The 72,089-nt window shown below is 33.4% G+C and overlaps 2 protein-coding genes across 2 annotated transcripts; one reads left to right on the plus strand and one right to left on the minus strand.

The window, feature by feature from the left end:
- The first annotated feature begins 20,475 nt into the window (after nucleotides 1-20,475).
- LOC127851735 (putative nuclease HARBI1) lies at nucleotides 20,476-24,045 on the plus strand. The gene is made up of 5 exons (XM_052385597.1): nucleotides 20,476-21,177; nucleotides 21,904-22,005; nucleotides 22,274-22,351; nucleotides 23,313-23,419; nucleotides 23,848-24,045. Exons 1-5 carry the CDS (start codon nucleotides 20,640-20,642, stop codon nucleotides 24,037-24,039), a joined length of 1,017 nt encoding a protein of 338 aa, XP_052241557.1. The 5' UTR covers nucleotides 20,476-20,639; the 3' UTR covers nucleotides 24,040-24,045.
- Nucleotides 24,027-27,096, minus strand: LOC127851736 (uncharacterized). Its single transcript, XM_052385598.1, has 6 exons — nucleotides 26,631-27,096; nucleotides 26,203-26,374; nucleotides 25,904-26,065; nucleotides 25,233-25,292; nucleotides 24,766-24,856; nucleotides 24,027-24,378 (listed from the first exon to the last, which is right to left on the minus strand). Exons 1-6 carry the CDS (start codon nucleotides 26,865-26,867, stop codon nucleotides 24,228-24,230), a joined length of 873 nt encoding a protein of 290 aa, XP_052241558.1. The 5' UTR covers nucleotides 26,868-27,096; the 3' UTR covers nucleotides 24,027-24,227.
- Between the last annotated feature and the right edge of the window lie 44,993 nt (nucleotides 27,097-72,089).

A 72,089-nucleotide genomic window follows, 5' to 3' on the forward strand; every position in this document is an offset into this window, starting at 1 on the left:
TACCAATATTGACGCTACTATCGTTCATATGTGTTGTTGTCTAAATGACATTTTAATGTTGATTAAGGAACAACCATTTTCAATGCGTCTTAACTGCATAATTTTATCATGTATTGATAACGTGAAAATGTTAATGACATATAAATTATAATGATTTTTTATTTTCATCATAGAATGTATACAAAATGTTCGACCCATAATTTACAAACGTTGCAAATTAAGAACCTCTATCATGATATAAATTTGTATTTATCTTATAATTTTATAACATTTAACAAACATGATAACAACTTGGATAATCAACTTGGAACGTTAAATGCACATTCTTCGAGGATCATACCTGTATAGGGGTTGCCGAACCTCATTTTTAAATCATTATTAATCACAGACTTAACTTTCGTCGAAAGCGGACGTATTAAAATAACAGAAATAGCATGTTTAGAATGAGTGCCGACACGCTACGCGTGAATGGTTATAAACACTCGTATTTGTATTATACTTGTACGGGAAAGTTATTAAAACGATGAATGGATTTGTTTTAAAGTGCTTAAAATGCTTTACACGATCAAGTCACTGGCGTATGGAAATACACTTGTCAAAAAATGAGTTTAATAAGTGTGGATAATATGTTGCATCTACCTTCAAACCTGCTCCTTAAAGCATCGGACAACTGACGTATGGTAACATGTAAAATATGAACATGGATACATTTCAATGAATGCACACATCCCAACTCAAGTTGATGTAGTATTTCATAAAGCGAACAATGCATCTTATGCATCGAACAAGAACTGCAATCAGCAGACATATTGTTGTTAATATCCTGAAAAATAATACCATCGTTAGACATAAAACAATAAAAACTGGGATCACTGTTTTGTATCCATATTGGTATTCTGGACGATGTGTCGATATATATATATATATATATATATATATATATATATATATATTTATTTATATATATATATATATATATATATATATATATATATATATATATTTATTTATTTATATATATATATGTACAATATATACGCATTTTGAATCCAAGCTGCGGCATCAGGAGATAAACCTTATACTACAATGTGGTCCTTAGTATTGTAAGTAATACATAACTTTATTAACAAAATTAGCTGGTCAGCCACGTGTACATTTGACTTACTTTATAGCATAATTCGGCAATTACAATTCACGTTCAAATCCCTTGCTTATTTTTAAAGGTTCACCGTTACACGTATAAACACTTCGCAACAAGTGACCTCTTGGAAAGCAATATATTTGAATCACGTACATTAAAGATGAATCACCCAGAGGTTCCAAAACCAATATCTCGTCATCATATTAGTAATGCAATAAACAACTATATTGATATTTTGAAAAAAAATGAGTGAAATAACGCAAAAGTTACGATTATGATGCCAATTTTGATAACATATGAGACTTATGCAACGAAACCCACACTATTGATTTTTTACCTTTACAATTTAATCGTGCAGAATAAAAAACTAGTTTTTGTCCAACAGCAATTGGGTGTAATTTAATAATGTTTCTTCTGTTTAGCAATATGATCCTATTCAGATCAACTGTAGTCGGACACTTTTGTCCAGATTTTGGTTTGTAACAATTCGTTAGGTTTGTTACTTCATATATCCTGCACTATCCGGCGAGATGTAGACAATGCACCGATGTCTCTTCATAATTTACTTCAACATGTTTATTTGTTCAATCCCAGTTCACAACCCACGCTGAGCTACGTAGCCGACTATTTGCTTTCCTCACATAGTTTAACAACAATTATCTCCCCGAAAAACACGATGCCATAGACACCCTATTTAAATGAAACGTGTCGATCAAAGAATCAATGTTTATGTTATGGTTTAGTAGTGTTTTGTCTTCTTTCTTTTGTTTACATTGTAAGTATTAGCCACACGTGAACCTAAGCGTGTATGGTAAATAAAATAGGGGATTTATTAGTGTTAAAACTGCATGATAAGTAATACTTACTAGGTTTATGTTGTTTTTGATTATTAATGAAATATATGTTAACATGACATTTGTATTATTTTGTGAAGAGATAGTTGCATGCACAACAAAGTCGAAGTCTTCAGACTGTTTCATTGTAATATTGTATTATACTGTACATTTTTAAATATATTGTTCTTTATATTTTGTATTGATTTGTAATATATTATATTATACACAAATATTTACCAATATGGCGCATCTGTCACTAACGATATAGTATGTGCTTATCGAAAAAAACGAATGACGTGCAATACTGTGCAATTACAATTTGCACTTTAAGCTGAACTATTATTTTAGATTGTTTAGTTCTGTTTTTGGTAAAAAAACATATATTCGTTTGTTTGCTAAGTTGGCGAATATTTATAAACATATGTAATAATGGTAATATTTTTCATCTTTGCAGCTATCATGTTCAATTCTGCATCTAAACCTACTTTTTTAATGCAAGCAAACTAAAAACGTTTTGTAAAGCAAACTCATATGAAGTTAATCTATCATCAAGCGGGCATGCACAATAAACCCTCCGTTGTAGTAACTTTCCGATAGCGTTCTATTAAACAACAAGATGAAGTATTATGTTGGTGATAAACATCCTGTGTAGAATATCCATTTTAAGACAAAACAACTAGTATTCCATAGATAAAGCGTTCTGTGTTGAAGTGAAAGTTCATTGAAACCAAATATATAAATCTTTTCAGACGCTAGAAACCAAATACATATAAGCTTGCATACGCTTAAAGACGTTCACCTCTAAGTAATCTCGGAATGGTATTTGTCGTAAATTGTTTCCCAGTTTAAGACCACTAATTGTCAAGCAAGAGTGTGTCGGTCCCCCTAAAATACATTGACGTCGAGATGGTATGGGTATAAATCATGGGCAACACATATTACGGCGCATGTATATGGAATAACTTGTTGAGACAATATAGCCATCTGTCAAGTTTGTTTTGTCCATCTGTAATTGCTGGACGGAAACAAACCGACTTGTATACATACCTTTTGTAGTAGACGCTTTCTATTAATGAATGAGCGTTGTTTAAAGCATTGACAACTATATGAATTTTGCTTGATTCTATTGGGACAATAATAATCTCATCTGAGTGGGAAGGTAAATCAATTTTGGCCGGCAACAGGCGAATTTATTAGCCAGAACAGACATCTATAGAGAAAAATTACAGCTAATGTACATCCTTGCATGAATTCGTATTATGTCAATATGCTTAATACATATCGATTGTATATACACCGCAGGTAATTATATATGTGTCAATAATATACTTATGCCCACGGATAATGTACAAACAGTTTACGAAACACAATAGTCATTCAACGCTTTCTCTTGTTCATTCTTATGAGTTTGCGTATAAGTCAATATCAACATAATGTGTTGTCAACTAATACATATATTATCTTAGTACGTCTCTGAAAAGGAAATGATGAGCAGTTCCGTACGTGAGAGTACAAGGGTTTATTACATGTAATATAATAAGATATATTTATCAGTTAAACTTAAAGAACATATTATTGGTCAATACCTTAGGAGGGTTTCTTATGAAAATATTAATCTTGATATACCATTATTCTATTGTCCGTGCATCTTAAGGCTCTGAAAAATGAAAACAAAACACAAATAAAAGAATAATATTTAATTAAATTAAATGAGAATAAAAAGTTTGATATTAACTGTTTCACCTAGCGGCGTTTTAAATCACGACTCATGGTAAAAAGCACAGGTAAAGACCACGTGCTACGTAAACATAGGCAAACCGTTGTTCACATTTCGCGCATTACCATAATTATTTAACGTTATCATGTAAACTGATGAACATCGTGAGTTCCAACGGAAAACAACTATGTTTGTATATGCTGTTATTAAAATATATGTTTGTTGAATGCATAACTCATCTAAATTCATGTTTTAAATGGTCAATTATAGATGCATCACGAGACTAGCCTGACCCTCACAACTTGATGTAATACGCCGTCTTTGGTACGAGAACGTATATTGTCGGGTAAGAAAGGATTTCAGATAATCCATTTATTGTGTAGAGCTCCAAAAATCAGTCGTTTACAATTAAAGTACTAACATCAAAGTATCATTCGCTATCGTACATAGGTTTTCGAAGGCAATACGAAAATACTTTAGAATTGTAATGAACGAGTTTCTACTCAATTCGTCTACACTCGTAGCATGTTATTCGTGAATTGGTTTTATCGGTTTTTATTGCACGGACGCGATTTTGAATATATATTTTATGGAAAATGATGTCCGTATACATGGTTCTTATCTCCGATGAACATCATTTGCACTAACAAAGTTGTACGTGTAGTCTACTGTAATTATAAGTTTCTTCTCAGGCCATTTTTTTATAATCAGAACATTTACAGACGCAGGTAATTGAATTGTCTTCTTTTTTATTTGTGAGCGTTAGCAATTTTGCAAATCAGTATGGGCTAAACTACGCTTGGAACCGTAAACCGTGACTGCCTGTGTGGATAACTGCAGTGAAATAAAGTGTTGATGTATTCAAAAGTATTTAACAGCTTGTAAGACAACGTTGGCCAGTCTAGTGTTTATCATTGAAATATGTACATATTGGCTGCTTTCAGGGAAAACGGGGCTTAATGCATGTCAAATAATATTAGCCTGTGCACACTGATTAGCTGTATCAATGATTTGAAAAAAATAACACACCTCGACCTGTGCTTTAAGACACACTATTTATAAATTTGAATTGGTTGTGGTCATTTCAAACTTGCGATATACAAAGCTATAACATAATTTTGAAAACCGAGGCGCGACTAAGATTATACAACAGCGAGAAAATGCAGTGCCTTCAGCGCTTTGATATTATTTGCCACGCACTAATTTGGGGATATACAGATCTGGTGTTTATAACGTGCTAATTACATATTGTGAAGACAGACGGCCAGCCAGGATGCTTTTGTCACGTATAATTGTGCGTAAAAATGTGTGGAGCAAGTGAATGATTAAAAATAAACAATTACATAAAAAGCGATTTTGCAAGACATTCTCCACTGACCCATCGGTTCAATCACTTGTCTCTTTATGTGTGTCTTGCTTGGTCATTTTATTCACAGTTAACAACTACAGGTTATGTGCTTTGGTTAAATCTGGTAAACATGATATTAAGTATAACTCAAACATGTAGACACCCAATTACAAATATACATATATGAAAATAAAAGCCGTTACAATAGGTATATCCATAGCAAGTATTGCTATCTTATTTTCCATCATTGTTGAAGAGTGATGTTTTGTCTATCAAATATTTTAGTGTGTAATAGTATTAGCAATTAAAAAATTAAGAGAAAAATTGAGGGTGATATGTTAAAATATCTCGTTGAAGTAGAAGTCGAATATGGGTTTTCGTTAAACATGGCAGTCGAACTGAGTATTCTAACGTCGGTACGTGAGTGAAGGAACGTGTTAAATACTATCCAAAATTCCGATCCAACTTGATGTTATAGCTTTTGTAAGAGACTATTCGAAAACGTATATTCAGCTGATATCATATTACTGGGTACATACGCATAGCAATTACCACTAATTTATATATTGTAATAACAACCTTGATAATGTAGTTCATTCAAGAACTGCTTTAAAGAAGGCACTTGAAAGCTGTAAAAAACCTTTGGACTGAAAATTTGGACTGAAAATAACAACCTTTAAGACTAGCTCAACATATTAAAAATAAAATAATATGTGAATTTAACACTTAAAAAACTTTGAGCAAGTCTTAAATGTTGTCATTTTTAGCCAAATTTTGTGTACAGCTTTTCTCTAACTAACAATGTTATGGAGGGTTAGAGAGCAATATACCGATACTTTCATGTTTTTGGGAGCACATCATAATAAAATGTATCCCAAATCTCAAATTGGCCAAATATATATAACACAACATCCAAGTATTACCTTACAGAATCGAATTTAAATTGAAAAGCAATAACAATAATGCTAATGTGATATAGTTACTTAATAAATAAGGCAAATGGGGATAACACATTTGTGAGAAACGATGTCAATAAGTAAGTATCACGTTAATCCGCTTTTCTCGTAAACATTAAATGCTTATTTATAAATTATTTATACTTAAGGTTGTTGCAAAACAAAGTACCGAGAACATTGTGTTGTCACGTATTCGTGCACGATGAACACATAGACAAAATGAAACTCTTGACTACAACTAATTTTTGGTTTCGTAAAAGTTTTCACTTGCCCTATATTAAATTAATCGTGATAACGTTAGGTTTCCTTTGCGTTGGTGCAGCTGAGAATGCCATACAACAAAAGCTCTATGCATACTGTTTTGTCGGAACACCATATTGATTGCTGTATTATGAGTGTGTAACACATAAAATTGTTAATTCTAAGAGCCGGCACTCTGCCATTGCAATTGCTTTACAATAATATACCCTGTAAATAAAAAAATGTGATAATAGAACCACGTAATCATATTTACAAACATAAATGCTATGTAGATGTTATGTTTTATAACACTGCCAATGGGAACTGTAAATTACCATGACATGTGTTCCCATATGTCGCTTTTTACCATTGCGCAAAACATCTTGACGTAACACATTTATTCTTAATTTGGGTTAAAGGCAGGAATAAGTTATCAACGGAATATATAAAGGTTATTCATCTATTCTAGGCGGACCTATTAATAAATCAATGGTCAGGGTATATTAAAAATCAAATTAAAGTTTCTCGCTATTTCTTTTCATTCGATCCGTGTATGACGTTTTGTTTTAGTTTTTTCATAATTAACATGTGTTTTCCCCATACCTGGGGATTGCCTATTAGTAAATATGTAAGTATCATTCATGGTATGTGGTGTGTGTTCTATAGGGTCTATTTAATCCACCTCAGAAAATAAGACACACACACCAATGCACTTTTCACTATATAATGCTTTTTTTCACAATGTATAGTTATTTAAATATTTCAAACAATACTTTACTTTTCATATATAGCATTAAACAACTATTTTCTATTGTATCTATTTATAAATATTTCCATGTATATCATTTCTCTTTAAAACCAAAAACTAAACTAAACTGCTAGTCTATCAAAGCTTTTTCTAACAGCTTTTTAAATGGCAAACATATATTCAATTTGCTGCAGTATAAACAAGAGCAAGGTAAAAGTAATGCTCTTTCAACAGAGTGATATTAATATAAACAACAGGCAACACAATGTTATTATTAATTTCATGGTTAAATGCTATCCAATAATTTTCCTGCAGAACATTCTCTCCTTCTTTGATAAACTTAAGTTTATCAAAATGTCAAATATACCAGATGTATGCTGCTTATGCTTACTGTAAAGTATGCCATATAATATATTCTATCAAATGCCGTAAGTATAAGACTTAAACTGTATATCAAATGTTAACAGTATGACATATCTGATGAACTATTTGCTTATCTAGATTAAGTGAAAGCGTTACTATTACTATAATAACTATAATTTATTGTGATATCATACTACAATACAAACGAAACACTTTAATCTCCAAATTCCCAATCACACAATCCTTCCTTTAACGTTTATGGAATTGAATTACATGTTTGCTTAAACATCGAACATGTTACTAAACCTCTTAATTACATGCAATCACATTATTTTTATAAACAAAAACTATAACATTTCACATGCATATATACGATAAAGTTTGTAATAAAAGCAACAAATAATATACATTCTCTATCATTGTCAAACAATCTATGGTGAACTAAAATGTAATTACAAGACATAAAGCAAAATGTCAAGCCCTTCAGTTTCCCAAAATGTTCACTATGTTTTTCTTCCAATAAATATGGATGCACATTGATTATTATGCGCTCTGAGTCAAATTGCAAATCTGAATATACAACTTTTTACACCTATCAGTAATTACCTAGGTTGCTTTGTGGATTATTATGCCACTTAACACAACAACCAACATACCATTAGCTTATTTACACTCGCACTTGGTCTTGAAGCTGATTTTATGCTCTAGTCCTCTTCATCTGGCACAATTAAGCAAAGTATTGTAACTGATCTCTTCAAAACTGAAACGAACACTGACTGTGCGAACATGAAAATATCCACTATTCTACCAAGCGACCATCGACCTCTAGGCTGCTCAGGATCGACAACAAGAACAACGTCTCTTTTACGAAAGTCTCTGTGTTGTTGAAACCATTTCTTTCTGCCAGCAAGCATTGGCAGAAACTCTCGCAACGAACATTTCCAGAAGTGTTTCACGAGTTCTTTTATACATCTCCAACGTTTAATTAGGCTATAATCTGTGTCGACAACTGAGTCTGGAGCAAATTTAATTCCAACTTGTCCAAACAGGAAATGGTTTGAAGTAAGTGGAGTGCAATCATCCACATTTGCAGACTTGTACGTTAGTGGACGAGAATTAATCAAACGTACCAGTACGAGCTGTGATGAGCTCTTCATCAGATATATCAGCTGAGGTCAAGATTGCTGATATTGCTCGTTTTGCTGATTTAATTATTATTTCATGTACGCCACCCCATGTGGCGCCGCAGGAGGGTTGAAAACCTACTGTATTCCTCGGTTAGCAGCACTTGCTTTGAGTTTGTCTTTGTCTACATTCTGCACTAGTTCTCTTAGTTCTTTATCTGCCACGAGTTAGTGCCATTGTCAGAATACACTGAAACTAGTAAACCTTTGCTATTCACCATTCTGTAGAATGCATTCAAGAATGCGTTTGTGTCGAGGCCAAAGGCTATTTCTAGGTGCACTGCGCGTGTTGATAAGCAGCATGTAAATAGACCGAGATATCTCTTTGCTCGTCTTGTTCCCCTTCCCTGGATTGTAATGTAAGGACCGCCAAAATCTACTGCGACATTACTAAATGCACGCATGGTTAGTCTTCACTTTTAATAGAGGTGTCATGATTTGATCCTTTGGATGACCTTTCCTTCGTTTGCATTCAGAACACTTGTTTTCCCAGTCTCTTATTTGTCTAGCAGCTACAATCCAGTATTTCACTGACTGACTAGAGAGTGTTTGGTTTGTTCCAATATGATTGTTCTGTTCATGGGCATCTTTTACAATTAACTCTGTAACTGGACTCTTTCTGGGTAGTAACACAGGATATTTTGTGTTATGGAAGAAATTCGAAGTACTTTAGTCTACTGTCACTTCTTATCACCCCTTCGGTGTCTAATCTTGTATTCAGTTTGATCAGTTTGCTGGAAATTCCTACTTCTGATTCTTACTAAGTTTATAATGCTCTTCTTCAAAATATCTTCTGTGTCGCTTTGATCATTTCATTCGTGCTTTCTTCAATTTCAACTACATTCAATGGCCCATTGACTCGATCTTCTTTCTTCATTTGTAGTTTTCAACAAATCAAATGACCTATGCTCGAATTCTAACAAGTTTTGTCCAATTTGAATATATTCTCGGGCTAAGTCTCCACTCTTCTTGTGACATATACAATGTACGCAAACTTGTTTGTGCTGTTTTTCGCATTTCAAGTTTTCCATCATCACTCACATCAAGTTTGCTCGTTGGCCGTTCGTTTTCACTTTCTTTTAGGAAGCTGGGGCCTTTCCTCCTATTGTTCGCAAAAGCAAGACTGTTAAAAGGTAAACCTCTTGACACATAATCTGCTGGGTTTTCGTTTGTTGGAACATATTTCAATTGACTTGGATTTGTTACTCTGTAAATTTCATCAATTCTGTTTGCAACAAATGTTTTGAATTGTCTGCTGTTATTTCGTATCCAATATATGACATTCATGCTGTCCGACCATAATATTACTTGTTTGATTTCTATATCAAGAGTTTTGCAAATCATTGATGTCAGTTTTAAACCAAGTGTTGCTGCGAGTAGTTCAAGTCTTGGGATACTAGTAGATTCTGTGGGAGCAACACGACTTTTTACAGCTACAAAGCCTACAGTCACATCGTCATTTTCATACTCACATCTCAAATATGTAACTGCTCCATATGCAATTGATGACGCATCTATAAATGTATGAATTGACATTGACTTTAGCCTTGTTTCATTATTTTCATTTTTGAGACAACGTGGAATCTTGATCTTATCTAAATGTTTAAGCTCTTCGAACCACCTTTCAAAATTCAACTTCTCTGCTTCTCTCACGCTTTCATCCCAGTCAACCCCACTTAACCATGTCTTGCATGATTTGTTTCCCTCGCACTACATATGGCGCTTAAACCCCTAAAAGATCAAATATCCTACAAACAGTCTTCAAGTCATTTCTCTTTGTGATTTCCTCTGGCATGGTCATTTCATCACCGACTTTGAAGATAAATTCATCATGTTTTGCTTGCCAGGATATTCCAAGAGCTTTAGTTGTTGGCAGATTTCCTGATGCTAAATCTATTTCTGCAGCTCTATCTTCTTCTGGTATTGTTTCTAACACTTTTAGTGAATTTGAAATCCACTTTCTGGCATGCATATCAGCTTTCTGTCACAGCTCTCTCAATTGTCTACATAGTTTTTTTCCTTCTGTCACGTTTTCCGTAGAATCCGTGCTATCGTCTATGTAAGTAGACTTCAGAATTGTCTCAGCCGCCATCCGATATATGTCAGCATGCAACAAAGCATTATGTTGAGATACATACTGGGCTAGATATGATGATGAGTTAACTCTGAACAGTAAACGTATGAATTCAAATGTTTCGATGGGGCTTTCTGGTGATTCTCTCCATAGGAATCTTTGTTATTTTTGATCCTCACTTGCTAGGCCAACTTTCAAATATATCTCCGCTATATCACAAACAACTGCGCTCTGATTTCTTCTGAACCCTAGCAACAGATCAAACAGTTCTCTTTGCAATTTTGGACCTGTACTTAGGTACTCAAACGTGTGCTTTCATGTTTGGATGATGCATCAAACACAATGCGAACTTTTGGTTGTGGATTTGGTTCTTTATTATATTACATGTTATATAGGTACAAAGAAACTCAACCAAATTATCATGAGATGTCTTATTCTTGGCTAGTCCCTTATGTATGAACATATAACGCATTACACGTACACTGTACAACATTGTAAACTATAAGTCAATAAACATATAAAATGATAAAAATGTGTTTTCCGTATTGAACAGTTTATACAAAGAAATCGGTTTTGATCAAACGCTTGATGGCCAGCATTACTTAATATTGAGATCATGATACATTATACATCTTTAACCCGATACATTCTAATTCAAATTAAAAAGCGATACAATAGATTAGCCAATCGATTTTATTAAAATATAATTACATATAAATGTGAACATGTAGACCAACAGAGGCGCGTTTACTTTTCAATAACCATTTAGGAACCTAACTTATAGCATTACCTGTTTCGTACAAATGCTAGGATTGTTTTGTGGGGGTCAATATATACATGGTTTTGTCAATTTTCATAATTGTCATGTAGTTGTCTTCTTTCCTGTCAGAATATAGAAAATAGTAATTGGTTCGCATTTAAAAAATAATGCACATTGTAAATGTTGGTTCAAAGCTACGAACAATGAGACTCAATAGCTATTTGTGCAACTAGTATGATTAGATTAGATTATATTCTGATAATAATCGGCGGTGAAAATATTGTTATGTTATATACTTCATCCATGTTGTCGTAAATGTTTACGTGTGTAAGGTTATACTTTTACAGCGTACTTTATGTAGCAGTAACACTTGTATTTGAGTTGCATTTTATCATAAGATAACGACAAATAAGAGTCGTATGTGCATAAAAGAATAAGATGTATTTCTTTAGCCATGCTTTTGTGATTGATGCATTCACAATAATTTTCGAAAAATCACGCCGACATCAGTTCAGCGTATTCATATTATTTTTTGCTCTTAATTTCGAATTTCCCATGAGATCATTGAAAATCAAATCAATAGTCGCATTCAATTGTGTTTTAGTCCTGTTCATGATTAATATTGATGTTGTTGTGCTCCTATGCAATTACCATATTGGAATGCCAAAGAGATTATTTATATGATTTAAAAAAAAACAACTGTTAGCCACTGCACTGAAAGAAATGTATTCTAACAGGTCATACCAAAGCAAATTGAACCTTACGCACTCGCTGATTTATGTGTCTTATGTCCTATATATGCAAATGTTGTATTCTATGACGAAATTTCTTTCGTATCAAACATGGCAGAACGTATTTTGTTTATAGCATGTATGCCAGAACAAAACAGGCAACAGCTTGCTGAACAGCAAACTAGAATCATTGTTACGATAAAGATATTACAGTATTCTCCTGATATTGTTGTGAGAAATTATATTATTTCCTTTGGAACGGTGACCATTTAATAAACAAACAATATAATTATGTATACTATGTTGGCAAGCCCCAATATTTTGTGAAGATTTATTGACTTACACATATTTGGTTTTTACTCTGCAACTATTCGGAGTAAATGTGTTTGTACTGGTATCCACATCATTGAAATAAAAACGCATTTTCAAAAGCAAAATGAATCAATTATTTCTAAAAAAAAAAGACTTTCATCGCATGCTGTATCTCAAAAAAAGCAAATCTGCAAGAAAAGGGGTACTTGTGTTTGCGAAATTTTGGTTTTGCAACGTTTTTCTGGTGGCCGTTATTATTAATACACAGCATTTTCAATTATTCGTTATAGTTTTGTATTGCTTTGAGATTGAGCATATTAAGAGTTGAAATACTTATACTCGCTCACATATTTTTTATTTAAGTCATTAAATGTCGTGGTATTCAAACGCTTGTTAAAACATTGTTAAAACAATCGTAAAAATTAGTGGAAGTTTTTATCTTGGGGTTTACCAATGCAATCAAATCCACTTCAAATACCACTGATTATAAAATCCGCATTTTTATTCCAGATGTATTGGGCGTGATCATGTCATTTGACTAATAATACAACTATAATAATATGCAAGTCATAAACAATTTGTCATATCATATACATTTATATCGTAAGAAAATTCAGTGTCTAGCCAGATGCAATACTAATTGACATTCAAAACAGTGCTTACTTATTGGTCAAAAGGTGCATTCGTCGATGTGGTATAATTCGAATCAAACTAGATGCATAAAATAGGTCGGTGTTTCTTTATAAAATATGTGTTTGTTAATAAACAATGGCATTTGCAACTTCCTTTTTAACGTTTAAGGTACATGTCAATGAACTAATACATGTCATGATTTTATTGCGAAACGGGTTTATAGAAAACAGATTGTTTTAAAAAGTTCTCATATCAATGAGACACTCGAACCCGTTTCGAAATATTTTATTGCAAATAGATGGTGAGTTAATTGCAAAACAGGTTTAATGGAAAAGTTCTTTTTCCTGAAAACATGCTTACAAGTTATGCTTTTCAAAAATGTTTACAAGGGTAGTGAAACGAATATATGAATTGAGTACCAGAGGCCTTAACTAGGTTTGGGTAAATTGGCACTGCGTGCAGTACATTTAATTACTATCAAACATACCTGTGTGGCTAATGTCTTGTTTTGAAAATAAAGATTAATTTTGTCATGAATCATAATGGCAATATGACTAAAATATTTTTCCTTTGACGTAACAATGGTGACACAACTAGTATTTTTTTTAATTTTATTCTGAATGCAAACGCTGCATATCTATAACTTCATTAATAAAAATTCTAACCGACGTATCATTCTAGATATAAATATAATGATCCATTATAAAGCCATATGTTATATTACTCAATATCCTATAAGTTCGACGTAGTCTTTTGCGTTGTAATGTTATCTTTTATGGCTGATATTCAAACTAAATATAAAGATTCTAGTAATGCCATTAATTATATAAATGTACACTGACTATGTATATAATTTATATCAAAACATGTCTTTTTATCTGTGTCGTCCTTAAGACCAAACACGCGCATTGTTTCATTTAAAATGTTTGACTTCTGTAACATGACCAATTTTTGCTTAATTGGTTCCTGGCCTGGCTTTGTTCACCAATGTGAATAACCGCTTTGAAATAAGTTCACCCGTTTCGATTCGAAAGCTCGATCTGCAAGATCATTTACAGGAATCTTTATTTAAATCACTTTTAATACAAATGTGTTCAAATGAATCCGGACAGTTCGAACGCATGCCTTTGCTTTCACAACTAAAATCTTAGAATTTTTGTCCAAACTCCTGCTTCTTCCTAAGCATCAAGAAGAATAGGGCTTTTCAAGTGTTGACCGATGAACGAAAACACACACACACTATCCAACCATCAACGCTAATGTATTGTTCCATTGAACAAGTGTGCTCGAATACATGCTTGTCCCAAGCTCATCTGCATGTGCGATCAATATTGACAGCATGTGATGTTTTGTCAACTCTTTTTATACGAGCACAACTTAAATGTACCCCGCATTGTTTGTGTATGGATACACGTTTTTCTCTTGCAACAGTCAAAACAACATTTCAAACACAAATATGAAGTCTTATTATGTTGTAGTTTCTTTTTCGTTGGTCAAGTTCAGAATACATGTATTTTTGTTTAATGTTGGTGCCATAACGCTTTCGTGTAACTTTATTCCTCCTCTTGATGTTCGTACGTTGTTTCTTTAATTGCAACCATGCCCTGAGGTCTATCAATAAACATGTTCAACACTTTTTGTTTTCCTTTTTGTGAAAATGTGCGAGATAATATAAGTATATGGATTCCATAAGGCATACGCATGTGTATATTTATATGATATAATATGACCTACATAAGAAATTACATATTTGTGTTATTGCCGATTTGACAAATATTGTTAAACAGACACTACCTCACTTAACAATCATGAATACATATAGTTGTTTTTGTGATAATTTACATGATGACTCTTTAGACTGTCATATACGAAATTGGCACATATAACTGCAGGTTTATATTGTGTGTAAGCAAAAACTGATATGCTGATATACTTATTAATAAAAATGCTGCCACAATTCACAGTTATTTAACAGCATGAAAACACAACCACTTTTAACTCATTGTGTACGGAATGATGCGAACCCGTTTGATCGCATTTAATCAAATGATCTGCCTCTATCACATACAGCCTGCTGATGATATGCTGCACAGGTAAATACAAATATATTACACGTTATGCGGGTCCGTGCATATACATCTGCTAAGAATATATTATGATTTTCTAAGCATAGGTTATCATAAATTGTAGTGTTATTTCCCTTACTTCAATTGATTAATATGATGAAAAAATAAATAAATAGTACCTCATAATGTACGTTCCAATCGTGTTAGGTTATCCACACGAGTGAACAAATATAACAAGCAATTGCATCAAACGTAATACTATAACGAGTTCAAATATACTACGATATGGCTAGTTCGTCGATTAAGCATTAACCAACAATCGAAATAAAACATTAGAATACCTATTTTAAAATTAAGAACTAAAATATATCTTAATACACTTCTGTTAACATATTATAAAAATGCACATACAATGTGTTTACGTAGTTATATTCAAGCGTTGTGTTAACGGTTATTGACAGAGATTTGGAAGCTACCAAACACTCGTGATTTACAATCGGGAAATTAACACTGATGAATGAAAATAAAATTGTAGCACTTTTTTTTGTTTGCAAGTTATATTAACAGAACAAAAGCTTCTGGAATGAAAAGTGTTTTTTATGCGAGTATTGTAGAGTTATTGAGGTTACTTTATACTGATTAAACAGCAATCCCGATCTGTGTTTCTCTTCAAGTGGCACACGTATGATTAGTTATGTGAAATACCAAATGCTGCTGACATGAATGATGCTGATGTGTGGAAATATTTGTTTTTTTCGTGCAGCCATTTTCACGCGAAACCGGCTAAAACAATATGCAATAATTCACTGCATTGCATTCGCTCGAAGGCAATTAAGGGAAAACCACCTCACAAATTACAATCGCCCGACAGGAAATTTATTGTTACGCCAAAAATTGGCTTAATAAGATTTCGTAATATAACCCGTTACAAATAATACCGTATTGGAGGCGCATTAATAACGCTTTTAATATAATAGGTGAAAAACAAACTTGTTATTTGCGATGTTGTTGTCCTTAAAGCAATGTTATCAATGTGTAGGTATCCCGGGCATTGGGTATTAGGATAATATCGGTATATGCCTTTCCAGGTTCAATTTAAGGTGTTGCATAATTGCTAATTATTATAACTACATCAATATGATTCGTTTGGGCGAATGATAACGTTCGACGTTATTTAGGTGCAATTGCAAAGTATTTTAGCGTGTCAATAGCAGTATTCAGTATTTGACCCATGTATTTTGTGTGTACATGCTTGCCTAGCTCGAACGGTTAATCATCTTTGCATTAAAGTTCGCAAGGTCTATAATTTCCGATTTGTCAAGAAGCCGGGTGGTTGGCGTTTATTTATTTTTTATTAAATATTGTAGCTATATACTTTTGTCATCTTTTACAACAGGTTTGCTCCGTATCGTAGATTACCGATATTGACAGTGATTTATTGTAACCAGTTATATGCAGTTTTTTATAAGGCGGAGATCTTCGTGTAAGTTCAGGTACTCTGAAACCTTTTGCATTAAGGACAGCGTGGTATACAGTTTCGGGTAAAGAGATGCAACCACACAACAACGAGCAATATATTTGACTTAATGCCGATAGACGGCATATGATGGTATTAAATTTATTTTATTAATGATAGTATCGAGGTTAAACGCTTTTGATTGTTTATTCTGAATTCTAAAGTGGAGACTTGAGAAGAAAATCATACCCTAGTCGAAATAGTGTTTATCAGCAACAAACCTCTTTACACTACATTTTAAATTCGCAAGTAACTGACATAAGTACCAATTACTGTCGAAAGCATGTTTGCTGGTAGTTAATTTCAAACATTTAATGTCAAGTAAAGTCTTGCCATTTAAATGTATGCTGTAGGCCTGATCTTATATCGATAAACCTGCACGTCAACTTTGCTGTGCAAAAATCGTGTAGAGCGCGTTAGCAAGTTTTTAATAAAAGTGTAAACAACAATTAACACTGTAATCAAACAAAAACAATACCGGATTTTTCCTTGTTCTTGGAAATGTTCATAGGTAATCAACAGGCATGCTAGGGCACTAGATTCAAATGCAAGGAAATACTACCGGAACAATCAGTGCAATAATGTGTTTACTTAATGTTTTGAATACGTTCCCATATGCACTTGTTTTGCGTAGATTGCTTAATGATGTTATCCTAGCGTTATTGAATATTGAAATTAACTAATTGTATGTACACTTCATATATCAAGCTTACACACACTCGCTAGTGCAAACATACATTTCCAACGGTTGCCACGGAAGATGATGAAAACCGTAACCGATAAAAATTGGGCTTGTCAACTGAACATTATGTAAATAACGATACATTATAAAGTACCTTAACTGATCATAGACAATTTGTTTAAAAAGTACGAATTTCAATAGGTGAAGCCATATTATTGCTGGACACATATTAAAACACACAAGACATGTGAAATCGTGCTCTTTCCTAGAATAACAAGATCTTAATGGAAAACACGTGAATTATGCTCTATACGTGTGAGTGAATTAGTAGCTGGAAACCGTCAAGTGAACACAGAATTGTATACAGCAATACCCAGTATATGTTAGTCCAATAACACTTCGTTGTACCCGTTATGTAATGTTTCTTCTAATTACGTTTCATTGTATGTGCTAACGTTCATTCATGATAGAGAACATGCATAGTTTTCGTTGTGCATGCATATAATGAACTTTGATTTAACGATTTTGAAATTTCAAAAACTGCACACGTTGCCATACATATTTCAGTTTACCTAAAAACGTGATACTATGCTATAAACAACAGCACATAATACGAGATACTTAGTGAGAATCCATATGAACAGTTTCGAAAAGATATAGTATATGTCATAAAAACTATTGATTGCCAAGAAATTGATGTTACAAATCTTTACCCATTTAAAGACAGCCGTACATCGCTCTTTTATTTATTGCCTAAAGTTCATAAAGTGCATGATACTAAACTACCATTAGGCTTTCCATGTAGACAAATTATATCAGGCTGTAATAGTTTAACTGAAAAATATTTCATTCCATATCGACAAAATATTAAAGCCTTACATGGAATGTTTACCATCTTATGTTAAATACACTTCTGATTTTATAAAGAAGTTACATGGTTTGCAAAACTTAACAACCGAATCGTACTTAGTTACATTAGATGTATCCTCACTTTACAGTAATATCCCTCATGATGATGGTATAAAAGCATGTAACTATTTTTTACGAAAAATAATAAATCTGAATATTTTATCAGTTCAGTATCAAAACTTATAAAACTAGTTTTAACCAAAATCATTTTCAATTTAATGATGTTGATTATTTGCAAGTCTTAGGCACTGCCAAGGGTACAAAAATGGCACCTAGTTATGCAACATTATTTTTGGGCCTATTTGAAGAAAATTTCTTTAAAAATTGCAAGTTTGTTATATGGCTTAGATTTCTTGATGACGTTTTCATGATTTGGAACCATTCCGATAAACGAGCTTATAAATTTCCTCAGAGAAATAAATAGTTTTCATCAAACAATTAAATTTGCATACACTTTTTCTAAGGAAAGAGCTGTTTTTTAGATGTTAACATTTCTAAGGATAATAATGGTTGAATTCAAACATCAGTTCATGAAAAGAAAACTAATTGTCATCAATATATTGAATATTCTTCATGCCATCCTATGTCTTGTAAAGCTTATATTCCATTTTCACAGGCTAAACGTTATAGAAGGATCACTTCTAATAATGAAACCTATACAAAAGAACCTGCCCATCTCAATGATATTTTTCTTGCACGTAATTACCCAAAAGACGTAATAGACAAAGCGCTCAAAAAAAGCGTCAATGCTATCTATTGAAGCTGCACTAGAAGTTAGTGTTAAAAAGTCAGCTAATATGAAAATTATCCTATGTGTATGTACTTATAACCCTTCACTGCCCATCATTGGAAAAATTCTTAACAATTATTGGAATCTGCTTAAGATATCTCTTAATGAGAGTGTGATACAAGTATATAGTCATAAACCATTAGTGGCTTTCAAAAGACCCAGAAACTTACAGGATATTTTAGTACATACACATTTTATTAATAATAAAAATAGAAAAAACATTCAGTTATGAAGTGCAACAGAAAACGATGCATACATTGTAATTATATCACAGAAACAAATGGTTTTACCAGCTCTACATTCGGTAAACAATTTTCTATTAAGAATAGCTTAAATTGTGCATCATATAGTGTTATTTACTAAATAACATGTAAAAAATGTCTAAAACAGTATGTTGGTCAAACTGATAAAAAATGTAGTCAAAGAATGAATGGCCATAAATTTGACATTAAACATTTTCCTGCCTGTTTTACAAATGTCTCAGAACATTTTAATTCTGCTGGACATAGCATTGATGATTTTTCTTTTGTTCCTATTAAAAAAAAAATAACTGGAAACGCCTCTTAAAAAAAATGTTCTTGGATGCATTACCTAGGAACTATAGCTCCCCTATGTATGAAGTCTAAAGTTCTCTTCTAATTTTCTAGTTTGTACTGGTTCATTTAACATATTTGCATTCAAACTGCATTTTACCAGTAATTTTGTATCATAGCTGATCCTACTTTAATAATCTAGTTAATTAGATAGCATATATGAACTATATGCTTTTAATAATGATGCTATATATTATTTTGGTTATATGTTAATTTTAACGCCAAATAGTATGTAACACTTTGACGTTGTTGCAACTGACGTCATGTGATTGTGACGTCATTTCCTTTTATTTTATTACAAAATGTTTACTCCTGATGAAGGTCTTTGACCGAAACGTTGAGTGAATAGATATTAAAAAACAATGAAGTTGTTTCTCTGTTTTGTATAATTATTTATAAACGAACTATGGCGTTCAAGAATCTGATCCGATACAATAAATTTCACATACAAAAACTTATGCAATTATGGTTAGGAAATATATGCATTTCAGAGGGTATTCTGAAGATCTATACATGTGTCAAATCAATATTGCATGACGACTAAAACATATATTGTGTACTTGAACATGCTTGTACTGATCATGGTGTAAAACGATCAGATATTTTTTATTATTATTAAACGCAAATACAATTATTTTGTTTAAAACTCATATTCATAGTAAAAAAAACACTCTTTTATTCTTATATTTCGCCCAAATGGGTTTTATCAAAGTTTACAAATATGAATTTTCTACATTGTTTTAACTGCCTTGTGCATCAATAAAGTAAATGTTTTTCAACGTCAAAAAAGACAGGAAATGACGTCATGACGTCATACATTACCATGTGATATACAATTGCGCCAACATAAATAAATAACATACTGCAGCCAATTGTATAAACGATTTAACCATAGTAAATACTTTTACTATGGTTAAAATGAACCGTAGTTAAGTTAATCCAATTGTATAAACGATTTAACGAAATTTAAACACGCACTAACCATGGTTAATTTTTACCCACCTTCATTACCATGGTAAGCGTGTTTAACCACAACAAAGATGGCCGACATTCACTTGGTCAGACGACGCAGACCTCAACAATTCAGGCGAATTGACCGACAGGAGACGGACTTGACGGACGATGAGGTGCGCCGGAGGTACAGGTTTTCTTCTGACAACATTGACAGACTTGTACGACTGTTTGAGCCGTCGCTTCAAAGACCGACACGACGGAACAAGGCGCTGACCGTACGGCAACAACTCCTTCTGACATTGAGGTTTCTTGCGTCTGGGGCATTTCTTCAAATTATTGGTGATACCTTCGGCGTAGACATTGCTACTGTGTCCCGGGTGGTGACGAACGTGACTGACTGTTTATTCGCACTGAAAGACACTGTGATCAAGTTTCCATTGACGGACGCTGACCGACGCCGCGTTATGGCTGGTTTTTTCGCAATGAGGGGCTTCCCGGGAGTCATCGGTTGTGTTGATTGCACCCATGTACGAATAATTTCTCCCGGAGGTGAGGACGAACCGTCCTATGTAAATAGGAAAGGTTTCCACTCCCTCAATGTGCAGGCAACGTGCGACCATAAAGGTGAGATGAATTTATGTCTGTCTATGCAGTGGAATGCTTATTCATTTGAAAAATTAAAATAACACTGATTTATTTTTAAACTGGTTGCTCCAATTTCACTCTTTAAATCCATGCATGATTAGGAACAAATGTGTTCACGAGCCGCTGTAAATACAGCAATATAGATGATTCACTGATCCTTTCAACAGTGCCATAAATATTGCCGAACTTCAAAATCTGATTTAAATCTTTAAGTATCAAATAAATTATATCTCAAACACAAAAGATCCTCTTCAACATTAATGTCCCTGATAAATCACTGTAGGTCCATTCCGTGTACATTTCATTTAATTCTGAGTAAAATCTCATACACGCGTACAAGTATACGTCATCGTGACACGCGTCATCATGACACGATTGTAGAATTAATTGAGGTGCCTTACAGGGATTTTTGTTTTGGTTGTGTGCCATTATTTACATTTTAAAGGACAGTATATGGATTTATTTTGTTTCAACTTATACAGGCTATGTTTACTTGAATAGTTTGAAGGTTTCGCAAATCATTTTCTGAATTCAACGTCTATCAATTAAAATCATATTCACTGTAATATTCTAATATACTAAGTGTACATGGTTTATAATAAATTAATGAAGATATTTCATTACGAGAGCAATAAACGATCACAATCAACCTATATTATTTTAAACGCGGTTTTACCCAGATTTAATACTTTTATTACTATACAGGGATGTTCACTAGCATAAACGCATGTTGGCCTGGATGCTGTCACGACTCGCACATTCTTCGGATGTCTAACATTGGACAGCATTTGGCCAGTCACCATCAAGGTATTACTTCAGTGTCAATTTCCTTTCTGATAATTTTTTGTCAACTTGAAGTTTCCCATTTGATGTACCACTTACAGATAATCAACCCTTTATACATTACCAAAATGTCCAAAATAAAATGATGACACATATTTTATTGTTAACATTGAACTAGTTTATTTTCTTAAATCCTTTGAATGTCCAGTTTTAAATACATGTAGTAAGATTATATATATTTTTACGTAAATTCAAATCGCTGAAATGACTTGCTTTAATATATTGTTTCCAGATCCTGAGCGTGGATATTTACTGGGTGACAGCGGTTATCCGTGTCGTCCTTTTTTGATGACTCCCTTCATGCAGCCAGGTAAAGCGAGTTCACATTTAATTAACAATGAACAACTGTTTCTTATACGTATTTATTTATTTGTGTATCATGGTACCGTTTTACTAAACTACTTACGCAAGCCTAAGACTTAATTTTTAATTAATTGGATTTCATTTATTTCAGGTACAGGCAATTCATTTGTTACTTGGAATGTTCAGTTCAATTTAAAGAGACCATACTGACTTTCGAATATATGCGTAATCGAATAATGCACTAAGCCCAAGTCTCACAATTTCCGGTAGAGCCCAGGTCCATCCCGGTTTGCTAACGCCGGTCGACCAGCGATAACCTGGATGATTTTTTGTATCTTTTTTAACGCGGTCACACAATTCCCCGGTGTCACCCCGGTTGAACCGGTCAACAACCCGGCAAAGTCCCGTTCAACCCAGGACTAGGTACGGTACATCCCGACGAAGCCCCGGCAGAGCAGCGGTTTTCGCCGGTTACGCCCCGATGGAGCCCGTAACTCCGCCGGCACTCACAGGGGCAATACCGGCATACGCCGGCAGAGATACGGTTACGCCCCGGTTTAACCCCGGTAATGCCCCGGTGAATGGCGGTGGCGTCCCGGCAGAGCGCCGATTTACCGGGACTCTGCCGGCATTTACCGGGGCTCCACATTGGCACCACCGGCCGTAGCTCTGCCGGGGTCTTAATGGGCCCTGGTGGAGCAACGGTGCCGTCCCGCTTGTTACCGGTTCATCCGGTGGTCCCCGGTTTCTCCCGGTAGAGTCTCGGTTGACGCACCGGGGATCCAACGGCATCATAGTGAGATTGGGCCTTAAGTAGCTTAGTAACACAGTACCCTGCAATGACATACTTAATCCCTTCATTTTATTTGCACATGTAGTTATATAAAATGAATGTTTTTATATAAAATGAAATGTCAATTTTAACATGATAAGTGATATACTTTAGAAAATCATGTATTACTTCTCAGTGTCAGATGCTCAGCAGAGATACAATACCGCTCACATCGGCACACGGAATTGCATAGAAAGAGCCTTTGGAGTTTGGAAAAGGACGTTCCATGTACTCCATGGGGAGGTATGTATTCCCATATTATATACATTGATTAAAAAAGGTATAATTTTGAATTGTACAGTGAAGAAAGATTAGAAAGGCTTATTGTTGGGTATCGTCATTTATAAATTAAATTTGTTTACAATGACAGTTAAATACGTATTTTATACAGCTGATTTTCATGCTGCTATATTTTTTTCTTAGTTTGTCGTCATACGTGGTATACATTTTCATTTTTTCTTACTTTATCAGATAATATCATTATTTTCACACGCTCATACATATTTACACGTCGATGCCGATTAAATTCGTGCATCTCGTAGTTAAATAAACGCACGTCTCTTTGTTGTCTATAGATATTTAATTATACATTGATATTTTGAGATTGCTATTTTGAAGCGTTAAAATGCATTAAATATGTGTGCTTACATAACATTCGTGCACAATGTCAGATACGCATGAAACCCACCAAGGTCACGCGAATTGTGATAGCCTGTGCCGTACTGCACAACTTGAGATTGATGTGGGGTGAACCACCAATGGATCCAGAACAGCTGGATGACGTACCACAAGGCGACATGTTTCAAGCGGCAAATGATGGCAGACGAGTTCGGGACACAATTGTTGCCAATTACTTTATGTAATTTTATTGATATTTTCTAAAACATCGCCATTAATTACATGAATTAATGGCTGAATGAATAAAATTGTACGAGACACTATACATAATTGCAATCATACAAAAACAATATGAAATTCAAAAAAGTAAATGAGAATACATGTAAACATAAACTAGTAAAACATTGCCTGAAAGCGTAGACATATATAAATTTCATTCATTTTTGTGTATTTTGTCTATTGCAATGTCAGCTAGCACATTCAATTTATCCGCCAGCGATGCCATTTTCAAGTAATAGGCCTCTTGTGCCACTGACAGGCTGTTCTGGTGCTGGAAGTATGCCAGCTGCATTTCTTTTAAGGATCTGAAAATTGTATACAAGTACGTGTGAATTTCATTTTTCAATGCATTTGCATTTGTTTGTGTAAGTTGTTTTGTGTGTGAAATACCGCGTGTTCGTTAAACATAATGCCATTATAGACATTTCTAGCAGTGGCGGATCAAACATTGGTTAGGTCATCTCATTTCATTTCATTTAGCTTTACAGTGATTTGTTATTACGATTACGCTGATAGATCATTTTTATGGGGTGAAAACAATAAGGATTGTATTTTCATAATTAAAGGTTTATGAATTTGATTGTCCAACCTGGGTTAGTAAGAACAATAAAAATACATTTTGCTACTTTTCCCAGATAACGGTTGAAAGCTTTGTCGGTTAATAGATTCTCATAACTGGATTTCCTACTAACCTTGGGTTAGGTACCGTAATGTTGCACTTGGCAGGTACCGTAATGTTGCTTTTGGCAGTTTTTTTGCCGGTGGCAACGTTCTTTTGTGGTTCTGAAAGACATATGTACACTTACATACGCATGATTTTAATATCATTCAAGTGTATATTGACATCAAAGGGAGTGGTGACAGCTTATGTGTATCAATAAAAATGTCATTGATAAAATAAGTTTTATTCCAAAAATACAGTGTATGCTATTGTTGTTGTTGTTTTTAAAATATTTATAAATATTACATTTCCAAAGATTATCCTTATTAATTAATAAAGACTGGTCTATAACATGGATAGCATTCTACACTTTACATTTTTGTTATAACTATTGTGACATGTTGCGTCCGAATTTTCGGTCAATTAAATTATACTAAAATGCTCAGTTGTCATTTTTGTTCTGCAACTCATTGATGTGTTTGATTTGGTTCTACGTACTCTTTGTCGGTTCACTAACTTTAGTGGCAACGAACTTCACATCAGACACTGGAACTGTTGCTGAAAAATACATGTCGAAATAAAAAAAATACCCCATTGCGCGCCCCCGTTGTGTAATGCTCTTGCCGCATATATGGCCTACACGGGTGAGTCCATCTGCAAATGTCATAAGGTAGAAAGGGTACCCGGCACATTGTGTAATCATAAATTTCACATTTGTTAATCATTCAATAACAAACAAGTATTATAAACACAGACAAAAATATATCTACAGCATATCCACGTGAAAGTAATACCGCAGTCTTAAAATTTCTAGTCGGCATTTTAAAAATATTTACCAGCAATCCCTCCGTTTTTAAACGGTCCATTTAAACCTAACGGAACGACTGGCATATGCTTATTCATTTGAAAATTGGAATTTGCGCAGTGGACATGTGCAAGAGCTTGTGTTTGATATTCATATGTTACGTGTGGGGAAATTTTAGTCTTAATATACGTGTTGGGCAATTTTAGTGTTAAATTATTTCAATAAAAAGGAGCATTAATTGTAGATGTGGATGGATCATTGTATGGCAGTTCTATTATTTGACATCGGTTATATGGACGAATTAAAATTTATTGGAATGAACACATTTTGGAATCGAAGTAAGGTGGAATTTGTATGTGTATACCATCAACGGGGACGATCGCTGGTTCGTCTGTGACCTGCGGCGTCTCCGTTGCGTGGCCATTGCTGCCCTGACAGTCCAGGAACAAGGAGGATCCAACTTTTGCCGCTTCAATAAGTGGGACCAAGTCCACAAGCGCATCGTAGGCAGCCTGGGATGATAAATCTGAAACAAATGAATCCAAGTGTTTATCAAATGTTTCAATGTAAGCAAAAGTGGAAAAATGCTACGATGTTTCGAAAACTTGGATTAAAGACTTCTTTGTAATTACAGTGTATCGAATTTAATTGAACAACACGCACCTCCAAATATAGCAGTGTCAGCGTCATCGCTAACACCGTGAAAACTGGCGGAGCCCGCGAATAGCTCCGACACTGCCGCCGACGTCTTCGTCATTTCTGGCAACTTTCTGCCGCCGCCAGTACCAGCCAACCCTAGCTTCTTCTCAGTTACTTCTTTCTTTGTATTCTTTTTCTGTATAATATAAAGCTTGTGTGACGCAAACACGACAGCTTACAAGATATAATAACAAAATCCTGATTAGTCGTATTGGTAGAATCAATAAAGAATTGTTAGTTGTATTTTAATCATGACATTTGAAGGAAAATTAACTAGGACTAGGTATTAAAGCATCTCGACCTAAAGTCGTGCGTTTATCAAATCTTATACTGTACAATACATTGAATATATTTAAAATTAAATTAAGTAATATATAACGTTGATATAATACCATGTTGTTCCATTTCATCTTCACTTGGTTTACTGTCCGCGGACCGTTTCCAACTGCGTTGACCTTTTCAGTCAATTGCTCCCACAGCAAACGCACTTTCCTCGCGGCTCCGGGGCCACCGTTGCTGTGGGATTCTTGCATTTGATTGATATTGTCAAACATAAACTCTCGAATGACCTCGATCTCCATCGGACTCATCATTTTTGATTTTTTTCTATCGCAATCGATATCCGCCATTATTATTGTTTTGCCTAGATATCGTTTGGTAATGTTTACGGAAATACAAAATCGGAATTATGGGAAAAATAACTTGGGTTAAAAATAAGTATTTACCATGGTTAGCTTACCATGTGGTTAAAAGCTTTATACAAGTAAAAATTAACCATGGTATCTTAACTACGATTTTAACCTTGGTTACTTATTTACTATGGTAATTTTTAACCAAGGTTTATACAATTGGCTGCTGATGACAATTTTTTGTATGGTTCTTATACTTAATCAGAAATTCATACCCATTGTAATTTAACTAGTATACTATAATAATAATAATACAGAGATTGACTGTACCAGCCTAAATATAATATTCACAAAATCAAAATTCCTTTGTGTTAGTTATCAATATTAATACAATATCTCAACATTAATTCTTAAAGAATATATTTATGACGTCATGACGTCATTTCCTGTCATTTTTGACGTTGAATAATATTTAAATTATTGATGTACAAGACAGTTTAAATAATGTAGTAAATTCATATTTGTAAACTTTGATAAAGCCCATTTGGGCAAAAAATTATATAAATAAGTGTTTTTTACTATGAAAAGGTATATCTTTATCCCTACTGGATATTAAACTGAGTTTTAAAAATTATTGACAAAACAAAATGATGTTAGAGGGTTATTATCGCAACAAACTACAAATATAACACACAAGTCAATATTACATCAATGCAACGTGTTGATCAGCAATACCACGAACTGTTTACATGTGCATATTTATACATGAATGCTCTTTAAATTACATGTACAAGTTAAACTCTGCACACTGTTTCCAACAAGTTTTACACATGCTTGTGTTTTGTTTGCACAGCGATTTTTATTGTATTACTCTTAGCTGTTCAGAGGGCAATGTATACAGAGAACAGTTACTAATGGAAACGTGTTTCGGAAATAATGATTTATTGTTGTCGAGTAGAGTTTATTTGCAAATTTGTACAAAATGTGTATATTTTAACGGCGATACAAGTAATTTTAAACGTCTTTTATGGTCCTTATATAATGCAGCGTCAAACGCGGATCGATTTTAATAACAGCAAACATTAACGTTTACGATGGAATCAAAAGTAATGCATTTAAGTCAAATTAATTTGCTTCTGTTGTGCAATCTTGTTGTTTCTGCATATGTTGGTGAATACTGGCGTTTTGTCTTACAGACAAATCCAATGAGTAAACTTTACTTTTAGACACGTCGATATTTGATATCAATAACGATGATTACTTTACCACAGATATCAGCGAAACTCGTATAAAATCAAATCATGTTTACACGTTTGAACATTAATGTTGGTATCATGTAATAGTAAAAACCTAATTGAAATAATACATGCAATGAATAATGAATTAACAACCACATATCAGATCGAGTACACACAAACATATCCAGAAGGCCAAGACATAAACCATTAATTTTCATAAACAACTTATAATCGTCAATCGAATTGATTAGTTTGGGATGGTATTGACCCCATGCATTCTTTCCTAAACAAGTCAAATTTTAATGTGTTTCGTGGTAATCGGTCCATTATAATTACAATAATTGTGCTTTGGAAAAAGGTTTCAATGTGACCTGTTACATGGCATTAGCCGTCCATTTTGCATACCATTTGTTTGTTTAATATGGAAGGGTTTATCCGACTGTAGATGCTTGTTGCTAAATGACAATGTCATATTACTTAATGACAATTGTTATTGCTTATTGTGACAACTCCACTTTGACATACTACAACTTATATGAATTATGTTACATAAAAATTGTAAATGTATTTGTTGCATTTGCTGTAGTAACAATTCATTATTCATGTGTCTTAAGGCTTATATTCAGTTCCTTTATTAATACCATTTTTTGTTGGTGTATTGGACTTTGCGTTCAGCTTTGCAATATTGAAATTTTAATTTATACTACTGCTATTTACTTATGTGCTTGCCTTTAACTTTGTTGCTGTCTCTTTGATCTTTATATACATGTACATCGTAATTTTATTACATAGAACCAATAATTAATTTGACGTTCTAGCGCAAATTATTATACAGGGAGACAACTCTGGCAGGTGTACCATTATTTCCGGCGTGTAAGCTACATTTGTTGAATCCATTATATTGTTTTGCTGATAGTACATACCGCAAAGAGATGTATTCGTTCAGAAAGGTTTATTCTTAAGAATACGATTTACATGAAGATTGCAAGACATACGGACACTTGGACGTATGCCCACGTGGTTAGTGCTTCATACCAACGTGTGTAATTTTGTGCATAGACGTGTATGCGTGTGTTTATATAAGCGTGCGCGAGTTAGCGGTAGTTGTGTTTTGTGCGTTCATGTCTGTTCCCATACTTATTAAAATTATGCGAGAAAATATTGCGAAGCCCATTTTTTTACTTTGCGAGATCATAAGGGGAGTGGAGTTCCCGGATGAATATCCACCAATCCAGTATGTGAGCAACAACTAAACCCTATGTGAGAAGCGAATGTTCAAAGCGCTACTCTGGCTTGATAGCCACGCGATACTCAAATATGTCCTTATACAGTGATCAAACACTTACAAGGGTGAACGCACTGAGAACTGTGTTACTGTTAAATGAGAAATTAAGCACTTCATACACTGTTTGTGCACTGTTTGCAAAATGGCGGGAAAAATTACATTATGTTGTAAAATTAATATAAGTTAAGCTCATACATTGACTTTCAACAACAAAAACGTGGTCATCGTGTGTTCCTAAGATAAACTACACTCGGTTACTAATATATGAAAACTGATAAGATAAACATTATTGACGACATTATGAATGACGATGTGTTTTAATTTTTGTATTGAAACGGTTTCTTTTGATTTTCTTTGTTGTTTTAGCATAACTTCACATTTCGCACTTTAAAACGGTTCTCAATACGTTATACCTGATAGATGGCAATTTACACAAAATGCTTCAAACTGTAAAAAAGATGTAACATAAAAAGGTACATGCGTGAAAGACATTTAAATACATTCCTTGTGTTCTGAATTACATATATTAAATTCCAAAAATTAATATATCATTCGATTTGTCAACGGTTACGCATTTAAATAAAGCTGGCCTATAATCACTAAACATTTAACAATATCATAAAATATATATTTTTAAAATATAGAAACACTTGACTGTTGAGTACATTCTAAAATATTGTAAACAAAAAGAGTAGATTCTTTTAGAACAAATTGTTATGCAATTCTTATTGTGTGCAATATTGTATACTTGATTATTTTAATTGTTCAATGCTTCTATTTGTCCTTCAAATTAAATGATATTTTGAATTAATATTTATATTTTGGCAAAATCTCTGATCCTATTATCTAACTAGATGACCGAAAGTTTGGACGACATTTAAAATATAGCTGCAATTTCTGGATATTTGATTTTAATGAAAATTTGCAATTATATGAAGTATTTTTTTTGTGACGGGGGGGGGGGGGGACGAGGCGGGGCGGAGTACTCGGAGGAAACCGCTCTCCCGGTATTACCGGTATTATGACCAATAACAAAACTCACATGCACCAGGAGTGTGAATTGAAACCGGGTCGACGGATATTTTGTTGACTTTACGCAGTTAGATGTACTTGTTCACAGTTTGGCAAAATGCCGATTTTCAGGAGAAAAAAGGGATATATTTTGAAAAAAAGAATGTATATATTTGTTTAAACAGGCGAAATTTCGCTCCTGGCCTAGAAGAAAGTATTTCTTCAATAATAGGTACTCATCATTCGAAATCGGTAAAATACTTGAGATTGTGTAACGCTTTTCCTCGATAATTTGTAAAATACGAAAATTAATAACATAGCGTGTATAATGCGCACATTTTAACAGCATTCTTGGCGCAGTGGTAACCCTCATTCTTTTGTGTCCAGACTACCCGGGTTCATCCCGGGGAAACATTATAGATTTGTTTGAAAACGAATTAAATAATATTTTCTAAAATACGAAAATCTGTAAACAAGTCCCTTAAAATGATTTATTAGTTTTATGAAAAATGAAAATGACGTGCAAATCTTAGAAATTATAAAACTGCATAAAGTCAATAATATATCAATTGACGATTCTTAGTGCGCAGCTGTGTTAATAATTAGCGTTGTGTATGTCTGAAACGCAAAGCAAATGTACGAATGTACTGATAATCAAAGTTTTAACCAGGCATAGATTTGCTTGGGCACACACAATTAGCCTGCTACTGGCGTTTTATTGATTCGCAGAGAAAGGACTTTTTCGATAAAAAATAGCTCGTGATTTAATAATAAAAACATAACTTGGAGTGTACTTATGTTTGATTCTCCGCTTAATATGAATTACATATTACAAATTGTCATGTCGCATTTGATTAACTGCATGTTGCGTCATGCCTTGCAACATTCTTAGTGCATATTGCTTTCCTCTTGTTAAATTGCTTTTGTAATTACTGGTGTGATTACTAGTGTAATTACTAGTGCAATGCCGCAATGTACACACAGTATGTTATTAACAAATAGCACAATACAAAAAGCATTTGCCAATTACCAATATGCAATTGTAATATGTCAACAATGTCGTTAAGCAATATGCAATGGCCATTAAGCAACATGGATTGACCGGCGGACATTCCATTCCATAGAAGATGAAATTTTTGCACAGCATATGTAATTAGGCAAAATGCAACTGCCATGTATCAGAAAGCATACGCCAGTAGTTAAAGTTAGAATGCCATTTACCAGCATGCATGTTCTGTATAAAAATAAGAATGCCATTTAACAGCATGTATGTACTGGGAGATATTTCCTTCCATAGTTTAAAGCGAACGAGTATTCATGTTAAGCTTATTGTAAAACAACTACGTTTAATATACGTTATCATATTCCTGTTCTGAAATGAATTTTGTGTTTGTAATGTTCTTATACGATTGTATATTGCGGTATAATAATCAAATTCTCTTTTCAAATTGAATATTTGTATTTGTATTTTATAAACACATATAAACGTCAACATCACAAAATGTCGCCGAAAGGTTAGAGCGATATTTCATATGTTTCAGTTTTTGTTATCCAAAGACCTACGTCGTGTTCTAAAGGAGGACGAAATTAATTTAAACAATAATTAATTGAATAATAGAAGCAAGATTAGTATTGCTTACAATTCGCTAGTCTAGGAAATTAACCAATATCCTTTACCATGTCTGGCGATATATAAACACGCTAGGAAAAAAACACTTGTTTTCCTGGTGTTTTACGGTCGTGACGTATACTATCCAAAGTATAATAGTTGTGTGTTAGCATTATCATATACGTTTAAGTTAAATTCGGCATTGTTTTGTGAATATAAATAAAGACATATTTGCCCTATTCATCATTTACCAATATTGTTTGTATTTATGCTACAAGAAGAAACGAATCACTATAACCACTATGACGTCGTTCTTAACTACTACTTCTCCTTTAATGACGTATATGACATATACTAGTTCTACCAAAGTTTAATAATACATGTTATACTTATGCTATTAAATTTGATAAATGCATTTATGTAATATGTTATTCTAGTATGATCCATAACTTCGTCCTTAACTGGTAATGCCATGGGAAGAGCAAATTGAGGAAGAAAACGATAGAATAAAGGCCAAATACCAGCCGCTACTCGATGAGTACCGACAACTCGGATGAAAGACCTTGAACTTCCCTCTAAGTTTGGAAGTCGGGGCTTCGTCGGGCAGTCAGTCTTGAAGACTTACGGAGTACACTGGAATGGTACGTTTAAAGCAGATTTCCGCAGGCAAGAAGATTCAGCCTCAAACAATGGTTATGGCGGACGAGACAGCAGTGGATAGCTAATCAGTCAATATTTGATCACCAACGCTTGGTGAACATCAGGCGCAAATAATTATGTTTGTGCGAGGTTCTGATAACAAACATGTATTTTTGTTACCTTCGGGAATTGATTAAAACTTGTATAACATGCAATATTTGTTTTTCAAAGGTCGAAAAAACCTGCAGCAGATGCAAACATGTAATAATCTTATTTCTGGTTAAGCATGTGCGTGTAAAGTTGTTGCAATACAACACTAAATGGAAAGTACTTTTACAAATTCTATTATCGCCGGCACGCTACTAAGACTATCCTCGTACCATTAATCATAGTCTGACAATCATCGGCTGACAGTGCTGCGTTAGATTCCAAAGCATGAATGAAACGCCTACAAGACTTGAACGCCAGATACGGAAATAATCAGGTTTCCTTTCTGTCCGAATAGTGCCATAATGAACTCGTTGGGATTGAGGGTCAGACACGAAAGCTCTGTGTTTCAAGAATATTAGGGTTGTATATCATCCGAGACAGCTATAAAAGAATGTATACGCTGTAAGAAAACAATGTGGTCTTCAGCTAAGTTATGAAGATGACCCTCTTGACGTATATGACTAATTACTAATGGAAACGAGCTTAGTACAACACGACATTGCGCTTGTCACCTTCTTGAAACGACAAATGCACCTTATAATTACTTGCATTAGAGTAACGAAACTCGTAAAATATTCCCATTAAGTATGCACATGGACAAATAAAAACACCTCTTACGAATGCTATTTAAATTATACAAAAGTAGCATACTGAGGTGCGTGATGATATTTATGAGACAATGGTAATCATAACACGTCGATATAAAACTGAAATGAATTGATATTATATATGATATAAATGTCTTCAAAAACACTTTCATCTTGCATTAAAAAACGCCTTTATGTGTGTTTGTTGCTGTTGTTGTTAACTTAATGCTACCCAAATTGTAGCGCGTTAACTACGTTTCACTGACACTTAAATGCATTTCTCATATCATGATTTTATCTCTTATAGTTTACGTTTTTTAGTTATGACGTGTACAAGGAACTCGAATAGCGAACAGTCGTCTCGACGCCCTGACTTAAGTGAACACCCCTCTAAGATTGTCCTTGTGTAAACGGATGTAAGTAACACGATCTGTGTGTAATAAAACAGCCCTCGTTTCGCGAACCTAGCAGGATTATCATCACATATGACGCCTTATCAGTTATGACATCTTTCGTTTATGGAGACATTATAAAGCGCCCATAATCATTGATTCATTTAAAGCTGCCGTAAAGTTTTGCCTGTTTTTTAACTCACCCATTTGAAGCAGTGTCATGTTGCAAATGCTCATTTTTAACGACACACTTTCAGTTTATACTTTTGCTATTAAAATTTTGAGGGATTCTAACATACTTGATAATTAAATCCGTTTTTGCGACAATGTATAAATTGCATGAACCAATCCCTAAGCACCATCATATATGTTTTTTATTAATTATCTGTGTGGTTCATACGAAAAATAAAACCCAAACGGAATATTGTTGTCAAACAGGTTGTTGGGAGGCAGCGTGCATAAAAATAAATATAGTGTACATCATATAATATAGGTAATATGTTTGCTAAGCAGATCATAACTAGATATTGCCACATAACTCGAATATTTTTTAAGAGTTTGAAATGATACTTAACATGTTGATAACATGTTTCGAATGGCGGAGTATAGTCGTACGGGGGTAATAAATAACAATTATCCATTAGACACAGATGTATTTTTGTCAGATTTCAACCTCGTATTATACAGCGAACGTAGATCACCATCGTTTACAATCCTTATATATATGTACATATGATTACAGTTATATAATTTTGAAATATATATATGTATACAGGAGAGACTTAGCTAATAATTTAAGATCGTGTAAAACGATACAACAAGAGCATCTCAAAAGTAAAATACATAAACATGTAATTTCATACATATGTCATAACTGACACTCTTTATTTGTCTGAATGATGTATGTGTCAGCCTATTATGTGGTTATGACCGCTCAAACAAACAAATCAACATATCTAAATGATGTTACAACATAATCGTCTTCCTTTTTTTATACTAACGAACAAAACGTATTTACTATTACTTGTTTATTCAAATATATACATTATATTATAGAGTCCATCGCAGTGTATTAAATGATTCTTTCTTTAAATATGATGATATGGGATAAGTTGGCACATACATATTCCATTCGCAAATAAGATGTAGACTATCATATCACGGGTACAACGGTTACAATACACGACAATTCACAGAATGTAATTGGGAGTAATGTACCTTTCACAGACATAAAAAACATATTAACGTAGCGATCTTTTCTATTGAAATCGTAATAGTCGCTACAAAACTTGATTGAAATATTCTGCAATGTATACAACATATGATCATGTTGCGTGGAGAAACCCGCATTAGGCTTCTCAATGAAATTGAAATGTTATTGCCCGTCATTAAAATGATTAATTTAGGTGCTGTTTTTAGTTTATCTATTTTTCGAATCCGTCCTTGTTTTCAACATTCTATGTGATGAATCACTTACTGAATGCACCAACATAAACCGATAAATGAATAACAGATAATAAATAGGGTGCATACATGATACACGGTTTTAGATCGCATGATGACATTAGCACTTTATTTTATTAATGTTAGAACAGTCACTTAGAGATACCATCGTATGATGTGTTTATGCATTTGGAATTGTATTCAAATGCATATTACAAATAATTCATGAAACAAATGTTCAATGTTTTATACATACTTTTTAGGGTTTTAAGGTACAAAGCAGGTGAAATTTAAAACAAGTTCATGATAAATTTAGCTGTTGACAAATATAAGATAATCTTGCTTAAAAAATGTACATACCTCATAGAGGGTGTTTCAACCTAGTATCTAGGCTAAGGTCGACATCCATTTTGAAAGTTATCAATGACATTGCGTGAGTGTTCCATGAACAATTGCCATAAACTCATCTCTTCATTATTAACATATCGTATGACTTTAGAACGTTATATATACCAGTATGGTTATAGTTGTCATATACCGCGCCCTTTATAAAAACATATGCTACGAGTTTCCTATAATTCCAATGAAGCTTTAAATGGACAGAAGTTTTTTTTATCTGACTTCTTTGCTATCTAGACTCCCAGCAAATGTAATTAGTTTAATATACTATTATCATAAAAATCATACAGTGCTAAGTAAATATTGCCTACTAAAATACTTTTGTATACACCGGCCTTCTCATCAGAACTATTTACAATACACATTAACTCCCATGATATTTAATGTTTCAAACTCTACGGATTGTGAAAGTTATTTTATAACACCAAACACATATACAGTTACATCTTTATAAAGCCACGTGCATTTGTTTTTATTACAAGCCTTTTATATTTTCTTCCTTGTGATGGTTAACAATTAATAACAGTCTTTTAATATGAATCAAATCTACAATATTTATCTTATTTAAATGTAAATAAAGTCGTCCACAGTCAAGCAAGTTAATAGCGCAGCATTGGATAAAAATACTTATAGCAGCTCTCGGCTTAACCCACATGCGGCTAAATTGCATCTTATTAATGTCTGGTCGACATCGTTAAGTATATTCTGGTGTGAGAGTACCGGGAAAGCAAAACGAATTTTTATTGGACACGTTAGGTTGCCTTTGCTGTTTTATATTAATTTAAGAGGGACTAAACACTCCATTTGAGATTTGTCGAAATCAATATTACTATCGATTCCTTTGAATAAGCATGAATTAGTTTAGGAGGATCTAAAATATGTGTAATTGAACATTACTTATTAAGCAATATGTTTATTATGTTGTGTTCAAGACAGAATACATTTTTGGATGTCATTATATGAAACAAAGTGACATATTTGCTACTGACGATTAGGAAGAGTCAATTGCATGTACCGTTATTAATGACATTGGGTGTATGCCGCGTCCCGGACACGTTGGGAAAATACATCTTAAATAAAATTACAAACGACGCTGACGCTTTTATCTATTAATAATAGTTGCATTTGATGATATGATGAGTTATTTATAAGTGATTTATCTATTTTGGTCAGCTTTGTGTGTGCCTACTAATTAGAGTGTGTGAGAATAATTCAATTTGTTTAATAATTTAATTGATGTCAGTTCGGTTCCAGAAAAAAGTATGTTGTCCATCTACGAAACCACCCATATCGATAAAGCCCGACATAAAATGATAACAAAGAATAATTAATTATGAATTTAAGCATATGCATAGGTATATTACTGTACCTGTTTGACTTCCAACAAACTGTTTCACAAACACATATAATTTAAATTCTATAACATTGCAAATAGGAAAAGAAGTAAACGTAGTATACCAGCAATTAAAACAACATGATACATGGTCGACACAGAAGTATTACATATATTAGTTTAGTTTTATGTTTGTGAGAAATGTAACGCACTTCATGCAATACAAGTTTCTTACCTGAAGGGCTCTATTTGTTATCCAAACAAGCAGCCCCTATCTAGAAAACGTATGATCAAGCGGTATATTGTGTACCGTCGTTACACATTTAAATAACACTCATTAACGAAGCGGGGACGGAAGTCACGGAAATGTGTGCTTTATATATATATATATATATATATATATATACATTATTGCCATGTACATCGCGCTTTAGGCAAACATATGAGACGGATTTCCGGTTTCTCCAATGAAGCTATTAATAGATAGGAGCTTATTACTCTGACTTGTTTTAACATCTAAACTCCCAGCAAATGTGATTAGTTTAAAATACTATAATCATAAAAATCATTCAGGTTCAAAAATTGCCCACTAAAATATGTTTGTCTACAAAGGCCTTCTCATCGGAACTATTTACAATAAACCTTAACTCCCATGATATTGATTGAATGAAACTCTTTTGAGTGTGAACATTATTCTATAACACCAAACACATAAACAGTAACATCGTTATTAATCCGTTTATTAAACACATGAACAGTAACATCTTTGTTAATCCACATGCATATTTTTTATTACATGGCTTGTAGATTTACTTCCTTGTGATGATTAACAATGAAAAACACTTATAAAATATTAATCAAATCAACAACATAACTTACTTAAAATGTAAATAAAGTCGTTCACAGTCAGGCACGTTAAAATCTTAGCATGAGATAAAAGTACTTATAACAGCTCTCCGATCAACCCACATGTGGCTAAATTGCATCTTATTGAGCTTTTTGGGGGCGATGAATACTCACTAACGAAGTGGGGACGGAAGTCATGGAAATGTGTGCTTATGTTTCTCAATGTATTCATTTCTATGGCAACAAATTTGAAATTAAGTCAATAGATTACGCATTTAAGTATAATGAATTCATTTTGCAGCATTCAATTATGCTAAAATGGGTGGAAGTTATGGAATGTGTTGATTTCAGCCTAAGCTCTATTTTATACAAAAGTCAAGTATGCACACCACACACGCTGCTTTAGCATGAAATAAAATGAGAATTAACATGAACTGTTCATACAACGTGCACATATACTAAATATATATATGTTCTGATTAAAACAAAAAATCCGTATTTCTTATCTTATCAATTCGTCGGAGTGATACGATACACCGGAAGCAGATTAAAAGGTCGATATCAAATCCCTGACAAGTTGTTCGAGGATAAAACTGCGATACGAGCAAACGTGTGTGTATAATTGGCTTAAACACATTCAATACAATCGACACGCTACTTTTGACCATCCTTGCTGACGATATCATAGCCTAAAATTCACCGGCTTTAAGTGCTGGGTTAGATTCCAAAGCATGAATGAAACGCAAACGAGACTTGAATGGCAAATATATAATTAAGCATGGGTATTTCCTTTCTAAACTAGTCCGTGAATGAATTCGACGGATTTCAGGGTTATATTTGACCGTAATGTGTATCAAACATACAACAATTTAATTTTCGATGAGGCAGCTATAAACACAACTTTATTGTAGCAAATCAAAATATAATAAACTCAATATTGTTTACATTAGAGTTTTTAAATATGTACTTGAAACTACAACCGCTCTAAGAATAGTACCCGATGGATTTATTATATGACTAATAACTTATCGGAAAGCACAAATAAAACATGGGCGGACACGGTGTCAATGCCTTGTAACGAAACATGAAATTTCTGCTTTTTGTTTTCATTTGAGTGATAATACCCATGAAATATTCCCCAAAAGCATGCACATGATTTAACAAATAATTGTTTAACAAGGGATAGATGCATTTACGGAAGTGATGCAATGGTAAATGAAGTGCGTAAAGATATTTAGCTCTCACAGCTAATCACAAACACGTCATTAATATACAAAAATATATCGATGCTCATAAATGTGGGTCCAAACACTGCCTGCAAAACGTTCATGCTTAGTGTTGTTGTTTAGTATCTGTAAAGCAGACTGTAAAACATGCATTAATTAGTACAGACAATTAAATCCATTCTCTTGTTGATGTAGATAGCCCTTCAAAATGGATTAATATACGGATGACGCAGCCAAATATACCCCATTCCCTTCTTTAAGTGCAGTAAACAAGTGTTGGACATAATACCCATGCCACACACAGGGTGCCAAACATGTATTAATGAAAATACTTACCACCTATGAACAATTCTCTTTCGACTGATCGTCGATTCATCCAAGTAAATAATATAAATATCCATTGTGATAAATTGGGTCGAAGACATGTATTTTCGGTGCAGTCATTAAATTAAACTCTATGAGCCTTATGATGAAATAGGAATGAAACGTAACTGGGCGGTGTAGATCTATTCTGCAGATCGCCTTAGATGTAAAATATCAATGTTGACACCATGCGACACAATTTAAACAAGACAATCTTAAGCAATATACAACCTAACATATACACATTTAAAATAATTGAAATATACAGCTTGTGGTAAATTGTGCTGGTAAAATACCTTAGGCTCATTTATTACGACATTTAATTTATCAACTAAATTGTTTAGTACAATATATTTGGGAATCAAATTAAGTATATATATTTATTTATTTTTTATTCTTCAGTAAATGTTTCGATTACAGGACAAACGTATAATGATTGTGCAAAACATACATTTTACCGAAGGTTTACGCATGATTAAAATTCAATTCATCTGTTTCATTTCGGATATGAATAACCTCCGAGGCTGTTGTCATTTTTTTTATTGTGCTTTCAATATTGCTAACTGCTCGCATGGTCAAGACAATGCTAACTTCAAAAGCACAACACGAGCGTGTACACTGTTCGGTGTTCTTTATGTTTTGCTATTGCTCCAATGCACTAATCACGAAATTCAGAGAAGCTTAATACTATACGAGTTATAGTTTTGTGAAAGTGCAGTATCAAGACTGCAATTAACACTGGGAACTTATTAGTGTTCAATGCGTTGTACCGAACTGAAATACGAGTAAAGCGTTCAAGCATGTTTATAATTTTTGTGTAAGCGTAGGTTAGTATTCAAAACAAATGTAACGTATTCATAAACACGCTGTTTACAAAACACGCTAATTTGATTTTGACACTATTATTTGTGAAACATTAACATAAGTTTGATAACACATTTATGAAATTGGGTGATTTACAAGCATCCTTCCTCTATACATATTCTATTCAAGTTACTAGTAAATACTATTGTACTCATATGCAAACATATTTGCCAAAGACGTCACCTTAAGTGAGCGTGCCGTGTACAGATTATCGTTGCATCTGTGCGCTATATGTTTAGCGACCTGGTTTGTATAAACTTTATTCCGTTCCAAGATACATGCCAACTGGAAAAATTCAATGATTAATGGATTTATACCCTTTGCATATTAATTGTTGCGGTTTATAGACCGGGGTCGTATTGCAACGTGTCCGAAAAGCCCAAGGTACTCGTGTTAATACAGTATTTATGTATCTAGGGTCTACCAATAGACGAATGTACTGAAAGTGCACAAGTTTAAATGTTGTGTAACTTTTGTATAAGCTGGTTGGCGACCGGTTTATTTGAAATAAATGACTCAGTGATTAAATTACATTGCCTATGTGCTGGGCATTTAATATCACACTATACCAGATCTCCCAAGAGCAGCTTACCGCAGGTTTTCCTTTAAGACCGTTACATATTTGGTCCGTTGTTTCATTGGAATAATACGTGAGTTTTGACTATGTTAAAACTTCCTTAGATATAACGTCGCTTCATTAAATTGCAATATAAGATGGCTAGTGTTTTTAAGTATAAATTCGGGAAGTGTGCAACACAATATATAGCATTTCAAGAAACTTTCGTAGAAGAAAAATAAAATGTATGCGTTTCCGCTTAATCATATTCTAGGTTACAATTACCTGACGATGTGTATTGTCAGCAAAGAGAGATACCTGTGTACACAATCAACAGTACTTTCTGTAAATATGTTTATGCAAGGAGTGTGTTTAAAGAAGTTTAATTAAATAAAATGAGCTCTGTGAAAAAGAGGAGTGATGCATACGCGTCAAGTGTCATCATAGATAAGCCTGTGTAGTCATCACAGGCTAATCTGAGATGACACTTTAAGCACATGCATTAAACCCCCTCTTCACAGAGGACGACCCAAATGTAATATTATTTACATTATATCCTGTGAAGGTTATTATCATTCGCACAACAGACGTTTGTTAATGCCGGTTGTGGTGTATAATTGCAGCTTTTCAATAATAATAATTATTATATTAGCATGAATTAATCTTAAAGATAAGACATCGGCCGCGCCATTCGATGATGGATCATATGAACTATTAGGCAAGCGCAGCGAGATTATGCAATTGGTGCAGGCGCTACAAGATCAACGTATACCACAAAGAAACTGCGTGACTGTATAGCGCATGTTTGTTTAGAGCCACGCTTACGCATGACGCAGATGAGAAGAGTAATTGATCAATCTTTATAACATGGACTATTCTAATGCAGTTTAAATTCTCTCTAGGTTTGTTATGGTGCATATCATATTTATTTCTAATTAATTCATTGTCTGGTTAAGGTTCTTATTTCATTTAAACTTTTCCAAACCGTACATTGTTGCATGTATCCTTCTAATGATGCATATTCAGTTTTGGTGATTTGTATCACTGTTAAACCGAACCATTTTTTTGTCTTCTCTAATGGAGACCAAACTTTATATTCTGAATGAAGATTGATCGTTCATCTTATTTTTTCTGGAATAACATGACTTATAATTAGATTAACGAATTCCATTATCGCTCGTTTTTTGTTTTCATTTCACGACATAAAGTGCGTCTGGTTTTGGTTGATTGCGTCGGTTATATCTTTGGCAAAAATCATTTATATCTAGAGTTGATCAATTAATTACCAATGACACTTAAACAAATTACGTTTAAATATTGTATTATACTGTGACGATTCCTCCTAAACATGTTGAAAAGCATTATATAGTTGTACACTGGTTTAAAAATTATTTTATACACCAAGTTAGAAAATAGACACTTCTACTTGAATAATATCATTCTCATTAAGCATATACACGTAAATGCGCTTTATTCAGTTTAATCAAGCGCATAGAAAGTTACAATATGTAAATTAAATGTATAACTCGTTTTAGAAATCAGAAATGGTAAACATAGTTTAACAATTGTTAATGTGTATAACTGTGAATTCCTTTAAAATCTGCCAAATCAAGCAACACTTTACTACCTTGTCTATGTTTCGAAGCTAAATAGAATACTGGTAATAATATGAATAATTCCAGAGTAATTCCAGAAAGGTTTTTTACATAAAATATTAATGCGACTTTCAGGTAATTCAGGTCGAAAGAGAAAGTACTGGTGAACAAAAAGTTAAAAATGTTTGACCCGTTTGCGAGCAAATCGGTTTAAGAGAAATACAAGAACATAAAAGGCCCGAATATGATTGCATTTTACCATTATGAGAATTAAAACAGCCTTGAAAACAGACTCATTCTTTGAAGCAAATGAACATTGATTTATTTCGGACGTCAGATCAAATGTGAACCTGTTAAACTGTTTTAAATTACCCTAGCCAGTAAAACTTCTTCATTATTGAATTCTGTGCAAAGAAAAAAAACTCATTATAGAACATAGCACACATTTCTGTTGTTGCCGTTTCCACATCGTTGGATTGTTTACATAGAGCATAATCTCACTCAGCATTTGACAATAATGATCAGTTCGCTCCAATGGTGTAGGGGATGCAAGTTATATGGAATTAAGAGTAGCTTTTAGTTTTATTCGTCATGTTTTTTTTTTACTGACATTTGAAGCTATACAGCTCAGAATGATCAATATTAATATTGTCACACGTATACTGTATATTGCAAATGAAAAAAGATTACACTTTCAATACAAATCTCAATTACTAAGAAATCTTTCGCCTTCATATCTTTTATTACACAGTCCTTTCATTTAATGAAAAAGCCATATGTTTATCAAATGTGTTTTAACGAGGCATTTTAACTTTCTGTAATTTGCAATTCATGTATATATATCGATACTGTATTACAATCATGATTATACCCTGTCAGAGCGTTTGTTCGGCAAACTAGTTTCAAAGGTTCCGATCATTCAAGCAGCAAACGGTTTGCGATTTTATCCCGCCATAAGAACCCCAACGTCTCATTAATCCCACCAATCGTTCATTTTTGCGTGTTGGTCAACGAGGCAACTGAAGAACAGTTCAATCAAGCTTCAGAAAGAGCAGTGGATAATTAAATTGTTATGATCTAATTGAGTCGACGCATGATGATACTCGATTATGTTTAAGTTCTCGTTTAAGTGTTAAAATAGTTTATATTGACCCTTTTTCCCCAGGTGGTAATTACTTATTCTCTTCACACCTGTCCTTCATTAAGTATTAGTTTTGCATGATCCAAACGCTGCTTGGTGAATGAAAACATAATCCGAAAGGCACGGATATCGTCCATTTATAATTGCATTGCATTATGATCCTCAATCTGTTCGGAAACTTAGTTTGAACACGAACTGTTTCCGGACGATGCATGTGAACAAACAAAAGCAATGTCATGCATGCATTGTGCGCCGTAAAATGAAGAATATTCATATGACTGTGCATTTTATTTCCCTGTCATCACATAATTGTTTAAACACCACCATTTCCGAATGCGTAAATAGGCTGCATAAATAATTATATTAACAAGCTTAATTGTAAACAATAATTAATCAGCCAGAAAAAGTGAAAGGTGTGGATGAAAATGTCATAAAAAGAGAGAAAACATGTTTCACATACATATCGGTGTTGATCATGGATAGTTTAATCTTTATAAATAGCGTTGCAATAAAAGCATTATTGATATATTCGACTGTTTTATTATAGAAACAGTAATTCTTAGTTTTGAGGATATGTGTTATTTTAAATAATGTATTTCGCATTTTCGAGGTCGAGTATGGATTCTGCTTTGAATGAGATAATAATACAAGCAATTGTTTGTATGAATATTGTGCCCTTTGCTACAAATACATGACTACGGTATATGTAAATTTTACCCGTTAAACGTAATCGACTTTCTAAAATTGGAAACTCATTAAGTTTTTTCACATTTTGTTAATCGTTTGAGCCAATACGTCGCAATATTATATAGCACTTTAGAATGCCAATAAACATTTCCTGTCGTCATATTGATTCGCATATGTGCGTAGAAAACTATATATCCAAATAAGATTACACACTATAGTCACTGAAATGACAGAACATGTCATGATGTACTTTGACCTTTAAACCGAGTATTATAAAAATATAACAATAAGATGTTAATATAGTGACTGTAACTGTCTTGCGATTGTTTTTGTTGCCTCATATAACGTATAATATTGTATTTTAACATTTCTCCTGCCGGTGCTGCTGAAGTTTATTTTAATGTGAATTATATTAAGGCTCTGCATGGTCAGTTTATAAATACTTCATTCTAAGACAAGTCGGATGCATACTATTACTATAATATTGTGCTTGAATGAAATTGTCGCTTCAATATATCCATACGCATACACGCTGTCTGCACCGACTGTATATTGTAAGATCATTAATGACACTTCAGAAACAAAGAGGAAGGGTTGACTGAACGACATACTTGCAAATATTATCTTGTACGCCTCCCGGAAAGATTAAATTCAATTTAATTTGAGTCGGTATTTCTCTTTTGGTGTTTTATATTAATAGCTCAAGTAGTGTACAAACCATTAAGGTACGTTCTTATTATTATAAAACGCATTTGGATTTTATTTTGCTAAGAAATGTGCATGCTGCAGTAGGAAACATGATTCGCGATGCATCAATGAATTTTCTTTGCGCTGTCCGAATACATTCATGTTATGTATTTACATATTAAACGCATATCAATGTATCTCCTTTATGCACGTGCAAATATGCTTATATACTTGATACTTTCAATACGTTAAAAGGTTGACGCATAGTATCCAATAGCACACTGGTTCAGGATATCATGCACACAACGTCAAACGCATTATTTGTCCCTTTTGTTTCTTCTACAACTTTTAAAATACACAACTGTCATAGAAATCAAGATACATCAGAATCCTTGTTGTATATCATTAAAAATATTAAGTTATATTAATGTATACTTAAATATAATACCGGTTTTCTTCAAATGCAAGGAAAACAATGTTCGACAATCAATTTCGCAAGGGTTTGTAAGTGTCTACTGTTTCGTTGACACGGAAGACTGAAACTCGTAGGACGCCTCTATTGTTTCCATGGGATGGATATGTGTCCTTAGACCTATATATTTATCAAATTGTGGTCAACAAATTGTCTTACCGTAGTCCTTGAAAAAAGTAGGGTAATGCATGTCTAAATAAGACATTCATTTTGTCAAGGAACCATTAAATAATTAAATTATCAATGCTAAAAATGATAATTGTTCTTGTTCATGTATGCATTACTCATAATGTATTATAACTCTCTATAAAACAAACAATATAATATATCAGTGTTCTGAATAATACGAGCTGTTTCTATCAAATCAAAGTAGAATGTTAGACACACGACAAGGTCTCAGTTCGTTTACAAGTTATTTCCGTTATGTTCGCGACTGTCAATTCGGAAGTGATTTTCTTTTTTAAATTTTTCTAGTCACTCTACTGTGACCAGTATAGCCTAATAATATAAGCGGAACAATCTTCGACAACATTTTCATTCACTACGTACGATCTAAACGCATGCCTGAACGGAAAAGAACTATGAACAACAGACAAGGAAATGCACTTTATATCAATAGTGTTTCTTTCCAAATTATAAGGTCTTTTGAATAAAGTTAAATCAAGTTTTTTTTATATCACGCTGTCATCAATGTTTGCGCAATGGTCACGTGAACACTTTTTGTTTCGTAAATACAACTGCGTGCAAAACTGATACCTGTTCATGTGTGTGTTGCATGGTCATGTCGTGTCTAGTACTTGAGCTCTTTGAACAGTTTTTGTCTGTTTGTCATTTGTCATAAATCAAGGTTCTTATGATATATTGCGGTTTCCCAAATGTTGGTGCAGCTGAAGTTTTAATTTCGGATATATTAAAGTCCTGGTGGAATTATGTTTAAATTATTATTAACATTACGTGGTTTGAATATTTCTTAAACAATTGCAACACATTTATAACATAACTATGGCATGAAACATTACGTGCCGTTAAAATAATCAGCGTTCTACGGACACGCTTTAGTAGCATCGGATAATAAACATCGATAGCAATACCATCATATGGCATGCGATTAATTACTTTGAAAGTGGTACTAGAAATCTGCCAATAATAACACATTGAACTTGCGTCATGATGAGAATGCTAATCAACAAATGCGCACTACATGTAGTTACGTTTGAGTCGGAACACAGTTAGATAACTAAAGAATGCGTGTTAATTGTGTCATATTGCTTATCCATAGTACCTACAATCTGAAACGTCAATTAGTTAACACATATAAACAGTATGCAAAAGATTTTATTAAAAGCAAAACGTAAGCATACTTGTAGACATCAATTTTATGTATATATTCTTTAATAACGAAGTGAAAAAGTTAATATCCCAGACACGTGTTCCGATTTTCCGATGTATAGCGTTTTTTCCGTATTTGCGTAAAACAATTTGACGAAACACTAGTATTCTTAATAAAGTCTCAAAGGCAGTATCTAGAGATCAACGATCTACTTGCAGGTTATTGACCTATTCAGAATCCATCATCCAACCAATATATAGGGTATATTAACATGCAAATCCAAATCAGATTTATTTGAATTCCTATTAGAGTTATTTCTACATAATTATCAGATCGCCTCATGGTTGTAGATTTAAATAAAACCTAAATAGCCTATGAAGGAATCAATATACATGTTGTCGTGAATATTATATGATATTTTATACGTAACGTTAATTTACAATTGCCGCGAATTAGCACGTTATTATTATTATTATTATTTGACGTCATATATATGTGTGTTGTTGTTGACGCTCAGTTGAATTAAAGAATCGAACGTGAACGGTCGTGTGTTGCAACTCAAAGAATACCTTCGTAAAGGGATTTGTGCTAAAAACACGTCATTTGTTCTTTTTTTCGCACTATATGGATGTTGTATTTGTGTGTGTCTTCCAATAATGTATTTAGTGTATATGCTGACAAGCATGGAGTTCAAGTGTAATTATGTTTGAGAACTGGTTAACTGAAATGCGTTAAGAAGGAGAATGTAATTTGATGGTGTCCTCTACTGTATCATATAGCAATTAATATATTGTGTATGTATGTATTGTTATTTTTTTCTACCATATTGTAACTTACATCTTTGAAAAATGTTTCATCTCGAGGAATCATCGAGGTTATTTCAATTTTCTTAGATTAACCAACTATTGGCGATTGATATTAATGCTTTATTCACAAGTGATATGTGCCATGTACATACTAAAGAGAATTTTGCTTTACATTTATTTAATTATAGTTTGCTCTGCTGTATGACATATGCAAACATATTCCAATTCACGGATATCCTATTTACAAATCTTGACACCGCAAATTAAAACTATTTGTTAATTATTTACATAATGTTGCAATTTGAGTCGTTTTCGCCTCTATATCAATTCTTAATTTGGAATCAAGAACATTTGTATATATGCGTCAAAGATCATAACATCTGATGTTATTATAAGACACACTTACGTTCATATCATTTATTTTAATTCCTCGACAATTCACGTGTTTTTTCTTGGTCGATTGATGTGTCGTTTAATACACTATACGGGCATACATAAACTTAAGAAACTTTATAAGGAGAGAATTTCTTCACTATTTTATGTTTGTAAAAATAATAACTTTACGTTTATTACACAACAATACAAATAATACACTATACATATAACTCTGACCACAATTTAAGTGGTGTCCGCATGGACAATCAATGTAAATTGGGTAATGATCAACCTGTTGATGGCTTGCCTAATCACACATCCAGCCCATATTTTATTACCAAACACACGCACACACGCGCAAATACAAATTCGAACACATAGTATTGTATTCAAAATTAACAAAGCAATAGTAGATATAAATCATTCGATTGTATTGCAATGTAATTACTCAGTTAAAAGATACACCGGAAAAAACAGAATAACAACTTTTAGGGAACGTTTAACGTCACAGTACGTAAAATAGTCAGTACTCGTTTTGTGTTTCTCACTTGATGAATTTACCATGCACTAGAGGTGGAACTTACAATACACGTTAAATAACAAGTGCGCTGGATAGTGGACGTTGCGTGTTAAATATTACTATCGAAATTCATAAACTACATTTTTCCAAGATACTCGATCAAATTAAGAATCCATTATAATTTACTCAATTCAAAGTCATTAATAAATAATTGTTTAAGATACAATGTCTATAAACACCAGCAATATTCGTCGATGTGCGCGTATTCACGCCATGACATTTTACACAGAAGCATCTATATTATTCGCGCGGTGACACTTAAAGAAGCATATTCAGGTAACATGTCAAATTCTCTTACAACGATTGAAGATTCATTCTTCATTTTTTAAAAGAGCATTATTCTACACAACTGTAATCCGGCCATTTTAGTTATATATTTTTTTATTGGACGGTGCCGACAAATTCGTCGTTTGTTACAACGCTATGTCAATACAATCTCGCGACCTCGCGTCAGTAGTCGGCGTTCTCTGGAGCCATAGGGATAACATTAACCTTCAAAATATCTCATGTAATCAACAGCTCTCTTAAAAAAATATTTGTTCATTATTGCAAATTATTAATTCTTATCCTTCAAAGTGTGAGTGTGAATACAGTATTTATTATTATAAAGTAACAATACAGTAATACTTTACATGTGCTTAAAGAATTTTAAATAATCACTTTCCGTTTGTCCAGTTTTACCGCGAAACATTTACTTCGGACATCGATTCAATAAAACTTCACTTAATATTGATTCCGAAGCTTTCAAATTTCAATTTGTTGCAATGATGTTAATCAACATATCATGAACTTAAAATATTATACAATAACCATTCAAACTGACAATATTTTTCTCCATTTTTTAATCAACACAATTTTATGGTATAATTTTTATAGCAGAAAGTTTTTTTGCACTTCTTTATTTGATTTACTTCTTCTGTACTAATGTAATGTAATAAAACGTTATTTGTATGTCCCATATTTCATCCATGTTGTTATTTGTTAATGGTTGATGAGCAAATAAGCGCGCTCATTTACGTTGCTGTTAACTCTAGAATTTTATCAGAAAAATGCACTTTCATATTTGTCATTGTGGAAATTACATTAATCAACATACCATGAACATTGTGCACTAACTTTTCAAACTATGTTCTTTATTTCATTCATGCTGTCGTGGATGTGTATGGTTGTTAGAAAAAGAAACGCGCTTATCATATTTGCAGTTTACTGTAAATTGTGAGTTCAATTTTATTCCGGACAGTTTATATTGACAGTAAACGATCGTATTCGGATTTAACAATCAGAGTATTTTATGACACATGATTCATGCTATTTCAGAAATACAATGATATGTTTCCCTTTTTTTGTAGAAAGTTGCATTTCGCTTTTGTATGATAAATTCCTTTACATCGATTCTTAATGACATTTCTAACATCGAGTAAGCGTCTTTGTAACACTTTTTTGTAAATATCTGATTTCCCATGAGAGCAGTTTTAATGAAATCAATACTAGAATTGCATAGTTGTTTTGTGATGTTTCTAATTATTATGCGTTTTTGTTTTGTGCCTGTGTTTTACAAATAAAATGCGTTCCTGCGTGTGTTTATTCTTCTCGCTTTCAAATACTTCCAAAGTTTTATGCGGATATATGTCTGTTCAAATTTTATATAATTGATTTTGATTTAAAAACACAGACTCATATCTGTGGGGACAGTAATTATAAATGAAACACACGCTTACTATATGCAAACGTTCGGATGTGTTTTGGTATTAAATCCTCTAATTGTTTTACATTTTTGCGCGTTCAAATATTCCAACATACGTGTACCGTTTGATTGGTAGCTTTCAAAAAATATGTTGATCGGAAAGCTGCCGAGGACTAATGATTGACATTTCGTGAAATCGAAACTTTAGCGGCAAAATGAAAACAAAATGTGCATTGTGTTGATCTGGTTTTGCAATTCTTTCACAAGTGATATAATACGAACGCTTCCAAACGTTGCTCTATACGAGTATATTATATTTCATTGAATTACTTTTTTAAATGTTTCAACAGTTATCCGGATTTGAACGTATCTTTTTTGAAATAGTTAAAAGTTATGTGTATCATATGTAAAGATTAAGTTTAGGTATATTTTATATTGAAACGTAAATAATATGCTTTTTCTTTGCAAATAACATCCGTTATTTTGATTACTTAGTAATTTTGCGTGTCGATACAATGGTGTATAATATATTTTTGCAGCCGATTTCAATATTTGTCAAAGTTGTCGAGTAAAATCGAGCCTTGACGCGTTAAGTAAATTGACGGATGCGGTAATACATTTGAAATAAACGTCTATTTCATAATTGCCACTCAGTTATGCTTATGGGTTGATGTATAAAATACTAGTAAACAAAACAGCATAACCGATGTTTTATATTAGATACGGATATGTTGAGCGGGAATACAATTTATGTGACGGCTATTTACTAGTAGTTTTATAATGCATGTGTGTCCCGACGTTAGTAACAAAGTAGCAACCTATAAGCGTGTTAACCAGATTTTGTATTTACTTTGCAAGAATTGGTTCACATTTCTTTACTGTCTCGAAACAATACACGTTGAAGCGTTAGTTACATGGTACCGTTATTAATAGATATATTTAAGAATACGAAAACTTCTATAAGATACGTTTGTACATTAAACTATGAAAGCTAAAATTGCGTTACAAATAGCCTCTAAACCTAAAAGAAACCGACGTTGTAAGTATTCTTCCATCCGCAAGACAATAAACCGGTACTCGTTCAATTTTCTTTTCGACAAAATCTCGTACTCCAAACAGCAACCACTGCTAAGTTGTTTGCAGTGTTCACAATTTTCAAGCCCTAATTTGTATGCACATTACGCTAATTGCATTATGTATGCACGTTACGCTTACTGCATGTCAGCGGTCAAACAAACGCAAATACTCAGAATTTTAACTGCACCCACAGACATGTCCTTATTATAATAAAATACGTCGTAACAGCTGCTTTCTTTTGGTTTGTGCGATTGGTTTGTGTATTTCATTATATTGCTTATAATGGTATTGCTTAGTTCACAGTAGTCAATTTGTTTCAATTATTTATTTAATGGAAGCCGAGATTGTAACAGCTTACAATTTCATTTAAGCGTGTATATGCCACAAATCCACGTTAATACGCTGTTAAATATTCGGAAATAAACGTTCCATATATTAAGCTATTACTTGTAGTTAATATATTCAAACCAAAGACTCAAACATAAACTTACCACTATATTGTATGCCTTAAACATGTGTGATCAACGTGAGCCTCTCTGAATCTGAGCAATTAAATTGTTTTTATTCGACTCGAATTGTATATTGGTCGATCCAACTATATCTTTATTTAAATGAGCCACCGTACTGATTGAGATTTACAATAAGTGAAAATGAGTATTATGGAAGCTTGACATTCTAAAATTGGGAATATGGAGAAATATTGTCATGTTCATTATTTGTTCATTCAGAGCTCGTCTGATAGTACTTAACGACAGAGTTTACCTTTCTTTCAGTTGTTTGTGCCGTACATTATACATTACCCATACAGAAAAAAGACAAACACAAGATCAGCTTGACATTATCTGCTTCCATCTAGGCGTTGAATCAGGACTGGTTCCGTATACCGATTGTAAAGTATTTGACTAATATAATTAGGGTTTTATTTAGACTACTAACGATATGATTATTTTATACTTAAATTAATTGTAGACAATATCCTGTGTTTGCTATAGGAATGCGCAATTTCAATAGCAATTAATGTTACACAAATTATTAATTTGAATTCGCATTCACGTGTGGCTTCAGTTATGATACTCTTTCACGATATATCGGTTTAAAAATCATTGATGCATAGCCTGTTTCAATGCAAATTGATACTCATTAAATTTCTAAACAATCGGCCAATCCACATACTGATAAATTTAAGATAGGAACAACATGAACACATGTCATTGTTGAGTCTCGAACTAAGCAACACCACATTGTTGGCTTAAATTTATTACCAGGGAAATAATTAATGTCGCTTAACGTGCATATATACCAGTTGTACAGGTCTTATTCAGCCGTTTATTACCGAGTATTGGTATCTAAATTTACACTATTATACGATATTTAACGGATTTCACTCTAATGTTGAATAGTCAAAACAATCATGTCATAGCCTGAAAAGGACATGTAAGCATGCATTTATTACAGAACCGATATGATACTTTAATATAATACCACTCTATGATACTGCATTATGTGCACAAATAATGCCATGCATGCATGACTCTATAAACACCAATTAAGAATAAACTGCTTTCTTTTGCGGAACACAGATGTAGTCCGAAATAAACAAACTGAATAATTCCAATATTTTTTATGATACAAAACCACCAGCCAGGAATACATCGGACAGGTCGTGCGGTCATGTTCATGCACTTCTACTTCGTTTGTATAAAATGTTGTGTATGGCGTTTGATTATTGGTGTTTATTAAACAATTTCATTAAAGTCATCGATTCTAAAAAGTCTGTCCCATTTTTAGTTTAGGTACGTTTAAACGTATTATTATGTTCGATGCGATTCCCATTTAGGGCATGTGTATGACAAGAAAATATGTTTGGAAATTAAATAATCAAACATCTTCAGAAACGCGTTTCTTTTGTGCTTTGCATTGTGTCTTTTACATGCTTGAGTCGATAATGCGGTATGCTTTTTTCTAAAATCGAATGCAGACACATTATTTTAAGCACGAACGGTCGAGACGATTTTTAATTGTGTGGTGTGCTTTATGCGTCGAGCGTTGTCAATTTGTAGCGTATACACACTTTAGGTTACACACCACACGTGTTTAGAATGCTATATCGACAATCTATAATATATACAGGTATGTCAAGTTTGATTTTGGATTAATAAAGGGAAACCAATTAAACATGAGAAAGCAAGTTTATTCATTCTTGTTAAAACGTAATATTATGTTAATCTTGACAATGTTTTTGACGTTAAGACAAGAACATATCTGACATCAATTGCATACAACTAGGTCTCTATCCCATTGCTATTAGAACTGATCTAAAAATGAAATTATGTTCAGACGTTTAAATATTAACACTGAGGCAATTGTAAAAATTGAAACACATGTGAATAATGCAGAATCTGAATAATGATTGTTGAGCTTCAAATCAAATAAAAAACACGCAATCAAATCTAGAAATCCATTTCATTTCACATACATTTAAACAAGTTATGCTGAGTTATGATAAGGGGCGTTGGTGACAAATTTTATGACATTCTTACAAACGTCCTATTCCTTATACAGTTGTTTGCTTATGTACAGCTTGTCGATTTTGAGGTATGCCTCCTTTCGCTCGGATCTCGCGTTTTTCATGATGGGTATGAGTCTTCGTCGGACCTCCATCACTTCCCGTGGGCACTGCTTAGATTTTCCGAATGAGGTACCTTTAAGTTGTTTCGCCTCCTTGCGAACCCTTTCCTTATCCGGGTAATATGCTAATTTCGCTACAATGGGACGCACTTTATTCGGTTGATATCGACCTATACGATGTGCCCTGTGTAACATTATTTCGGATTGGGTGTTTTGCACGTGCAGCCTTTTTTCAATGAATTCAATGATTTTTTTGTCGCATTGTTCGTCTTTTTCCTCCGGTATCTGGAAAAATAACTATTTTTTGCGCATACTCCGGCACTTGAGGTCCGTTATTTCAGCCTGAATTTTATGTTCTTTCAGGATCGCTGAATCCTCGCGATTTTGCAAACTGCACGTGGATTTATGAGTTGAGTCAAATTCACTCTGTTTTTTTTTGTGCTAAATTCTCAATCATATTCCCGCTGAAATCACATGATTTTCTAACTTCTTTATTTGGGTCTCTAAATTATTCATCTTTTGCTCATTTTTTTCAATTCTTGAGACTATGCATTACAGGTTTTGCAAAGGTATTTCAATAACGTAAGAAATTTGCAAAATTAACATTCTTAACGGTGTGCTTACATTCTTTCCAGCCCGTGTGCTTACCCCTAAAAAATCCGTTGATCCTGCATCCTGATAAACATATATATATGTATACCTAGTTCGGATAATTGAATTATTTGTAAATTTATCGCGGTGAATATTTTTAAACGTAACATGTGTTGTTGTGCGTTTGTTAAGGAGTGTAATCTATATGCTTCTTTCGTATGTAAATTGCATGGTACAGACTTAAAAGATTGCATCTATTTAACAATTTTGCCAAACTTTCCCTCTGATTATTACGGTTTACCTAATAATAACTAAAATAAAAACTTGTGAACAAAAAAGACAAAACATGACTATCAAAAAATAATTGGTTTGAATATTTTTAAACCGAAGTCGGTCAATGTGGTATGCTACATCATTATGTGTTTGATTGGAACATAATATCCAATTATAAATTCATATAGGGTTTATGTTTGGTTTTGCTCTTTTATGATAGCAATACAAAGCTTGTATTTGTTCACATCGTAAAATGTCGGATATGTGAGGCATTTAATTCTAAGTTATTCTACACAAATTATAAACAACTTTCACTGACATATTTTCCGTCATTAAATCTTGCAACACTAATTTCAAAAAATCTGCAACGCCCACATAGTCTCTTTTAGTACGAGGGTTTATCAGCGCGTAAAGTACAAAACACTTACAAACACTATATAATGGCACAAGACATAAATATAAGTTTCACATTTGTTTACTTTTTGAACGAGCATTATTGAAGTCATGATGACATTAATGTAAATATAAATCCTCGATTTCTCGTTTACCTTTAATTTATTTAGTAAGGTGCGAAACAATTAACATCCGAAACAAATGATGGCAAGGTAGTATCGTCTTTGGTTCAAGCTGTGATAACAGTTGTCATATATTTATCAAATTTATGAAGGTACCCAGTAAATTTTTTTTATTCAATATAAAACATACAATGTAAACATGTATATGATCACAAAACAAAAATGAAATCATGAAGCAGCAATAATGTTCAAACATGTTATACAAGATATGCTAATATATACTTTTTTGACCTTCTGGTTTCCTTTAGATTAGAAGAAAAAGAAGAAAAAATATGAGTTGCATAAAGTCGGTAGAAAGCATACTGGACTTGTTTATGAAAGTTTTATGTGTTTCAATTTTTGTTCAAATGTATAAAGAGTATCATTGTTTAGGGCTATTTCTTTTTTCAATTTGAATCTTCAGTTTTTAATAATTGATAAAACAGTTCATTGTAGGTTTTTGTTTTCTGTATTTCATGCTGAATATAAAATATTTTATTAATATAATTATGTAGTTCACAGCGTTATTAACGTCTTGTATTTTGAAGGTATTTACTCCTAAACTGATTTCTAAAAGAGATAGTTTAACATTTAATTGTTGGTTCTCTAGAAAGGTTGTCAATTGATTGCAAAGAGGTTGAATATTTTTACACTCCCAGAAAAAGTGTTCTATTGTTTCAATATGTTCACTACACATATCACATAGATTTGTGCTGTACCCAGTCATGGTGAATCACATGCGCGTTATCTGCTTTCAGGCATCGATGCATCAATTCATTTCACATCAAGTTATGCTGATTTTATTAAAAAATCGCAACCACACAACATTTCGTGTAAACAGTACCTACTGAAACTTAACACATTCTACAGCGTCAAAGGTGTTGGCTTAGATGTTAACATTTCCAAATCACAGCACCCTTCGATTGATGTATTGGCTGGGTTGTGAAAAGTGTGAAGCCATTGAAACCGGGACCACCCGCTTACAAGGCAAATGCTCTAAATTCAGTTTCGTCAATTTTCCACTGCCACGATGGAATTTGTTTTCGAATTCGTGTATAAGGGACAATAATATCATTAAAACCAACGAATCCACGACAGCTTCTATTTAAAACAACAAACGCAACGGTCTCACGTTTGACGCCATTGTCGCCGGTGGGCGAAAAGTTGTCAGCCAGTGCGAGACTGGAACCCGGGATGTCCCGCTTACAAGGCGAGTGATCTACCGAGAGACCTAACCGGGCACGACATTCCACCAAGCCAAGTTGGAATATGTCCTCGCATTCGAGTCAGATTGAATAGTGCATAACTGTACCCGGCGAACCGCCGGGCAGGTTTAATGGAGAACTACAAGCGCCATGGCCACACGTTTGGCGCCATTGTTGCCGACAGGTGTTCAGCAAGTTCCCGCTCAAGTTCGACACCTTGACTATTTGTTTAGAGCGGAATGACATTATGATATGATCACAATGACTATAGACAATACATTGTAATAAACAGATATGCATGCGTTATTTTTGTAGTTTTACCATTCAAGTTTAAGACATATTTTAATTACATGATGACGAGGCTTCCTAAACAAATAGTTTTTTTAAATGATATAATTTATAATTTATAATTTACAGAAGATAAATAAAGACGTGTGTCTGTCATTATTGCCGCCGTATACACTTACAATTCACATGTGGTTAACTGTATCCAACAAGAATATATATTATTAGACATATGTCATAGTAAGTCCAAAGGCCTAAACTACTACATGTACCATACATAAGTTTGTGTAAATTACCACATTGATAATGTCTGCGAGTCTGAAATATATTTAACGATCCCACATGCATGAACATGCAGGAAAGAAATTCGAGTGGCGATGTTGTTGACGTTGATGTCACGTTTGTGACAAGATAGGCGACTTAGTGTTAAGCTGCAGTTGATCCTGCTGCCTGTGAATTTGTCACCATTAGTTCTTTTGAACTATGCTCGGATCACCATTAAGTCAATAAAGTGTTGTTAGCTTTTAAAGACATTAAACACATTTTTTAACATACTTATTCAAAGTCACCACAACTCTCTGTTATTTTTTATTAAAAGGTTTATGATTAAAATAAGTTAACTGGCCCAAGACGTTAAGATTCTTTAAATAATATCCGTGAAAGTAACTTAGCGTTGCATATCATTCATGTGTGTGTACCAATTTTGGTTTTGCGTATAATTGCAACATCAGCAGCGTTTCAAGAAAGGTTTTACGTAGGAGTATATGAATTTAATTTATAAATAACACGGACAATAAATGCATGGTTGATGATGGTGGATACAACGACGGCTTTCCCAAAATACCCATACGAATAGTCTTGACATCGACATTGATTGATATCTTAAACGCGACACATCGCCCTGTTAGGATGTTGACATACATGTCCAGACTAAGTCAAATGCTCAACAGTAACTATCAAACGATACGTTAAACAGGAAATATTTTTGTTTTTATTCCTATTAAGTGTGGCACAGTATTATGCACAGATTGTTTACAGTATTTTGTTTTTAATATTTTTTTTTAAATATCGATTTGTTTCATTATAAAAAATTGACTTGTTTAAGATAATAAATGATGAATCAGGACTAGTCCATGTCAAAGAAGTAGTAACGAACTAAACTGGGGTCAACACGTTAGAACTTTAATGCATGGCATAGCATAGGGGGTTTGAACCGAAACATGGATCACCAAAACGTCTCAAACGATACTTTTATTATACCAAGCAATTCCAATTACACAAAAAGTACGTTAGCGTAAAGAATTATATAGGTCCTTACGTTACACAATATTAAAGATAAAAAATGCATATATGGATACCTGTCAAGAAGCAAATTGAAACCAAGAGATATGCAATTAACTTTTCTGGAATTCTGTGCAATCTCGTCAGCTATATGTACATGGTTTAACTCCACGAACATACTAGGAAGAGGTAATATCGCTGCTTGTATTTTGGGAATATGACCGATTGCCTGGACAATGCAATATAATACATACACTAGGGGATTAAACATAAAACTACAGCTAGAGTTTCACTTTTTTATATTAAATATAAGACAATGGTTAAAGCTAAGCTCACGACCTCGGAACGTTCAGTGCACTCATTGTGGGATCAAAGCGGTTGTCATACATGTCAAACCAAACTCGTAGTCCCAAAACCAGCTGAATGCCCCATCTTGCAGTACTGAACTTTCATGCGAAGTGTTCTTAAATAAAACAAATATCACACATCTCGATTGATCAAAATCATATTTGTCCATAATAACAAATTTAATTTAGCCGATAAATGTACTAAAATTAATAGAGAATGTACATTATAATCAATAAAATAGACACTATTCAAAGTAAATGTTTAACTTCGTTAAGAAATGAGAAATGGTCAACGTCGTTGATCAATGTGGGTATTATTGTTGAATCCTTTGAAATCATCCCTGTCAAGCAACATTATACCAGGTTTTCAACATAGCAAGCTTAATAAAACAAATGTCATTTTATGAAAAGTTCAAGCGCGTGGGGAAATTATTAAAGAATAAAATAATGGAGCGTACACATCATCAAGTTCAAAATCAAATACAAGGATTATACCTCACATTCCAAGTGTATACTGTCCGTTTGCTAGTATATCTGTGTTTAAGTGAAATAACAATAACATAAAGGGCCAAAATATGTCAACATACAGACAACCTGAAAGAGCCTAGAAAACATTCGCTTTAGTAGAAAAAAGTTTTTTTTCTTAAACAAATGAACATTGCTTTATTTTAGCTATATGATCAAATGTGAACTTTTAACCTGTTTGATTTAGCTATAGACGGTAATATGACTTCATTACGAAATGATGTGCAACTAAAAAGATCATTAAGGGACATTACGCAAATTTCCGTTTTTGCCGTACCACGATCGTTAGATTGTAGTCATATAGTGCCATATTACTCAGCAATCGACAGTAATGATTGGTTCGCTTCTATTTCGGAGGGGATGCAAGTAACAAGCGATACAAAATGAGCTTTTAAGGAACTCATTTCAATTTTCAGTTACTTTAAAACATATCATTTTACCCAAAGACGAATAAAGATCGCCTCGTTGTTTTTGTAACATAGGTTATTCACCCACTGTGTTGATGTACATCACTTTTATTAATTAGCAGTGCATTTGTTTTCTTCTAAGAATATTACTAATACAACATTAATCTCTTGTTTTCAGAACTGAAAAATGTATACCCCGAAACTGCGCAGGAAGGTTTCATATCGGGTTTTACTGATGCCATGTTGCCTTAATGTATTCATATCTGCACTTTCTCAAAAAGGCAGTTTAAACTTTGAGCAATTGCTAGTAAGCATTGCACACAACAAATTCCAAAAACACATATTTACTTGCATGCTTGTTTTCATTTTAGTGCTGCATATGTATATCGGGTACATAAGTAATATGCGCGGGGGCTTGTGTGTTGGCCTTAGTCATTGAAGTGCTATTTCCAATGATTAAAATCAACAAATTTCGCTAATTTATTGTCATAGCTGGTGTTGGCTGACATAAGCGTGAACAAGAATAGTGTGAACTGTAAATTACCTTTACGTGTTGTTAAAAACTTATGAACATTGAGGTTTAATTGTCTTATCTAAATTATGTCACAATGACACAGTTTCCATGTCTGCTGTACATGGGTTTATATTTATATATGTACACGTCTGTGCATTCACCGTATTTCATCAAAAATCAAAACTATCTATACACTTACATGATTTACACGATTTGAATACAGCTTTTAACTGAGATGGGCTTGTATTTATACCATGTCATATGTTATAACGTATGTCATTTAGTCACACGATCTCATTTATTGTTCCTAAATATCATTTTATATTCCGAGGTTGTTAAGAATATGTTTATATGTAGATTCCATGAAATAATTATATTCAGCAGAAACAAACTGCCAAAATAATGTTTATTTTTTTATGTTACATCATCGGTTAAGTGTTTATAAATAATAATTTTGAACAAACATTGTCAATAAAAATTATGGATGTTATATCTACAAACATTGTAGTGCTAAAAATATTTATGTACATGTACGATTTAAATGATAGTATATTGAAAACATTATTACAAATTTATTCTAAGACTGTATTTTAACCTATAATAATACCATGTCTACATAACTTTCTCATGGAAATAACTGTTAATTTGTTCTCCCGAACAAGTGTTACCTAAACATGTGCACAAATTAAAAATCCATTACAGGCGTAGTTCGGTCGTATATAACCAACTTTTCATTTATATTTCTTCATTAGAATTCAAATTAAGCTTACCGGGATATGAGTTGAGCTGTTGCGTTTCTTTAAACTAATAAATTTACAAATTTAACTTTACACTTACAAAGATAATAATTAATGGTAATGCTTAAACCAAAAAAAGAATGCAAAACATTTATATAAACTGTCGTTTCATTACGTTAACTTTGTCTTTCGCCGCGAGTATGTTGTTAATTGTTTGTTAACGTTGCGACACATTTGCTACATGCTATATTGATAACTTACAAGAATGCTTAATACGTTATACGTTGTATAACATAACTTCAACCTGCGATACGTAGCGGCACTTTTCCAAATCCGAGACGACATGTTTTGTTGTCTAAAAACATATTAAACATTCGTGTTAAAGACATTATGTTGAACATTGCTATCATAAATTTGTTTGGTTGATTATTTGTTTTTAGTTCTGTTAAGAATCTGTAAGCAACATGTTAACAAGTTTTTTTTTCAATATTAAGGACCACCATTAAATGCAGTTATATTTGTCAAACATTACTTGTCACTGAATTTAGCTTACCAATGGCGACAGAAGTTTGTTAACTGACAGCAGTGATATGACTGCAGTGCTGTTGAAGACGAACAACAACAACAATACACGAACGAATGAACAAGCGGTCGAACAAACGAATGATTCGCGTTTTTAGAAAACTGGGCTTAATGCATGTGCGTTAAGTGTCGTCCCAGATTAGCCTGTGCAGTCCGGACAGGCTAATCAGGCACGACACTTTCCGCTTTAATGGTATTTTCCGTTTAAAGAAAGTCTCTTCTACACGAAAATCCAGTTAAGGCGGAAAGTGTCGTCCCTGATGAGCCTGTCCGGACTGCAGAGGCTAATCTGGGACTTCAGTTTACGCACATGCATTATGCCCAGTTTTCTCAGAACGCGATTCGAATAAACGAATAAATGAACAAATCAATACACCATTATACAAAACAAAACATGCCCACACAATCAACAGCAAACTCATGAATGGGCCGAGCGAAGAGCGTTTGAATATTTTGAAATGTATGATTCTAGTTTGAGTGACTGACATGTGTTGGGAAAATTGCATTAAATTAATGCGCCTTTTATACAACAACACAGGGAACACGCACGATAATGAAAAGCATTGACGAAGAACATATTAGGACGTATGGCCTGTTGTAAAATTTATTTTAGTGCCACTTAACGATATCTATCCGTCGGTTGACATATTCGATTGTGTTGAATGATTTAATTTATTTAGTTTTTTTCTTGAGCATATCAGTCTTATATACATTCACAAAATGGCAAATATCTTGTTTTTTGTCGTATAAAAAGTATAATGTCTAAGCATTTTCGTTCAGCAAAGTAGGTTTAAATGTACTGATTATTGCGTCTTAGCTGTGCATATCCGAGTCTCTGGGAGATGGCTGTACAATAATCTTACAGGCACGGTTATGGTTAACCTAGATTTTAGTGAAGTGTGCTCCTAAACTAGCTTATGATATTATATTTAAATCGGAACAACCGCTTCAACCTCAAACGCACCAAATGCAATACACTTGTATTTAAATGATCGAATTTTGAACACTCGCTGTTTCTGGGCGATATACGTGTGTTAAAAAATTATATAGCATAAATAGTATAACAGGAAACTAGTTTCATAATCCAGCATCCAGCTATTTAACGTGAAAGTTACTTAGCGTAGCATATCATGCATGTGTGTGTACCAATTTTGGTATTGCGTATAATTGCAACATCAGCAGCGTTTCAAGAAAGGTTTTACATAGGAGTACATGAATTTAATTCATAAATAACACGGACAATAAATGCATGGTTGATGATGGTGGATACAACGACGGCTTTCCCAAAATACCCATACGAATAGTCTTGACATCGACATTGATTGATATCTTAAACGCGACACATCGCCCTGTTAGGATGTTGACATACATGTCCAGACTAAGTCAAATGCTCAACAGTAACTATCAAACGATACGTTAAACAGGAAATATTTTTGTTTTTATTCCTATTAAGTGTGGCACAGTATTATGCACAGATTGTTTACAGTATTTTGTTTTTAATATTTTTTTTAAATATCGATTTGTTTCATTATAAAAAATTGACTTGTTTAAGATAATAAATGATGAAACAGGACTAGTCCATGTCAAAGAAGTAGTAACGAACTAAACTGGGGTCAACACGTTAGAACTTTAATGCATGGCATAGCATAGGGGGTTTGAACCGAAACATGGATCACCAAAACGTCTCAAACGATACTTTTATTATACCAAGCAATTCCAATTACACAAAAAGTACGTTAGCGTAAAGAATTATATAGGTCCTTACGTTACACAATATTAAAGATAAAAAATGCATATATGGATACCTGTCAAGAAGCAAATTGAAACCAAGAGATATGCAATTAACTTTTCTGGAATTCTGTGCAATCTCGTCAGCTATATGTACATGGTTTAACTCCACGAACATACTAGGAAGAGGTAATATCGCTGCTTGTATTTTGGGAATATGACCGATTGCCTGGACAATGCAATATAATACATACACTAGGGGATTAAACATAAAACTACAGCTAGAGTTTCACTTTTTTATATTAAATATAAGACAATGGTTAAAGCTAAGCTCACGACCTCGGAACGTTCAGTGCACGCATTGTGGGATTAAAGCGGTTGTCATACATGTCAAACCAAACTCGTAGTCCCAAAACCAGCTGAATGCCCCATCTTGCAGTACTGAACTTTCATGCGAAGTGTTCTTAAATAAAACAAATATCACACATCTCGATTGATCAAAATCATATTTGTCCATAATAACAAATTTAATTTAGCCGATAAATGTACTAAAATTAATAGAGAATGTACATTATAATCAATAAAATAGACACTATTCAAAGTAAATGTTTAACTTCGTTAAGAAATGAGAAATGGTCAACGTCGTTGATCAATGTGGGTATTATTGTTGAATCCTTTGAAATCATCCCTGTCAAGCAACATTATACCAGGTTTTCAACATAGCAAGCTTAATAAAACAAATGTCATATTATGAAAAGTTCAAGCGCGTGGGGAAATTATTAAAGAATAAAATAATGGAGCGTACACATCATCAAGTTCAAAATCAAATACAAGGATTATACCTCACATTCCAAGTGTATACTGTCCGTTTGCTAGTATATCTGTGTTTAAGTGAAATAACAATAACATAAAGGGCCAAAATATGTCAACATACAGACAACCTGAAAGAGCCTAGAAAACATTCGCTTTAGTAGAAAAAAGTTTTTTTTCTTAAACAAATGAACATTGCTTTATTTTAGCTATATGATCAAATGTGAACTTTTAACCTGTTTGATTTAGCTATAGACGGTAATATGACTTCATTACGAAATGATGTGCAACTAAAAAGATCATTAAGGGACATTACGCAAATTTCCGTTTTTGCCGTACCACGATCGTTAGATTGTAGTCATATAGTGCCATATTACTCAGCAATCGACAGTAATGATTGGTTCGCTCCTATTTCGGAGGGGATGCAAGTAACAAGCGATACAAAATGAGCTTTTAAGGAACTCATTTCAATTTTCAGTTACTTTAAAACATATCATTTTACCCAAAGACGAATAAAGATCGCCTCGTTGTTTTTGTAACATAGGTTATTCACCCACTGTGTTGATGTACATCACTTTTATTAATTAGCAGTGCATTTGTTTTCTTCTAAGAATATTACTAATACAACATTAATCTCTTGTTTTCAGAACTGAAAAATGTATACCCCGAAACTGCGCAGGAAGGTTTCATATCGGGTTTTACTGATGCCATGTTGCCTTAATGTATTCATATCTGCACTTTCTCAAAAAGGCAGTTTAAACTTTGAGCAATTGCTAGTAAGCATTGCACACAACAAATTCCAAAAACACATATTTACTTGCATGCTTGTTTTCATTTTAGTGCTGCATATGTATATCGGGTACATAAGTAATATGCGCGGGGGCTTGTGTGTTGGCCTTAGTCATTGAAGTGCTATTTCCAATGATTAAAATCAACAAATTTCGCTAATTTATTGTCATAGCTGGTGTTGGCTGACATAAGCGTGAACAAGAATAGTGTGAACTGTAAATTACCTTTACGTGTTGTTAAAAACTTATGAACATTGAGGTTTAATTGTCTTATCTAAATTATGTCACAATGACACAGTTTCCATGTCTGCTGTACATGGGTTTATATTTATATATGTACACGTCTGTGCATTCACCGTATTTCATCAAAAATCAAAACTATCTATACACTTACATGATTTACACGATTTGAATACAGCTTTTAACTGAGATGGGCTTGTATTTATACCATGTCATATGTTATAACGTATGTCATTTAGTCACACGATCTCATTTATTGTTCCTAAATATCATTTTATATTCCGAGGTTGTTAAGAATATGTTTATATGTAGATTCCATGAAATAATTATATTCAGCAGAAACAAACTGCCAAAATAATGTTTATTTTTTTATGTTACATCATCGGTTAAGTGTTTATAAATAATAATTTTGAACAAACATTGTCAATAAAAATTATGGATGTTATATCTACAAACATTGTAGTGCTAAAAATATTTATGTACATGTACGATTTAAATGATAGTATATTGAAAACATTATTACAAATTTATTCTAAGACTGTATTTTAACCTATAATAATACCATGTCTACATAACTTTCTCATGGAAATAACTGTTAATTTGTTCTCCCGAACAAGTGTTACCTAAACATGTGCACAAATTAAAAATCCATTACAGGCGTAGTTCGGTCGTATATAACCAACTTTTCATTTATATTTCTTCATTAGAATTCAAATTAAGCTTACCGGGATATGAGTTGAGCTGTTGCGTTTCTTTAAACTAATAAATTTACAAATTTAACTTTACACTTACAAAGATAATAATTAATGGTAATGCTTAAACCAAAAAAAGAATGCAAAACATTTATATAAACTGTCGTTTCATTACGTTAACTTTGTCTTTCGCCGCGAGTATGTTGTTAATTGTTTGTTAACGTTGCGACACATTTGCTACATGCTATATTGATAACTTACAAGAATGCTTAATACGTTATACGTTGTATAACATAACTTCAACCTGCGATACGTAGCGGCACTTTTCCAAATCCGAGACGACATGTTTTGTTGTCTAAAAACAAATTAAACATTCGTGTTAAAGACATTATGTTGAACATTGCTATCATAAATTTGTTTGGTTGATTATTTGTTTTTAGTTCTGTTAAGAATCTGTAAGCAACATGTTAACAAGTTTTTTTTTCAATATTAAGGACCACCATTAAATGCAGTTATATTTGTCAAACATTACTTGTCACTGAATTTAGCTTACCAATGGCGACAGAAGTTTGTTAACTGACAGCAGTGATATGACTGCAGTGCTGTTGAAGACGAACAACAACAACAATACACGAACGAATGAACAAGCGGTCGAACAAACGAATGATTCGCGTTTTTAGAAAACTGGGCTTAATGCATGTGCGTTAAGTGTCGTCCCAGATTAGCCTGTGCAGTCCGGACAGGCTAATCAGGCACGACACTTTCCGCTTTAATGGTATTTTCCGTTTAAAGAAAGTCTCTTCTACACGAAAATCCAGTTAAGGCGGAAAGTGTCGTCCCTGATGAGCCTGTCCGGACTGCAGAGGCTAATCTGGGACTTCAGTTTACGCACATGCATTATGCCCAGTTTTCTCAGAACGCGATTCGAATAAACGAATAAATGAACAAATCAATACACCATTATACAAAACAAAACATGCCCACACAATCAACAGCAAACTCATGAATGGGCCGAGCGAAGAGCGTTTGAATATTTTGAAATGTATGATTCTAGTTTGAGTGACTGACATGTGTTGGGAAAATTGCATTAAATTAATGCGCCTTTTATACAACAACACAGGGAACACGCACGATAATGAAAAGCATTGACGAAGAACATATTAGGACGTATGGCCTGTTGTAAAATTTATTTTAGTGCCACTTAACGATATCTATCCGTCGGTTGACATATTCGATTGTGTTGAATAATTTAATTTATTTAGTTTTTTTCTTGAGCATATCAGTCTTATATACATTCAAAAAATGGCAAATATCTTGTTTTTTGTCGTATAAAAAGTATAATGTCTAAGCATTTTCGTTCAGCAAAGTAGGTTTAAATGTACTGATTATTGCGTCTTAGCTGTGCATATCCGAGTCTCTGGGAGATGGCTGTACAATAATCTTACAGGCACGGTTATGGTTAACCTAGATTTTAGTGAAGTGTGCTCCTAAACTAGCTTATGATATTATATTTAAATCGGAACAACCGCTTCAACCTCAAACGCACCAAATGCAATACACTTGTATTTAAATGATCGAATTTTGAACACTCGCTGTTTCTGGGCGATATACGTGTGTTAAAAAATTATATAGCATAAATAGTATAACAGGAAACTAGTTTCATAATCCAGCATCCAGCTATTTAACGTGAAAGTTACTTAGCGTAGCATATCATGCATGTGTGTGTACCAATTTTGGTATTGCGTATAATTGCAACATCAGCAGCGTTTCAAGAAAGGTTTTACATAGGAGTACATGAATTTAATTCATAAATAACACGGACAATAAATGCATGGTTGATGATGGTGGATACAACGACGGCTTTCCCAAAATACCCATACGAATAGTCTTGACATCGACATTGATTGATATCTTAAACGCGACACATCGCCCTGTTAGGATGTTGACATACATGTCCAGACTAAGTCAAATGCTCAACAGTAACTATCAAACGATACGTTAAACAGGAAATATTTTTGTTTTTATTCCTATTAAGTGTGGCACAGTATTATGCACAGATTGTTTACAGTATTATGTTTTTAATATATATTTAAATAGCGAATTGTTTCTATATAAAAAATTGACTTGTTTAAAATAATAAATGATGAAACAGGACTAGCCCATGTCAAAGAAGTAGTAACGAACTAAACTGGGGTCAACGCGTTCGAACGTTAAACGCAAAGCATATCATAGGGGGTTTAAACCGAAACATGGATCACCCAAACGTCTCAAACGATACTTATTTTATACCAAGCAATTCCAATTACACAAAAAGTACGTTTGCGTAAAGAATTATATAGGTCCTTACTTTACACAATATTAAAGATAAACAAATATGCATATATGGATACCTGTCAAGAAGCAAATTGAAACCAACAGATATGCAATTAACTTTTCTGGAATTCTGTGCAATCTCGTCAGCTATATGTACACGGTTTAACTCCACGAACATAATAGGGCGAGGTATTATCGCTGCTTGACATTTTGGGAATATGACCGATTGCCTGGACAATGCAATATAATACATACACTAGGGGATTAAACATAAAACTACAGCTAGAGTTTCACTTCTTTATATTAAATATAAGACAATGGTTAAAGCTAAGCTCACGACCTCGGAACGTTCAGTGCACGCATTGTGGGTTTAAAGCGGTTGTCATACATGTAAAACCAAACTCGAAGTCCAAAAATCAGCTGAATGCCCCATCTTGCAGTACTGAACTTTCATGCGAAGTGTTCTTAAATAAAACAAATATCACACATCTCAATTGATCAAAATCATATTTGTCCATAATAACAAATTTAAAAGCCGATAAATGTAGTTAATAGAGAATGAACATTATAATCAATAAAATAGACACTATTCAAAGTAAATGTTTAACTTCGTAAAGAAAAGAGAAATGGTCAACGTCGTTGATCAATGTGGGTATTATTGTTGAATCCTTTGAAATCATCCCTGTCAAGCAAAATTATACCAGGTTTGCAACATAGCAAGCCTAATAAAACAAATGTCATATTATGAAAAGTTCAAGCGCTTGTGGAAATTATTGAAGAATAAAATAATGGAACGTACACGTCATCAAGTTCAAAATCAAATACAAAGATTATGCCTCACATTCCAAGTGTATACTGTCCGTTTGCTATTATACCTGTGTTTAAGTGAAATAACAAGAACATAAAAGGCCAAAATATGTCAACATACAGACAACCTGAAAGAGCCAAGAAAACATTCGCTTTAGAAGAAAAAGATGGTTTTTTCTTAAACAAATGAACATTGCTTTATTTTAGCTATATGATCAAATGTGTACTTTTAACCTGTTTTATTTAGCTATAGACGGTAATATGACTTCATTACGAAATGATGTGCAACTAAAAAGATCATTAAGGGACATTACGCAAATTTCCGTTTTTGCCGTGCGATGATCGTGAGATTGTATTCATATAGTGACATATTACTCAGCAACCGACAGTAATGATTGGTTCGCTCCTATTTCGGAGGGGATGCAAGTAACAAGCTATACTAAATGAGCTTTTAAGGAACTCATTTTAATTTTCAGTTACTTTAAAACATATCATTTTACCCAAAGACGAATAAAGATCGCCTCGTTATTTTTGTTACATAGGTTATTCACCCACTGTGTTGATGTACATCACTTAAGTTAATTAGCAGTGCATTTGTTTTCTTCTAAGAATATTACTAATACAACATCAATCTCTTGTTTTCAGAACTGAAAAATGTATACCCTGAAACTGCTCTGGAAGGTTTCATATCGGGTTTTACTGATGCCATTTTGCCTTAATGTATTCATATCTGCACTTTCTCAAAACGGCAGTTTAAACTTTGAGCAAATGCTAGTAAGCATTGCACACAACAAATTCCAAAAACACATATTTACTGGCATGCTTGTTTTCATATTAGTGCTGCTTATCTATTTCGGGCACAGGCTAATCCGGCACGACACTTTCCGCTTTATGGTATTTTCCGTTGACAGAAAGTCTCTTCTACACGAAAATCCAGTTTAGGCGGAAAGTGTCGTCCCTGATTAGCCTGTCCGGACTGCACATGCTAATCTTGGACGTAACTTAACGCACATACATTAAGCCCAGTTTTCTAAAAACGCGACTCATTCGTTTGTTCGGGACTTTAGTTTCTGCACATGCATTATGCCCAGTTTTCTCAGAACGCGACTCGAATAAACGAATAACTTTACAAATTAATAAACCAAAAATTCAAAACAAAACATGCACACACAATCAAACAGCAAAAAAGTGTATAGGCCGAGCGAAGAGCAATTGAATATTTTGAAATATATGATTCTAGTTTGCTTAGTTTGAGTGACTGACATGTGCTAGGAAATTTGCACTAAATTAATGCGCCTTTTATGAAACAACACAGGGAACACGCACGATAATAAAAATATTGACGAAGAACATACTTCGGTGGTATGGCCTGTTGTAAAATGTATTTTAGTGCCACTTAACGATTCCTATCCGTCGATTGACATATTCGATTTTGTTGAATGATTTAATTTGGTTTGTTTTTATTCTTTAGCATTATCAGTCTTATATACATTCCCAAAATGGCAAATATATTGTTTTTAGTCGTATAAAAAGTAACATGTCTAAGCATTTTCGTTCGGCAAACAAGGTTTGAATGTACGGATTATTGCGTCTTAGCTGTGCATATCCGAGTCTCTGGAAGATGGCTGAAGAATAATCTTACTGCCACGGTTATGGTTGATTTTAGTGTAGTGTGCTCCTAAACTAGCTTTTAACATTATATTTACATCGGAACAACCGCTTCAACCTAAAACTCACTAAATGCAATACGCTTGTACTTAAATGATCGAATTTTGAACAAACGCTGTTTCTGGGCGATATACGTGTGTTAAAAAATTCTATAGCATGCATAGTATAATAAGAAACTAGTTTCATAATCCAGCACCCTGCTAGTTAACGTCCGTGTAAACTAGTAATATGAACCACATAAACTATTGCCTGGCATAAATGAACACAAATAGATCATTAATATGTCCGTAATGCGCACATTAAAACAAAGCACGTGATAGTGTATGCTTCCATAAATAATGATATTCAATCAAGTTTTAAACACAGCGTCGAGTAGTTTGAAATTATGCGAACATTATACATCGAGTTCCACCGCAAGATAGGTCGTTTATCTAATCATTCAATTGCAATACATCGGCTTGTTTCGAAACTTACATAAGATAGATCGAATCGTCAAGTTTTCACTTTCGCTTTCGATTTGATTACGTTTTTTTAATCAAATGTTCGTTATGAGTATATAGCCACAAAAGTAACGCACATTGATAACGGTGGTGACATATTTCGTGTTTGTTACAATTCATTAGGTTTATTGCACTCGATTTTATAAACATACGTGAGCTATATGTTGTTTTACAAAGTTAATTTCTTTGTCAGCAAGTTAAATGTATGTGCACACAATAGCTCAAAGCATTCAATAATCAAAGCGCTGAAGGCACTGAAGTTGTTCGCTGTTGTATAATCTTAGACGCAACTCAGTTTTCAAAATAATGTTATAGCTTTTTATATCGCAAGTTTGAAAAGTACACAACCCATTCACATTTATAAAGAGTGTGTCTTAAGGTAGTGCACCTCTAATGATTTCCCGCGATTTCTTCGAAGGTTGAAGAGCCTACTATTAGGTGCCGTAGCCTAGTGGTTAAGGCGATAGACTAGAAATCTTTTGGGATATTCCCGCGCAGGTTCGAATCCTGCCGACGACGTATACTTTTTTGCGACGCGTTTTATTTATTTTCTAACGTAATTTGATTTAATATGGCATATAAGCTATATTTATTGTTAAATATGATGCAATTTTTATGCACATTTTTCAATTATTAAAATTAAAACAACGTTATGGCGAAATTGGGTGATTTACTGTTGAAAATACGAACCATGCATGTTGCATTTTTATTTTTATTTCAAAAAGTAAACGGTAAATCTGTCTAGTTCTTGGTATTTTTGCTGTATATAGTGTTTCTATAAAAACTAAGTTTAAAATATGACTTAAATGATACTATTTTGAATTTTATGACACTTTGTTTTTAACCGACCCAATTTTTACTTGGCTGAAATCACTTAAATTTCATGGTGCTCTTCCATAGATAAAAATTTGTAAAAAATAAATGTCTGTAAAAGAATACTTATTTCATCTTGTTTAAACTTTAAACACCTTTACAGCATCTGTACACACCAACCGCATGCCCATATTTGGAAATTTGAATGAATTATGGAACTTTTATATACCCCAGGGGTGAAAATAAACTGGACAAAAGCCGAGCGTGGGGGTGGTTTTGAAAAAATCGGTATATTTTTTTAAAAAGCATGGAAAGCCTATCTACAAATTTGCATGTAGTTCAGTGAAATGATGCTGATTAAGAAAATAATTAATTAGATTATATTTGGATATGTGCCCATTAGAGGTGCACTACCTTAAAGCAAAGGTCGAGATGTGTTTGTTTTCAAATCATTAATAAAAAAGATAATGTAAGCTTCATTTTGGGAAAAAAGGACTTA

This window comes from Dreissena polymorpha, chromosome 11 (assembly GCF_020536995.1).
Source record: "Dreissena polymorpha isolate Duluth1 chromosome 11, UMN_Dpol_1.0, whole genome shotgun sequence".
Classification (NCBI taxonomy): domain Eukaryota; kingdom Metazoa; phylum Mollusca; class Bivalvia; order Myida; family Dreissenidae; genus Dreissena; species Dreissena polymorpha.

Bases quoted from the DNA above. Each gene is read 5' to 3' on its own strand.
- LOC127851735 (XM_052385597.1), top strand. From the start codon at position 20,640: ATGGCCGACATTCACTTGGTCAGACGACGCAGACCTCAACAATTCAGG. The intron at 21,178-21,903 runs GTGAGATGAATT...ATTACTATACAG, and splicing joins GGCAACGTGCGACCATAAAG to GGATGTTCACTAGCATAAAC. The intron at 22,352-23,312 runs GTAAAGCGAGTT...ATTACTTCTCAG, and splicing joins GACTCCCTTCATGCAGCCAG to TGTCAGATGCTCAGCAGAGA.
- LOC127851736 (XM_052385598.1), bottom strand. From the start codon at position 26,867: ATGGCGGATATCGATTGCGATAGAAAAAAATCAAAAATGATGAGTCCG. The intron at 26,375-26,630 runs GTATTATATCAA...TATATTATACAG, and splicing joins AGATGAAATGGAACAACATG to AAAAAGAATACAAAGAAAGA. The intron at 24,379-24,765 runs GTTAGTAGGAAA...TACAATTTTCAG, and splicing joins ATTACGGTACCTAACCCAAG to ATCCTTAAAAGAAATGCAGC.